Here is a 72089-nt window from a genome sequence, read left to right on the forward strand (position 1 = left end):
TAAGTACAAACTTGGCATGAAATTCGCCAAGGAGTAAAGGTTATTTGTGTAACATACAGAATTTCCTTAGAAACTGGTTCAACACAGAACGATCACAAATCTCACTAAATTTACTTAGTACCCTTCTACTTTCAGTTTTCTAATGTAAACCACACATACATTTAAACTCCTTCTTAGCTCCTCAAAAACATTCTTCCACACCTTAAATTATTGCATGGGTTTTTTTAATCTTTTTTTCAATGAACCAGTTACAAACGTGATCACCATTAACACCACCAGTCAGCCACAGAGGTCAATAAAATACAGGAAGATGCTCAGATACTGCAGTATCAAGATCACCTCTAGAGAGAGTACAGACATGCAGACACATGTAACAGATAAACCTTCATATCAAATACCCAGGAAAAAACCTTGGGAATTAGGGTAAATGAAGTAAACTGAAACATTAATAAAAAGGAATTGCTTGGGGTTTTTTCTTAGTAAATGAAAAATAAAGAAGCAATAAACCCGATTTGAGATTCATCTTTCATAAAAAGAAGTAGCTGGCAGCATTCAGTATGACTTGAATGCCAGATTTTACAACACGCTGAATGCTTTCTATAGAAAAAACATAAAAATAAATCGTATGTTACAAAGAGATCAATTATGAAAAGCTGTGTGCTCGTGCATGCACACACACACACACTAATCTCTACTTTGGACTCTTTCCATAGCATTGGTTTGAATTTGTGGCACGTCAAAAGTAAGGTTTGCTTGTTTCAGTAGACATTTTATATCTATATTCAAACTAAAGCACAGTGGATAAATTAACCCTCTCATACTCAATCCAATGATGAATTCTATGTAGTCTTCATCCAGTTTTTCTTTAGAGGCCAGAAAAGTTGCCCCACAGAGATTTTAGGTGTTAGTTTGCACCATTACTCTTTTCATTTCAGAAAAAAACGTGGGGTTAAAATAATTGGGCGAGGTTTCAGTGCTCAAACTCAATCGGATACCATAAAACTTAATTCCAAGTCAGTCTCATTGTCTTCTCTTGTAATTTTATGTCAACTTAATACTTCAGTCAGAAGCAATAAATTCTTTGTCCTGTGCCAGCACCTACTGACCCCACAATTCAAGTAATTGGTACCCAAGCGTTACGTAAGCTTCCCTACAGAATTTAGGTCAGGATTCACAAAATAATGAGTGGTAGTCAGAAATGGCAACTCTTGACCTCTTGCTTTAGCAAGCATCCCACACCTTTTCTTTCCCAATATTATCCTGAAGTACTGTGTCCAACTCTGGGGCCCCAAACATAAGAAGGATATGGACCTGTTGGAGCGAGTCAGGGGAGGGCCACGAAGATGATTGGAGGGCTGGAGCACCTCTCCTATGAAGACAGGCTGAAACAGTTGGGGTTGCTCAGCCTGGAGAAGAGAAGGCTCCAGGGAGACCTTATAGCAGCCTTCCAGTATCTAAAGGGGGCCTACAGGAAAGATGGGGAGGGCCACTATCAGGTAGTGTAGTGATAGGATGAGGGGTGATGGTTTTAAACTGAAAGAGGATAGATTTATATTAGATATCAGGAAGAAATTCTTTACTGTGAAGGTGGTAAGACAGTGGAACAGGTTGTCCAGAGAGGTTGTGGATTACCCATCCCTGGGAGTGTTCAAGGCCAGGCTGGATGGGGCTTTGAGCAACCTGGTCTAGTGGGAGGTGCCCCTGCCCATGACAGGGGGGATTGATACTAGATGATCTTTAAGGTCCCTTCCAACCCAAACCACTCTATGATTACACATACTTAAACTAGTTTGTCTGAATACCTCTCTCTCATAATATGTGGATCCACTTAGAAAGTAGAGCTATGAACTGCTGGCACAAATGAAGATGCTTGTTAACATAGCTCAAGTTCACATGCTTCACCAGGGACAGCTCCTGATTTGGACCTCACCACTGCCAGCAGAAACATGCATTAAGTCACATGTCACTAGTGAGAAAGGTTAAACCATGCCACCACTGCTCTCGTGTGGTGCCACTCATCACGGTGGACTTTGCCATCCTAAACAAGTCAAGTATGGCACCTATTCATTTATTGACCTGAGGGTGAAAAGCTTTGATTTTAAATTCAAGTGAGTTGTTATTTAAGAAAGATAAGACACGTATACCTTTTCTCCTACCTATCAAGCCAGGAGTGTATGTAATGCCTATGCCTGGAGCAGTTGATTTGTTCTGAAAGCTGAGAAATTGTTAGCTCTTCCAATGTCCTCCAAGGGCAGCCCCAGAGCTACAAGCAAGCTGCTGAGAGCATCACCTTTCTGGTCTCAGCAGTCTCATTCATTGCACTGTAGCCTTTAAAATTGGGCTATTTATATTCAGAGCTTAGAGGCCTGGGACTGGAGTCTGAGGATGACTGTATTTCACTGGTGAGCTACAGTTCTTAGGGGGCACCAAGGTAAAATCTTTGAAAGCTTTAGGCTTTCAGCAGTAGCTATTTAGACTGCTTTCAAAAGTACCTCATCTGCATTCAGTGAAAGAGAGAGATTTGCCTCCCCGTGAACCCTTAACATACAGGCGCGAGTGCATAACATTCTCCTGCGGCCACCAACAAGGTCTTCCTTACCCCTTCCTTTCAGTTCCCCTCCTCCTCGATCAAATAGCTTATTCAGTGTCTATCCAAAGTCAATGATATATGCCAGACCCCAAACATTTTATCATCGTACATGTTCCTTACTTGCAAAGCAGCAAGGAGTGTAAGAGGTCTACGGTCTCTGCTAAAGCACCAGCCACTTCCATGGACACTACTATAATTAGTATAGTATAGTATAGTATAGTATAGTGTAGTATAATATAATATAATATAATATAATATAATATAATATAATACAAATACAGCTTCTGACCTCCAGTCCTGTGTGCAGTTCCCCATATGCACCTACATTTTCTTCTGGGTAGAATGGTAATCTTTGTGGTGTTGACTGTATTATAAAAGAGTAAAAATATTGAAGAAAAAATTGTAAGTCCTATCTTCAAAGAAACTTTTCTGACATTTCAATAGGTCAACTTATATTGTTTACCATAGACCTACTAGTTACAAGCAAATCAAAACAATTATCTGCTCTAGCCTAGTCACACACCCTATCTGCAAAGTCAAATACTCAAAATGCATATATCTCAAAATTAAGGATGCCTTCATCTAACCTCTTCAAAATAAACATAGACTGGAAAAGGCTTTAGTCGCATAAAGGTACATGGTCTTCATTGCTGATTCTTTATATGTCTGACCCTTTTTTGTCCTATCTTCTCTAGTCTGCCCCCGTCTCATATTTGTCTCCATACCTCTGGCTCATCATCACTGCTGATCACCTTCTTCAAGAAGGAAGATTCATAAATGTTCATTAGTGCATCCTTTTAACCTCCAGAAATATTTTGCTGCTTTGGAGCAAGTTACAGTTTTTCAATGCTATTTCACTGATCGAGCACAGACCAGTTTTCAAAGGGGTGTTAAAATACACCTCTCTATATTCCCAGTTTTAAGCATGGGGAAGAAATAAATGCAATTCAAGAGAGGATTTTTTTGTTTGTTTTGGTGTGTTTTTTTAAAACAAAATCAGAGTAATTTCTCTTGCTCTTTTCTCATAAAAAGTGGAATCAGTGAAACTGTCCATAAAAATTCATCTGAGACTCCTACTAAGCATGAAAAATTTCATCCTGAATTGTCAAAGCCTGACAGCTATAAATAACTGCTAGCAACACACAATCAGACAAAGGGCTGGGCAGCCTTAACAACAGGCAACCCTAGCTATAACTCAACCCGTTTTTCATCAGGGAAGGGAATAGACATTTATTATCATGCCTTGAAAGAAACAAAGCTGAAGGCCAAGGAGTCACCTGCCCTGCCTCCAGTGCCCGCACACCTCAGCAGGGGAGGTGGAGAGAGAAGTGGAAAACAACCCTTTCACAAACTGGAGCAAGAACCAAAAGTAAAAAAAAAAAAAAAAAAAGAGGCAGAGGGAAATGTGTACATGCGCTGTCCCGATACCCACGCAGAGAGGAGAGAAGGGAAAGCATGTCCCCTTGCAGAAGCGCTCCATGAGCCTACATGCACAAATCCAGCTGAATCCACCCAAAAATTAATTTTGTGCCAGTTAGGGCAAGTGACAGGCACGTACAATGGTGTGGAGCAAGACAAGGCAGCACAGACTTCATGGCCTTCAATAAAACCATCCTGGTATGGCAAGTCCCCTTCAAGCATCTGACCTGCAGGTCCTCACGAGTCATTTGAAATGCCTCCCCTTCCCTGCAATTGCCACAGGAGGTCTCAGACCTCGCCCATACCCAGCTCCCGCTTCACAAATCATCAAATTGCTGCTCAAGCAGCAAATAGCTCACGCTCTACAGGGTTTTAAATTATTAATTGCCAGGAGATAGCTGATAATTATTGTATTGTGCAAAAGTACATGTTATGCAGAAGACAATGAGATTAATTCCTGAAACGGTCTGGCAACACTAAGCTGTGACTTACAAGTAATCACTTAGATAGCAATACGATCCTCAAGGCCCCCTCTCCCATGCACAGTCCCCCTCGCTGAGGGCTAGCAAAGGGCCACCAAGCTCCATTGCCACCACCGCCCTCTCCCAGGGCCTCCCAGTCACCTGTTTTCAAAGCTGACCTGCTTCAACGAGCGGGTCCACGTTGACTGGCAGCAGTCAGCACAGAGCCGTAATACACACAAGCAGCATTTCCTGTGGGGTCCTTACACCTTTCTGAGCAAAGAACATCTCCTCACCTGCCCCGGCACTTTTGCTACACACCTCTGAATTCAAACAGTAGACATGCAAGCTTTTAATGCCGTGTGGTGCATAAGATCTTCAAGCTAGCAAAGGTTGTGTACACACAGGGAGCTGACAGAGCAGGAACACGCGCACAGGCAGTTACTGCAGTAACGCCATTAATACAACAACTTGCAAACTGCAAGTTGCGTGCTTGAGCTTGAGACAGAAACAAAGGTGGTCACACTTAATTCCGGGAGGAAATCCAGAGCACTTACCTCCTAGTATCGTCTCAGTCATGTTCTGGAGGATGTTACACTGGAAACTTGAAAAACGGACAAGGAAGGCACCTTCCTCGGGCAAAATAAAAGCTGTGCAATATATCGTGTCTTTGCATGCTGAATTCAAATCTGGGCACAAAAATGCTTTTTTTTCCTGACCAGCTTTTGAAATGTATTTCAGGATGAGTCCTCCAAAGCTGTTTTAGGCAATCTGAAACCCTTGAGTTCTAATAGGATTTCAAAATTCAGATTCTCTAGGCCCCTTTGAAAACCCCATTGTTACAGTGGTTAAAAAAACCTGCAATAAATGAGAACGGGGCCTTGGCAAGTTACACAATAATTTAAGCATTGCTCTTTGAATATTTGTAGATTTGCATAATCTGTAAGAAAAAAAAAAAGAGCAGTAAAAACACATAAATTATATTCGAGAAATACAGTAACTATAGCCACACTCAAAACAAATTTCCAAGGGAAAAAAATATAAATAATTTAATCAGAAAAACATAACCAGGAACTTTTGCAGCCCTCTTGTACTTTTTTGTCTTTTTCCATGGAGAAAACAAGCTGTGCAGTATTTTTACCAGCAGGTGGCAACCCCAAACAGCCAGCAAAATTGCAAAAAGCTCCAGGGACACATGCCGTTTCTTCCCACGGTCAAGTTCAGAAAACAGGCACAGCACCATGGCATTGCATCCCCCTCGTGATTACATATACTGCACTATCACTTTTGCATATGTTTTTTTTCCGTTTTCCTCCTAGAAAAACAAACAAACAAACAAAACCAAACAACCAAAATCCAACCACCACCACCACCCCCAAAATAAGAGCTTAGCAAGCATCTATCTTGTTTTCTGTCTTACTGGACAAGGCTTCTGCAGTCACACTTTGTGTGTGTGCATATGCACATGTGTACACATCTGTTTACACATCAAAAGTTCTCTCTCAGCGATACATGTTTTTCCAGGTTTGACTACAAAAGGGGAGAAGGTGCAGCATGAGCTCAGCCCGTTAGAGACCTGGCAACCGACAGGACTGTGGCAGGTTCATTCAGGTCTTGGAGTCTCGAATGCTGGACATGGATCTGTACTTCAGCACAACCTGTTTCAGCTGTGCCCTGGACCGTTTGATGCTGCCCGGTCCCCAGGCTCCAGGGGAGGCGAGGGTTATGCCAGTGCCCACTGACCACAGAGACAAAACCATCCCCTCCACATCTATTTAATTCTAAAATGTTTCCAGGACTGAAGATAATTTGTTTGTTCAAACAAATAAACCAGCAAACTAACGAACAAAACCCCCTGCAATACAAAAAACTGACAGACTATAAGAAAGATACAAAGCCAGAGAAGTCAGTGGGAAGACTCATTGTTATCGGAGCTTGCTTGGTTTTAATCCTCTGGCTAGTGTTGGGTGGATACTTCAGAATGGAGGGAAGTCATAAAACAGCCTAGTTTTTAAAGTCCAAACAGTCAAGAACAGGAACAAAATGATGCTTGTGGCCAAAGTGGGATTCATTTTCCATTTATTTCCAAGGCTGACTTGTTTCACTTAACTTTAGAAATTTACAGCAAAGATGTCAGCAGCTGAACCTGTCACCTTAGACTCTCTTCATAATCAACAGAGAGAAATAAGTACTTCAGGGCCAATTATCTGACCCGTCTCAGACTACTTTTTTTCCCACATGAGATGAGTTGCAACAAGTGCCTGTTTCTCTCCATTGGCCATAAAGCAGAGCCAGGTCAGACATAATAGGCCTATATACATGTTTTCTCAGTGAAACCTTCCCTCCCCTGGAGCTTTGAGGAGCCATTAACACTTCTCTGCACCATTAACATCATCAGTTCAGAAACAACCCAGCCACACGCCTATAAAACGTTTCTCCATCTCCACAGAAAAACAAGCATCTTCAGAAAAGTTTTTAAGAGGTGTGGTGTTGCAAAGACAGGCATATGAAAACACCATCTGTATTTTTTAAAGCAAGAAAGCATGAACCTAGCACTATTTTTTGGGCCGTGAACACAGTGTTTTAGGAAGCTACTCAAGGTATACCGGTGTACTCTTGGTCAACTGTTTCAGGCTACAATACGCCTAAAGTGGCCCAGGCCTGTTTTCCATAACTTCATACAGTCAGAGGCACTTCTTGCAGGTGGAGATTTCTCTCCTTTCCCCCAATTAACTGACTCGTCTTGAGAGCCTTTCCATGAAATCTGCATAGCGCACGAAGAGGTTATTTGTACAAATACCCAGTGCATAGCACAATAGGCGCTGATCCTTTCTTCACCAACTTCCTTCATGGGTACTGTAAATGTAAACAGTCACTCATCGCCATAACTTTTGAAGGGGTAATAGTGCAGGGGAACATGGTTTTACCTGTGCAATGGAAGCACTATCTCAGCAGAGGGAAAATGAGGGTGAAGTGTCAAGGGAACCAATATTCAGCCTCCAGTGTGACACACTGTCAAAGAACCAGGACCATTCATGTGCAGAAGTCAGGTGCTTCAAGGAATAAAACTTCTCTCCACCACTCTTAAGCCATCCCCCCCGCCCCATTACCTTTACTGCTCTCATATGCTGTTTTAAAAGATGAATGGTTCCTGGCAAACAGGAAAAGCTTGGTGCTTTATATGGAGTACCTAATTGCAATAAAAATTCCAGTTTAATTATGTGACCACCTGTTAAGAGAATAAGTTAACTCTGGTGAGAATTGCTATCTGTACAAGCCAAGAACAAAAAATCAAGTTGATTACCTCGGTAAAGCCAAGAGAATTAGCCTCTAAGTATTTGATTTAATCCTTTGATAGAAGTGTCTCATGTACACATCTACAGTAAAAGTAGCAAAAGAACAACAGGACAAACTGATTTTCCTCATTGGCTGAAAACTAAGCTATTGAGGATGTTCTGAATACAAAGGGTTCAATCCTCCAAAGTCTTAAACATCATCAGTGGTCTCAAAGCTATTTGAGAACTAAGTTATAATTGCTCTCAGAAGAGCATATTGCTCACTAAGTAGAAAAGTATCTTCATTCATGATGTGCAGTTAATTACATTCATTTCTATCTCATTGAGCATAAGCCGATAAACCTGTGGGAATAGCTTAATCCATCTCAATTAATCATACCACAATTACAACTCTTTGTCCATCCAGTTTTCAATACAGTATTCTAATCACAGTAGCACCTAGCAACATCATTTTAGGAGGAACTAAGCGCTCTGTAAACCCTTGATCCAACTCAGTCCCTGTTCTAACCGCAGCCAGAGACAGGCACAGTTATTGTTATTGAAAATCTTGCCTATTGTGCTAGGATCACCACTTCCAGGGAGGAGCTCATGAGAACAATTTGCATGTGGCTGATACCTTCCTCCCAAGCAGTGCGTGTGGGTAAGTCTGTCCCCAGCGCAGATAACTTAGCCAAATTTTTGGCCAACTCTAGCGTGTCTTTTAGGTCCAGTTGGTGAATGGAAGCTGCTCCATGGTATTTCCTTCCACGTTTTCTGCTTAGAAAAGTATGGGGGGAGAGGACGAGAACAGATACTTCTGCTAGGGAGTTGTATGTTTTTAGCTTCTCCCTTAGAGAACCTTAGCAAGACTTTTAGCCATAACCAGTGAGACTTTCCAAACATCCATTGGCAGATATGGCTCTGGCTCCCCATCAGATTTCTACACACACTGTCTTTTCATGTGCTGCCACTGTGAATACTCATTTTGCGAGGAGAGCGCTTAAGGAATCAAATGCTTTAGAACTAGCCAGGTCATGAAAGTGGCAGTGAACTGTTCAAAAGCCTTCTCATATTGAAGAGTCGAGGGCAAGGAGAGAGTGGTATTTTGCATGGTACACAATTCTTCACTTTCTAAAAACAGTAGGACAGCTGTTACGAACATGAAGCACTGGTCAAACACTAATTCTTGTCAGAAAGAGAACTGTAAATACTTAATAAAACTTAACTATGGCCAAAAAGGAGACACTACATCACTATAGCGATCACTGTATTCAGTGCTTCAAAATTATAGATTGCGTAAGCAACTTGTAGGAAAAAGCCATCCCAACCCAGGTGTCACATGAGAAAGAGAGAGCACGTTCACATTACTAAATTCATGCTGAATCACTCTCTTAAGTGTCAGTGCTAATGTTCAAGATGGATGGATACTGTTCTCGATACTGTTACCAGACGAAGCTCTCCACACCTCCATTCGCCGCACCCCCGTAAACCTCCTGCACTGAAAGGGAACAGAGATTACTGTTTGCTAATTTGAGGGGAAAAAGTCCAAGAATTTCCTTTCTGATCTTCTCTTTAAGGAATTTGCACTTGCTCATATCAGTTCTGAACCATCCTCTGATCACACAGATGTTCTTGCACTTGCTTCCACCACACATAGTGTTGTTTACCAGGTTAAATTGCAAACGTCCTGTTATCTTTCAGGTGGAAAAAAAGAGCTGTTGTGGTCAATCATGACTTTCTTGGTAAGAAATGGAGAAGGACTTGACAAGTGAATGGAAACCTCTGGACTTTTAACAGGTCTGTTTTCCAGCTCTTGACACATTCTGTGCTTTGCTGTCTGTGGTGGTAAAGTGGGTGATAGTGACAGAGTATCTGAGCACAGATCTGACACCAGTATAATAGAATATGCAAAGCACAGCTTGAAAGCAACGACCAGCAATTTTATTCTTTGATTCTTATCACAGTGGCTGGAACCCAGAGATCTAAACATCCCACTGTTATGTGTTGGAAATACACTGCAAGAAAAAAAAAAAAAAAAAAAGATGTTTCTCATCGAATTAGGAAGGCCACTAATTATTTGGGGAGAAAAACAAAGCTATTTTAAGGGGATGCCATCAAACCATGAAAGATACAGTGGCAGTTGGCTCCCTCCAGTTTTGGATATCCTAGAAATACAGTTCTGAGTTCTCTGACACCCCTAATTTTCCCCTCCTTAAAAGAACAACTTTAACAATAGAAGTTAAAGTATGACAACCACTCAGATTTTGTCGCCAATACTTCTCAAAGTCCTTTTTCCTAACACTAAGTGCTGGCTGTTGTGGTTTAGAAAATATATTACCCTAGATGTTTCTTTAAAATGAGATCCTTGAGGCACAAATTACACTGAATGGCACAGTGAATACTGAATCTCCCAGCTCAGGGCTCAGCAAGGACCTTCTCTGTACTATCCCCTCACTCTGCCAGCGTGTTCTTGGGAAGGAGCTGCTGCATTGCAGTAGCCCCAACACAGTCTCATGGAGTAAATATGGGGGAGGAGAGCACGGGGCTCATCTTGCGTCTAGCCTGAGTTTCCGCTCTCATCCACCATCATCAAGCAATGTACCCTCAAGCTTTTTTCAAATACAAGTTTAATAAAGTGAGAAGTCCAGTTCAAGCAGCATCAAACAACTACAGTCTCTCCAGAAAAACAAGTCGTTTCTTGTACAACAAGACAAATGAGGTCTGGCTTCCCACAAATTACCTGCTCATGTGTGAAGCTTTTCCTGCAATAGTAGTTGGGTTTTTTTCCTCCCTTTATTCCCCAATGTCTAACACCAAATGAGCTCATTCTGCAGCTTCATTTTACTCAACTGAATAAACGTTTTCATGAAATCTTATGCTTTCTAGGACTGGTAACCTCCTATCAAACTGGGCTGATGAGCTCAAAAACTACTAAAACAGCAGGACTGCAAATTCTAATTTCTTTAGGAAACCCAGCTAGCTAGCCACACTAGCCACACTTTAAAATGCATTTTTCTGTTCTTTTATGCCAGAATAGTAGATGTTAAAGCATCTGAGACTATTCAAACCTGGATTAGCCTAACAGATTGCAATTCAGTTCATAGCTTCTTATGCAACCTATAGGCAGTCCTTTCATTCTCCATACTTCATCAAAACGAATAATTGTTCATTTCTTTCTTGTCCATTAGACTTGCAGAGTTTAAAAGGCAGTAACTTTTCTACCTTCATAAATAATAATAAAATAAAAATCCAGGTTAATTTGCAAGCCTTTTATCACACCTGTAATACAAATAATAGACCATAGCAAACATCATTGGTCTGAGATAATATTTCAAAGTTATTGCAACATTCATTAACTGCTAGAGCTGGGCAATTCTTTTCTTATGTGATTTTTTAACCACTGTTGTCTCTTATCAACAAAATTCTGTGGGCTTCCTTTTTTAGTAGAAAAATGACTACCTAAAATTCATGATGTTCACTAGAGTTTAGTTGCAACAAAATAACATCAAACCCTAGAGTTTTAAGAAGAACATGGCTCTTAAGCTCAAAAGCCTCAAAATGACTTTGGAAAAACATTGTCATTTTGTGAATTGTACAATTAGAGGGATTTTCAGAAGCAGCAGAAAACATTCTCATTCCAAAATGACACTTTAACCAGAGATGTTTTGGGGGAAGGGGCAGGGAGGAAAAAAAGAAGAAAAAGTGCAGTTACCAGTTACTAACTATTCTCTCGTGGACAACCTTAGTTTGCAAACAGAGATGAAAAAAAACCAAATAAAGCTTTGGTTTCATCTACGTGGAGGGAAAATGGGGAGTATGCTACAGCTCTCCCTGCATCCACTGTGAAATTCAGGAAACAGCCTTGTTGTGTTTCCCAGAATATGAGCTGAAAGATGAAGCTGGTATAGCAATGAAGGTTAGGAAGATAAATCTGAGAAGAATGGGCCTTTAGAGAATTCCAGCAACCCAGCAGAGGGTGCCCAAAGGCACTATGTTGACCAGCAAGGGGTGGCTCTGCTGCAGGACCGTTTGGGGGTGCTGACTGCTGGCCCTCATCCTCCTCTGCAGATTTTCAAGTTAGAGGGCTGAGGGGAGGAAGTTCAGCAACTGAATCCCTTCTCTGCCTAAGAATAAACAGAACTTTAAAGATGCTGTTTAGTCCAGGCATAGATGGAGAAAAGACCCACACTTAATCCTAACAACATAACGAAGATTTCAATTTTCAGCTCAGTTCTTCAGGACACAGGGCCTGACACAGAGCTTGAGAAGTCAACGGGGTCCAGACTTGTAAGCCAGAGATACAAAAATTGAGTGCTGGAGGGTGGTTAATCTTTCCAAAGACAATTATAAGCAGAGAACCAGGTTTGTAGTAAGTATCTCAACAGAGAGTTGGCAGGGTAGGGGTAGTGGGAAGTATTACCCTTAATAATGAAGGAGTTTCCTGCAGAAAATGGACTGATTTACATTGAATTCACATTGAATTCTCCTTCTTTTAATTCTTCAATACACTCTTTCATTTTTAGGCCATGAGATCAAATCAGTTTGTGGGTCATGTTGACTGCTAACGTGCCTAAAACCTGTCAAGGTGTGTTTAAATTATGGTATTTGATGGTCACAGGAAAATGATTAGTCCTTGTATTGTATCTCACAAGGCAGAACCAAAACCAGAATTTACATACTGTAAAAACACCCCAACCCATAAGAGACAATAAGTGTGTGACCACCTCAACTATTTTTGCATTTACCTTCATTATGCTATAATATTTTTCTTATGCATGACCACATCCATATTAATATGATCTGTCTTCCTGCCACTGATACTTGATCTGATATTCCGTTATTAATTTAGATATTTGTCCATCTAGAAAGACATCAAAAAAGAGAAACCACTATACTTGAAGTAGCTATTCTTAGTGACCTAGTCAGTCTAAGGTTCAATATACCAGGATGAGTAGTTTGAATCTATTTTAGTCAATTCCTCTTGGTTAGACAACGACACTGAAAGAAGTTACATGTAGATCTAAAATAACCCGTAATTTCCTGATCCACTTCCAGAATATAAAACACAGAAACATCAAGAGTTGACGCTATATCATCAAAAGAGATGACACAGTATGTGAGTGTACATGACAAAGTGCTAAGCTTCTGCTCCTTGGACTATTCATCCAGCTGGTTATCTTTATGATTTTAAAAGGCATAACTAGCTAAAAGAGTTGTTTTTTTCCAGCTAAGACTGGTCGGTTTTCTTTCTGCTGAAGGGCTACTACATCTAAGGTGAATGGTGATTTCCAGTTAAGGAGCAGGAAAGCATTACACACTGCTAGACATAGAAGAGAACAATCACTAGAGCACAGATGTTAGGAAATTCATAGCTTCCCAGGGTTTTAACAAGGAAGACCATCTATCCTACTTTTACCATACTGATTCTCAAGCTTTACCCTGCTGAGGATTTCCCTCAACTTGAAATGTCCTGAATCTTAGCTATTTCCCTTGACCTTTTCCCTAAGGGGTCTCTTCTGCTTTTGCTTTCATTAACACTGTGATCTCCTTCCTGCCTGATCTCCCAACTCCATAGTGAGAAACCAACCTCCCTTTTGCCTTTTGAGCACTAAAACCAGATCTTCAACAGAAAAGACTATCCTGGAAATTCATTGATGTGCTTATAGCTTGAAAAACAGTACAATAAAGGTGCATATTGTAGTAGTTATACCAGGGACACTGAGTATCTGAAGCCCTAGAACACTTTCTAAATCTTAGTAATTTAGCAAAGTGACCTGCTCATGAAGAAGAAGAAAATTAAAATTCTGGGGAGCTGCACCAGTATCTATAATGCATGAAAGAAAGAGAGAGAAAGAAAATGAATACCCTAACAAACAAATAACCAAGTCTATGAACCAGGAACTTAGTTATAAAACATTGCTTACTACTTATGGATCAAAGACTGCCTATGACATAGGGAAACAGACATGAAGAGATACAGAACAGTGCATGTATCTTCCAGTAGACACCTCAGCCTATGCATACAACACCTCAGCCACTGCAGCAAATCCTCAAGTTGTGCAGGGAATGAGCTGTCTATTACCCACTAGCCAAGAAATCAGGACTCATGGAACACTAATAGAGATGGTGAGCCAAATATGCCCCTCTATTTCTCTCCAGTTTTGGACATCAGGCCAAGATTTTGTCCTGCTGCTCTGTATGGTAAAACAGGGAGAGGACTCCATCCCAGTGTATTAAATTGTTTTTCAACCCATGATTCATGGACTGCTGGTGGCTCGTAAAACAACAGAAGGTAATCTGTGAAGTGCCTGCTAAATCAACCCCTGCTCCAAATGCACATTCTCATACAAAAAAGCAAGGGAAAATGCAAAACCAGGGACAAATAAAGATAAGAGAATATTCAAACTTCAGCTTAACATTTTTTTTTAGTTAAAAGCATGCATCATGGCAAAACGGCAAACACAGCTGTTTTCCAGAAGGTAAGCTAGTCTCTAAAACAAACAAACAAACAAAGCGAGCAAACAAAACCAAGCATAAATTACAAGACACAGTTTTGCCCTTAAAGGATGTCTTGAAGACCCTTGGACTTCAGGTCTGTCAAGTCTTGGACAAACTATTTTCTGTCCAGGAAAACAGTAAGGGAAAACACCTAGAAGTAGCCTTCTCTTAAATTTTGCATTACCCTGCACTGCTGCTATCACTTCCCTGTTTGTGATATGTGGAAATACAGCCTTTGCTCTTGCAAATCTGCCATTGAAACCCACAGATGCTATTCTCAGTGAATTTGGAATCTGGACTTTAGAAAATTAATTCTTCTACAATCCAAAAAAATGAATTAGGCATTGACTGAAACTGACAGATTGTTTTTCTCCCTCATCTTAATCCCTAAAAGACCAACTTGTTCCAATTCATTTCCTAACGGGCAGGTATCCAGATCACAAACAAAAACCCATCACAATTAACACTGGCATCCTCACTGATAATCTCTACAGAGACCCAGAAGAGTAAAGCAAGTTTACAGGCCATCCCAAAGGCAGTCAGCAATCATTCCAGAACATGGAAGGAGTATATCCAAGGGAAAAAGCAGAAGATCTGCTATCTATGCTTGCATGTTCCATATCCCTCCAAGAGTTTCTGGTTCCTAAGTAGCATCCAGTGCCTTTTGTTGGGGGCCACATAAATTAGTGACTACAAAGATGTTTTTTAGAACTTTTCTTGTACTCTGTGGGAGGGATTTTGGCCATGCATCTGTCTTTCGATTGCTCCACCTCTAAAGGGAGACATTTGTACTTGATGAGCTTTAAGATCCCAGGATGAAGAGCCATCTGAAAGCAAGGAGTTGTTGTTTTCATGAAAGAAAAAGAGTTTAATTTTTTCATTCATATCTTGCAGGACACTTGCCTATTCCTAGCTAATTTTCATAATTTATATTTACTTACTGTTAATAAGCAAACAACGTATGGCAAACACAGGAAAAAAAAAACTGGGAGAACTCAGGGATGGGACCCTTCAGTGATACTGAAACATAAAGGATCAGGGAAAACTGACACAGGATGAATTCTGAAAGTGTTTTTAGGATAATGCTAAAGTACTCCTCCTTCTCCTCTCCCCCAACACACTGAAGTCAAAGCACAGGTCAACAGGAGCATCTGTTCTTTACATTCCAGAAAAATGATTTTCCTTTCCAGCTACTTACAAAGTTGCAGAAGAGAGAATACTGAGAACAAACAGTAAGCTATATAATTTAGTTATATAGCTCAGGATATGAGACATAAACATCAGGTTATATATTCAAAAACATCAGAAAGATTGAAACAGTAGTTTCAAAAAACACTGTGCTCATGGAAGAAGAGTTTTTATGGGGCAGCATAAGACTGGAGTTTTGAAACACTGCAAATCCTCTAGGTTTATATGAAGATGAAGCTACAAGCCCAGCAGCAGTTCCGCTGTAAGAGGAGGCCTTCAAAGTGCCTCTCCATGTGCCTCTTCGGAGCTTAGCTGCCGCTGTTTTCCTTTTCTAGGCCTCTGCTCATCGGCACAGCGAGAAGGCAGCATGTGGAAGAGATGAATGCAATCCGCACTCGGCATTGTGTTTCAAAGTTGCTACAGTTTCACACCACTGGAAGTCAACAGAAATGTTTTTTTTTCCCACTTGTCTCTGTCCGTGCCCTTCCTCCATGGTAACACAGTGGAGCAGCTGTCTTTCTGACACAGCAGCCCATCTTTAAAAAAATCAATCACATTATGCTCAGAGGATCAGTGCTACTTTAATATTATTTACCTTGACTTTTTTGTTGATTTTTGTCATAAAAGTGCTGTTCTAGCACCTCAATTGTTCTTAAGCTCCTTTCAAGGGAGCTGTGTTAACTTCAATATGGCAAATTTTCCTTTCTACAAGCCTACAGATCTACAAGTCTGTCTCCCTTTTCTATTTTCTACAGCTAAAATGCTCTTTCCTGTACCTCCGAACATGGGCAGTGATGGGGAGAAAAAGCAAAGCATTAAACAGATTTACTACATTCACCGTTATGCGTATTAACTTTCCTAAATATTCAACTTCAATACTGCAATTTCCTTTTGAATGAATTTCATTCAACTATATATATATGTATATTTGGGGAAGATGCACAGAAAATGTTAGGTGAATAGTTGTTCTAGTTTTGTTTTGGTTGGTTGGTTTGTTTTTTTTTTTTCTCGAGTGGTCACTTACATCTGATGTATTTTCTTTATTTTCAAAACATCATATTTGTAAAAGAAAAAATAGAATCTTTTGGGGTTTTTTTGTGGGTTTGGGGTTTTGGGTTTTGGTTTGGTTTTTTTTTTAGCCTTTATTTTGTTAAAAATGGGCACATCAAGGTTGAAGACACTGTTATATTGAGCATGTTTGCAGCTTTCAAAGTGCCGGGCTTTGGGTATGCTGGCTGCTAAATTTGTTTAGCACTATATTAATTGCCCTCTTTTGCCTGGTCATCTAGCAGGACACCCTCTGTAAGCAGAAATAATCTTGCAGAGCAGTTTGTAACTGTTGATGCCAGAAAACAAGCATGCAAAATAACTTGTCATTCTCTTTAAATAAAGAAGAATATACAATGCAGCCTTAGAATTAATCCTGATTTAATACCAACAACTGAAATTATGACCAGCTTTCATGACAGGTATCTGCCTACAATCTTCTTATATGTGGGAAGTAATAAAAAAAAAAATAAGCGTAATAAATATAATAACCTTCTCCATTTGGGAGTTTTGGAGCTGCAGGTTTGAAAAATACAGTTTATCGTTCCCTTAGAGGAAGAATGTAAGGCTTAGTCTTTCACTGCTCTCTTGAAGAGCAGATTACGCTTGCTGGCTTCCTTCTCCCATCGAGGGATTCTGCTCAGCAGCTTACTTAACCCCACTTAGGCAGGGAAACCCCTGGATGTTGGCTCTCTCTTCCTACTCCTCCGCCAGTTTCCAGGAAAACAGGAGGTCAGTCCAGGGCTTCCTATCAGACAAATGACTCCAGCAGCCCAGATGGTTCTCTAGTTATTTTAAAGTAACATTTCAGGAAGCGAGCACACTTATCTACACGCTTTTTGGCACACTAGCATGAGGGGGGAGTTGTGGTGGTAGTTTAGAGGACTGGATTTTCATTTAATTCTCTGCTAAAGCCATTCTCATCACTTTGCTGGGCATTTCAGGCAAATAAATAGGAATTATTTATGCATTATACTTTCTTTCTTTAAATTTGGAGCATTTTTTTTCTAGACCTGTCCACTGTTGGGCAGAAGTACCACGCTCCAAGTACAGGAGCAATTCCTCAAAATAAAAACTGTGTTTCCCTGATGCTTAAGTGTGCCTGCCACTCAAGAGGAAAAATATCTGCTATTAGTCATAATCTTTGATTTACAAGTGCAGGCTCCTTCTCTCTAATGGATCAGAATTCACACATTAGTGTTCCCACCGCCCAAAAAAAAGCTCAAAATGCTGAACGCAAAAAAAATAACAAAACAGACTTCTACATGTACTTTATAACAATACTGTACTTTTTCTTGAACTCAGCTATACGGAATCATGAAGTAATACAGAATTCAAAAGTACATGAAGTACAACAAATCAAGCTTTCTAGTCTGTGAAGAGGAGTTCTTCACCTGAAACATCAAATGTATTTGCAAGATGCTTAGTTGCTTTTTTTTCCACATTGTTAACCAGCCTTTCAAGAGACTTATTTGTCAAATCCTTTTTCAGACAGAGATTTCATCCTGTGATAACAGAAAAGGTACATACTGGCCTCTAATTCCTATTGCAGTAGTTATTTGGCTTGGTGTCCTGCACTTATATAAGGAACTTAATTTCAAGCATAAGTAGTAGAGTCAAATGATGAAAAACTGTACATCCATCTAGGGAGAAGAAGTCTCTTTCTAAGAAGAGCAGGTTTTTTATCTGGTAGCATGAAATTCAGGTACTGATACTGCTGATGCACACTGTCTTACAATGGTACCTCAGTGCCAGCGAGAGAAACTATTTAAGTGTTCCCATAAAAAAAAAACCCACAAACAAACAAACAAAAAAGGCCAAAAACCCAAACACAACACAAACCCTAATACAACACCTGCACAAAAATCATATTTCAGTTTGTCCTGTAGCACTGAGTAGTACGAGATAACTGCATGCTTTGTCAAAGAGTACATATTTTCTTGAACTGAAGAATACTGCCTTTCAAATACAGTGAAGTCTTATCTCCATGCCATGCAACAGGAAAAAAATAGGGGGAGTTGAATAACTCTCTCGCAAATTTCAACCGCTTCAATCAAGGATTTCAGGATATATATAAAAAAAAAAAATAGGGGGAGTTGAAATTGAAGTCGCAAATTTCAACCGCTTCAATCAAGGTATGCCTAACCACTTTCCCCTTTCTACTCCAAAAATGCTGTATCCTGTCTTTTGCATATGCACTTGTCAAAGCCTCTGCAGCTTATTCTTATGCACTAGATAACACTTATCAAAAAAGTACCATCATGCCCTACTGAAACCTGGAAAACAAACTGCAGCAAATATAGGGAACTGATTGTGTTAGTCAATATATGACAAGTGATATCTACTGTCTGTGATGTTAATATACAGGTGCTTGGACAGAAACAACTTTGTCCAGATTGTGGCTATTACTTTTTGTAGGCACATCTACACTATTTTACATGCTTCCTAGATTCTTCTAGGAAGAAGAAGGAAGATTCTTCCTTCTTCTTCCATCAAGATCTTTATGTCTAGATAAGCCAAGGCTCTCTTCTGCTCATTGTATAAGATGTGTGTAAGTGACAAATGCTCAGGATGGAGGCATCTCAAACCAGAAAATTTTCCTTTACCTGCCTTTAATTACCTGTAGTCTCAGAACCTACACTGAAGTAGGTTCGCCATCTACCTTGCAATGGCAGCATGTGTTCCCCTTAACCCACTCATCAAAGGAAAGAACCCCCCCACACACCTTCTTAGCCCTCTCAAGACATTTTTAAGGAGACTGGACAAAGAGTTTCACTTGAGAGCTGTCTGTGACTTGTAAGTTGCAGCAGTGACAGAATAGAACTGTTGTGGACTTTATACATCAGAGCTCTTAAGACAAACAGGTAGTAATCACTGCCTTTTGGGTTATACTGGAAATAGCAAATAAAACTAAGAAAGTGCTATTCTTAAACTTCCGCCAGGAGAAAAGTAAGTGCTATTCTTAAACTTCCGCCAGGACAAGTAGATGCTAAAAAGACCTATGGGTCAAGTAGCATTTATATCGTTGTCCCAACTCTTTCTGCAGTCATGAGAACACCTACCAACTCTGAGGATGAAACAGAGATCGGTAGAAGCTGACAGAGTGCAAATTTATTACGGTAGGAAGCAGGAGACCATAACATTCATTAGTTTACTGAGATTTCACCAAGTAAAGGTCAAGTGTCATGACCAAGGTCAGAATGGGAAGTCATCTACAGATTCCCATTTGACAGGTAAAATGACAACCTTGTCCTTAAGTAAGCAGGTTGTTTCTTTTAAAGGGGACAGATTAAACTAAATGCACTTTGCATGTGGAAACGAGAAATTAAGTTGACTAAGACTTCAAAATCAGTTATACTTAGGTAGCAGTGGTTTTAGAGAAGTAGCAAACTGAACATGCTGCTTTTATGTCTGCTAACATTTTCCTTAACTAAATACCTAGACTGTAGGTCTGTAAAATGCTCTATAAAAGAAGGCACAAATTCACAGCTTCTGTCTCTCTGGATGTTACTGTAAATAACATCAGCAGCAGGCAGGGACTGTCTCATAATCATTCTGTTCATTATATTAGCAAGGTCGTCCATGTTACTGTTTCCTGCCCTGCTTTCATGGTGAAATTATATTCAGCTATTTGCTATTTAGCTAAATCAAAGATGGGGAAGTTAAATGTAAACCTAAAGGAAGATACTAATATAATCCTCTGCAAGGGATTAACACACTGCTTTAAATTACTCGAATTCTTAGCAATTATTAGCCACTTAATCCATACTTCACTGGGTGTGTAAACTATAGGTAATCCATATCTCTTATTTGGATCTTCTTCCCATACTTCTTGAAATCATTACTAGAAACACACTGACTTTGAAATATGACAATTTTCTTTTACTTCTGAGCAGTAACTACAATGTAACACAACACAGAAGGCTGACCAATTGCGTACTACTGGTGCAGAATTACGAACGGTTACTTATCCGTTCCGTGGGAAACAAATAAACATTAGGAAATATATTTTCTTGTTGGATTTTTTGGTAAAGCTAAGAGAATTTTTTCTCATGGAGCTTGGGAAAGGAAGTTTGCCCAAACAGCATGATTCACTGGAACAAATGGAAGTCCAGGCCCCCCATGCTACAGCTCCAACACAGTGTAGGAGAATAGATCAGATCTACCTACCCAGCAATAGGTAGATGTTTAAAGCCAAATTGTCTCTCTTGGAATGTAGATCCAAATTATGTATAAAAATACATATTCTACTAACAGCTGAGTGGTGTGGGTCATTTCATAGAACGATATGAGAAGTCAAAGCTTTTACAGAATTTCTGCCTAAAATTGCCAGCAAAATCTCCCCCATCTCTTAACGCACCTTGGTCTACAAAATTATATCAAGTCTAAGGCAGGAACGCACAATCAAAAGAATGCAGACCATTTCTCTTAGAATATTTCTTGGTTCACTTCTGTTCATTTACTAGGGAAATTTAAACCTTTCAAAATGCAGGCTTCTACAAAAATTTCAAACCCCTATTTTGTAATAGAAAAAACAAACTTTAGATGTGGGTTCCTTGATAAGTTGCACAACGTTCTGCTTATTCCCATTTTGATTTAATTACTCCTTCTATTTATGCTGCAAATCACCAACAGTGAAAATTATGAATTACATATTTGGTTATAAAATTCAGAATTGGCATCTGCTCAGGCTGAATTTTTTGGTTCAAATTCAAGCATACAAACTACCCATTTATTTGTGTATTCAGGCTAGTAAAAAAAAGGTACCAAAAAACCCCCACAAACTCAACACCAACACCCCCCCTTTGAATTCTGAAATGACTGCCAATCAATCAATCAAGATTATAGCAATAAACGATCAATATGTGCCATGTTCCTGTCACTATAAAAGCAGCAGTTGAAACAGGCACCATGCAAAGAATTTTCTAATTGATAGCATTTTCTTAAGAATAAAAGGCAATATAATACTGAAAGTTTATTTTGTAATATTATATAAAGCCTTGCACATTAACCTTGGAACTCTGGATTTCTCATGCAATCTACATCATCTTAGATACAATCCAAATGATTGAAAATACAATCAAAACCTCCCCATGTTTCCAGGACAACTCAAATTCTTCAAAAATACATTGTTGGCCTTGCTAGCACATGGCCTTGCTAACAACAATTTCTGCTAAATTAATTATTTCACAGGCATCCATTTTTTTTTTCACCATCTCTAATACATATTTACCCTTTAATGCACTGCTATTGGTGCAAATATCAATTAACAATCTCACTAATACCCTGCTGCTGAAATAGGCTTCCACCGTCAACACTAGAACAAAATTCTAAGTGGTGTACTAATACTTGATCAATATCTTAAGTGGGTATATCACTGAAACAAAATCCACCAAATTAGGATCAGTTTGAATCAGCTCATTTTTAATGTCACATCACACACTTTAGTAGAGAACGAGATCAAAAAAAGAGTAACATTACTTAAGTGTGAACAAGTAAAAAAGCTGCTCCATCATGCTGATCTGTGCTCCTTGGCACATGATTTAGTTCTATCAGAGGTGATGCACAGAGCAAAAGAACCAACGAGCGTCAGGAGCCAGGCCTTACACAGTTACCTACTCAGCTGGACCACCAACAGTGGCATGACTGGTCAAGGCCCATATTTTGTTTATTCTTAGGTAAGATAGAGAGTTGGTGCTTTCCACACTTCATTAGGGGGAGCAAAAATAAATACAATTACAATAACATTAAAACATTGTTATGGTCACAAAGTGAGACCCACAAGTCATTAAATGCTAGGACGCAAAAAAATGCCATGCAAGGTCAACTCTGGGTATGACTATACCACCTTCAATTAAACACTTACGCACCATTCTTCCACAAGGTTTCTCATCTTGGCAGTGCACAGGACCTAAGTTAGTTGTGTGCGAAGCAGGTACTGAAAATTTTGGTCTTCTCATATCTCTTCCCTTGCCTTATTTGCTGCAAAGTGTTCTGAATGAGAAAAGGTTTTCTAGTATTATACCCTTAGTTTTTTAAGTGCTTTGGGATCTCTTTCATTAGGTTTGCTATCTCTGAAAAAAACGTGTCTTGGTCCAGTCTGATGTTAACCGTAGGCTCTTTATAACACAGATTATGAAACTACTATTTAATTGTTTGCCTAGGGATGTTTTTTTGCTTCAAATAACAGGTCAAACATCTTCAGGAGTCTGAATTACATCTCAACATCATTCTCATACGCATGCAGTAAGAATTACACTTACTGCTTTGTACTTTAGCTTATAACAGCTCTGTCGCCTTCTCAGTTTCACTCCTGTTTATTTTTCTCTACACAGAGGCTTTAAAACATACGTTCAGGCTAAGATGATACACTGGCTATGTTGCATACTTCTCTGCACTTTAGAATATTCTTATTAAAATAGCATATTATTTAAGAACATCGCTCAGGACTTAAACAATACAAATAGAAAAAATGTGAGACTTTGCTGAGTACCTTCTCCCTCATAAGTGTCGAATACCACATATCGTGTGCTCAGGTGGGGAAAGGGAAGAACGAGAAGGAGGAAAATAATTATGCTATGCAGCTTGGAAAGCTGCTGCTTCCTAAAGCTAGGGATTTTTTGGTCTCATAAGAAAAGTTTCTGAGCCTTGTACTCACAGACAGTTTTGTGAGACATGCCGTACTCCTGTGCCTTTTATTGTTGCATAGTCTCCAACTATCTGTAGCGTTGAAACATTGCCCTTCAACCTCCACGCGAAACATGCTCATAAGCAAAGACAGAGTTGCCTGCGTTGAAAAGCCTGTTTCCTTGGCAATTCAGTAGGGCCATATGACATTCCAGAAAGCTAGGAAAGAGGAAGGACTGCAAACATGCTATGTGTCTGGGGGACCACTGGAGAAGATGAGGAATGGACAGCAGAAGAAAGAAGGATGAAGTGGCTGATACTGTGCTGCACCCCTAAAAGATCAAGAAATTGTAGCCTATTTCAGTGGATCACACAGGAGAAGTTCCTTTCACTCACACACATACACAGAAGACATTGCACTTGAAGCTCTAGTTTTGCTAGGAAAAAAATCCAAACAACCTATCTTCTGACTGCTCCGTCTTAAAAATCAGATCTATGGGTTAAGTATTTCCTTCACATGCTAGAAAGGTGACTGCATCGGTCTGCACAGCCTACATACAGAACGCGTAAATGCTTTCTTTCTCTATCACATGTAAAGAATACAACTCAAACAAGTGGCAGGAGACAAAGTCCCAAGGTAGGAAATGGGTAAACTGAGCTATATCAAAAAGTTTACAAGCCAATTTCCAAAAGATGTTTAAAGGCCAAAACATGCATACAGACAACGCGAGGAGTTGTCCTCTGTTTTTAAGAAATGATTGGAACAAGAAGGCAACTTCTCCCACTGGTGTTAGTGTACAGAAAAATATATCTCTCTGTGATACATGAACAAGTCTCTCTCTTGTCATCCAAGGGCCTTGTAGAGCACCAGGCCAGTGAAAAAATTTCTCCCTGCTCAAGTCTATTGTCCTCCTACATAAAATCAATGGCACCACACTAATGATTCACAAATCTGAGCAAGAATGACCCATCTCAGAAAAAAGATGAGATAAAAAAAAAAAGTAATTCTGAAGAGAACTGGCCTTCAAATGGCAAAATTAACACCTTCATAAATTGAAAGACAAATAGGACAATATCACTGAACACCCAGGCTCAGACACTTCCACTGGTCACAAAACTTGGTCTCAATGTCACTCTATCTCCAAATATCTAAGAAACAGCCATAAAGGAGAAGATGGGTTGGGAAAAGACAGGCAGGTTACCGGTTACCTGACTGTGCCAGAATGGGAAGACAGACTCTGCTTGCCCTCATTCAGAGCAAAGGGGGCTGGGATGACTTTGCAACCCATCCTGAAGATTTCCTCTCTTTCCCATCCTGAAGTGGGCTACCACAGTCCCAGACCTGCTGTAACCACTGTGAAGCTGACACAGGGATGGAGGAGGAGAAATGTTGGGGAAAGACTCCTTGGGAGTTTAAGAATTTGTGTGTGAATTCTTTACACCCCAGGAGCTGCTGCCTCTTGAGGGAAGGCAGTTACATACTTTCTCACTTGGCAGTCTCCAGGATCAGTTGGGAGTCAGGCAAGCAGAGCTGGCATGCACTGGACAGGAAAGCTAATTAGATTCAGTTTCCACATAACAAAGGTTACAGATGAGAAAGTTCCAGTATCAAGTATTGTCAAGGCAGCCATCTCAGAAGCTCCTTAAATCTGATCCTCTGCAGCAAGTCACCTATAGTGCACTTGTTCAATGCTACTTTGAGCTATTCATGTGATTTTCTGGCCTTGGTGGTGAGAAAAAGTCTTTTTCAGAGCTGGCCTTTTAACAGATGCTTCTGTATTCACTCCATGCTGTCTTCCTCTCATTAGCTGACAGAATCACCTGCAGATTATATATCTTTGTATTACGCTTTTATGCCAGATGTGCCTGTTATTCTTCTGCCCTGTTATGATATGACAGTTATTTATGCTTAATGTATAGTTTTAAGTTGTGCCTTTTATTCACAAATCCACAGATACCCATGGCTGTCACTTTCCTGTCAAATTATCAAGATGTTTTCTTTGAAAAACAAAGAAACTTGAGCTTGTCTAAGATAGTGGGTAGGGAAGGATTACTAAAAAACAAAACAAAATCAACAATAAAAAAACACACCAAACAATGCCACATAAATAGCAAAAGCTGCAAATAGCCAGTGGAGCCTCCCTCCCACCCGATGAACCTGGATAGTTTTAGTTACCCTTGAGCTTGCTCCATAAATATAAGTGGTTCTTCATGCAAGTGCATACTACTCACAGCCTGCGGTTCCCAGCTTGCTTGCCTCCACACTTATGATTCTGCTTCACATTTTCTTACTGATAGATGGTCCAACCGAAATCATTCAGCAACAAAAGCAAGTTTTACTTAGCAACAGTTTCCAGGCAAGATTTGCCATCCAAAACCACTGCAGAGGCATTTCTTTGACTTAAACAAAGAAACATCAAATCGATTAAGATACTTAACACAAACCCTGTTCAAAATACAGATATCTCTCTCTACTCTAACAACTGTAGCTCTCTTGGAGAAAATATCTGCTAGTAGAATAAGCAGGAAAGTAAATTTGCATCACAGCAGGCAGGAGATCATAAATTTACTGGCCAGCATCCACCAGACAACCTGGGAAAAACGACAGCCATATGAAGAAGCTGCAGCTCAGACAGGAAGATTTCAGCTGCACCTTAGAAGAGCAGGACTCTTGATATTAAAAAGTTCCCAAAGGATCTTAAACTACTTGAGTGTTTCCCAGATTCCCCATACAAACACAAGAAGAATTGTTAAAAAACAATATTAAAAGAGGCGGGCAAAACAAAACCCAAGAACACTGATGAAGAGAGCTAGAGGGGAAAATGATGAATTCAAGATCAAAGAGCTGGCAAGAATAACCAAAGTTTTTCACAGCAATATGGGGCAGGCATGGGGGATCGAAGGGCTTTTTTTTTACCCTATCAGTCAGATTCTGTACTTTTTTGTCTTCTGACATCCTGAGCTCCAGCAATACAATACTAAAACATATATGATGAAAGAGGGAGATATAATCATCATGTACAAACAGTAAAGTGAAAGCAACTGAATACCAAGCAAAAGATTTCACAATTATTTTTTAATAACAGTTGTGATGAGAGAAAAATGTCACTGCAATGACTACAGCAAAGCTTACGCAAGCACAAGGGTCTCCTTACACCGCTGTTTATGATTAGAGTAGCATTGAAAGACAAGCCATCGGGTACCAGGAAGGACACTAATGCGGTGTATCCAGGGCCAGACAGCCAGTTGCAGGACCCCATTTGTTTACACCAGAAACTTTGGCACAGATTTAAAAAGTGTTTAGGATTATACATAGACCTAGGCAGTACTGTTAACAGCAGAGACCCATCATCATATATCAAAGGCTCAATCAGAGGTGCATAACTCTAACGAGCAGGCAGAACATTAAGAATTCACTGTAGAAATACAAGCCACATTTAATATCCACCTTACCCACAGACACCTCCTCTCCAATTTGCCAGCTTCTTTTCTGTCTAGTTCCACCATCACATTCACCCCTTGTTCTACAGAATCTTCTTGATTTTTCTTCAGGAAGAAGAATTCTGTGTCAGGGGGAACTCCACTATAAGGTTGGATTAGAGGAGGAAAAACACTATGAAACTGAGTGCTACAGATTCTCAGATATGTGCGCTCAGGGACTGATGAAAATGTCTAACATAAAATGGGATTTTACTGTCTGAAAGCAATTGAGGAAAAGGACCTGAGTTTACTGACTGATCAAACAGTCTCTGAGTCACCAAAGTGAAGGAGCTCTGAAAGAGGATATTTACAACCTGAGTGGTCATGGTGCTGAGTAACTTGCGCTAGTTGACCCTGCTTTGAGCAGAGAGTTCAGCCAGATGATCTCCAGAGATGCCTTTCCACTGCAATGATTCTCTGATTAGCCAGCATAAGTCAGAGTGGGTAGGCTCGCAGCCAGCAAATACAACAGAGAAAAAGTAGCACTGTCCATGATAGAGGACTAGGACAAGAGGTAGATGCATAGATTTGGCGAGATCAAGTTCAGATCAGAAATTAAAACATATTTTCCATTTGATCTGAATAATGAGACTCTGAAGCAATCTTTTGGGTAGGAAAAAGCGAGCAAAATAATACATATATGCCTGTGTGTACTAAGCTGGAGCTTAGTATGTATGAAGTCAGACACCCAACAAGACACATGTATCCAAGTCAATTGGTAACCATGTCATTTTTGTGGACTAGAAAAACACAGAATGTCAAGGAGTAGACAGTGCTGGACAAAGGAACATGATTTTACATTTACATTGTGGCAAATGCCATATAATAAGCAACAAGCAGTTGATTCTGTTCTAAAGGTAAATCTCCAGAGTGAGACACTCTCATGACAGGACACCAATAAACACCTTGCAGTCCAAGCTGCTAACCACCTGCATCATGCAGTACGCATACATGTATGCTGAGAAGACATGTGGTTTTAGACTTAGGTCAAAAATCAGTGTGGGAAAGGAACCCCCACAGCCAAACAGAAATGGGTCAGCAAAATAGCACAAACAAAAAAACCCACTGCGTTCCTGAGGAAGCCAAACTGACCTATAATTTTTGTGGAGGCCAGCAAGGAACTGAGAAGCAAGCAGAAGACAACAGACAAGGTGCAGATCCTCCCTGACTCTTCACATGGCACAAAGGATGAGTTGGCTTTACACAAATCCTTGAGAATCCCAAGAGCTTTCTGTCAGGGCCCACCATCTCAGCATGTGCTGGGGCATGGGCGTGGGGCTGAGGCTTGCTATCTTGACTAGATATTTCTGTACACATTAGTGTCTGCAGCACATTAGATGCCATCCAGGAGCAGATCTTCCAACTGGATTTCATCCAAAAGGAATGCAGTTCAATGTGAACCAAAGCGCAGTAGGATAGGAAAGATCAAAAGATCCACATCAAAAGTGCACTGCTGCTTCATACCAAGATGTTGGCAGGGATGCACACAGTGACCACGAGGATCCATCCAACGCTTACATTCCCCATAGAAATTATCTGATTTTGAAGTACAAAATACTTCCAACTTCTAAAGAGTTTTTGTTTTATTAGTGCTGAATGTCTGTGAAGTACTGAACAATTTCTATCACACAATGGATTTTTAGGAACAAATGTATAGAACAGTAGCCATCATGGAATAGAATATTCGGAACATGCACAAGCATCAGAGCTTGAGGTTTCCCTTTCATCTCTGGTTAAGCATTGTATCAGCATGTATCTCCCACCACAGTTCCCCATCAGACACACTGCTTACACAAGAGAAAGGAACCCAGAGCTGCAGACACACTACGCTGTAGTGAATTCACTGTCTCACTTCCCTGTATGCACATTAAACCATTGCCTTCCTACTGATGGAGTTGATGTTATTTCTTTAGCACAGACAATTACCAAATCTATTATATTGATAACACATTTAAGTAAACCCACATGAATACCTAGAGTCTCAGTGTTTCCAAACTTGGAGCCCTTGAGATCAGAACCTGTTCAAGTTATTAAAACTGACAGAATGACCCGAACTATCAAGTTATTACTGCAACTTTTTGTTAATTTTTTGTTATTCTTTCTGTTATACTTCCAACAGACTACCTTACAAACATCACTTTATAAGCAGATAACTTTTTTTTTTAGTTCAGATGAATATAAAAGAAAAGTACTTAACATGATTAGTTGCAGAAAGGGCAGACTTTTAGTCTTTATTATCTGAATACTTGAACATGGTTATTACAGCACGAGCTAAGAGAGACTGCAGTGGAAATTGCGACAGAGGCCTAGAGGCTAAATGCAACTGTCAGATTATACCAATCCCCACAAAATTCTATACGGTTTATTTCAAATCTTTTCAGAATTTTGCCATCCATAAAGAACAGACAATATAGCTTGCTTTTCATTTTGAATTCAGGGTGGGGTGGTGGGGTTTTTTTGTTGTGGAGTTTTGTTTGTTTGTTTGTATTTGTTTGCTTTAGAGCACAACCTGATTTCTTTCTTTTTACAGTAGTACAAGGAAGTTTTCTTTGACAATCTTGAATTATATGCTTTATAACAGTTCTTCACTGCTGTATTTGAAATTCACCGTCATCAAGACAAAATATCAGATTCATTTAATCAGACACATTCAAATAGGGAGATCTTCTGTCTCCAGCTATTCTTTAATGAGAAAATCCTCCACCACAGGTACTCATCACAGAGAATGAGAAATTGAGGAAATGATATTTTGCTATAACACAGATGAAAACTGTAAACCAATATTAGTTTATATCTTCTACCTGCCACAGTATCTGAGGCCAAACTATGACAAAATTGTTACTTTCAATTTGGCTGCCATGGTAACATGAAATGGTCCAGAGATGCTATTAATCCTAGGGTAACGATAGGTGGCAATGAACCATACTGAGCAGGTTTATTTTCTTTGAGTTTTTGCTAAAGGATTTAGGAAGAAATAGAATAACAAGTACTGAAGATGATGGCTGAATAGGGACATTGAAAAATGAGTTAAAACTGAAGATCTAAGCAAATTCTTTGTTCATATGGCTATACTGAATGGCACTGAAAGTCACTGAAAAGGTGAGGCAAAAGTTTGTTTTCTTTTAATGGACGGTAACAAGTTGAGATTACAGTAGTTTCTCTTGCAGTTAAAGTACAGTAGGAAAGTTTTCTGAATCTAAAAGTCTGGTTTCAAGCATGCTTTTACTTCCCATCCAGGACAATGAGACCTTTCTTTACTCTTCTGTCTTTTCTTTTTCCTCTTAAACTTTTAAAGAAAGAACCCTGAAATTTGTATACCCTCTGCCCCCATACCAAGGAACCCAATCACATGTCTGGATATTTGAGATGAGAATTACCCTTTTTTAGAACCACTGATCATTCAGATGGAAATGTGTCTGGAGATCATCCAGTCCAACTTTCTTCTCAAAGCAGAGCTAGCTTCAAAGTCATACCAAGTTGCTCAGAGCTTCATCCAGTCAAGTTTTCAATACCTCCAGGAATGGAAGTTCAACAGCCACCCCAGGAATTTGCTGCAGTATTTGACCTCTCTCACACTGAATTTCCCCAACATTCTCCTCGAATTTTCCATCGGAAATTCCCTTTTTGCAACTTATGACTGCTGCCCCTTGTCCTCTCACTGTGTACTGTGAGTCCTGGTGGACAACAGCATGACCATGAAACAGCAATGTGCCCTGGTGGCCAAGAAGGCCAATGGCATGCTGGGGTGCATCAAGAAGAGCGTGGCCAGCAGGTCGAGGGAGGTCAACCCCCCCCTCTACTCTGCCCTGGTGAAGCTGCATCTGGAGTATTGAGTCCAGTTCTGGGCTCCCCAGTTCAAGACGGACAGGGAACTGCTGGAGAGGGTCCAGCAAAGGGCTACAAAGGCGATTAGGTGGCTGGAGCATCTTTCTTATGAGGAAAGGCTGAGGGACTTGGGTCTCTTTAGTCTAGAAAAAAGATGACTGAGGGGGGATCTTATCAATACTTATAAATACTTAAAGGTAGGGTGCCGGGGGGATGAGAACACTCTTTTTTCAGTGGTGCCCAGTGATAGGACAAGAGGTAATGGGCCCAAACTTGAACATAGGAAGTTCCATCTTAACATGAGGAGGAGCTTCTTTACTTTGAGGGTGAAAGAGCACTGGAACAGGCTGCCCAGAGAGGTGGTAGAGTCTCCCACTCTGGAGACATTCAAAACCCACCTGGACACCATCCTGTGCAACCTGCTGTAGGTGACCCTGCTCTGGCAGGGGGGTTGGAATAGATGATCTCCAGAGGTCCCTTCCAACCCTGACCATTCTCTGATTCTGTGAGGGAAGCCTGACATCATCTTCTCTCCAATGCCCCCCTGGTTACTTGAGGACAGCGATTACAACCTCTCTGAACCCTTTCTTCTCCAAGGTGAAGAAATCCAGCATTGGGCCCCTGAGAGCACTAATGGGCCTTACTGACCCTGCCCCAGCCTCCTCTGACCCTGGGGGCCCAAAGACCTAATTTTCAGCTCTGCCAGGGGCCTTAGTCCCCACGTGAGTAACGTCGCAGGGGTCTCCAGCCCTGCCTCCTGGACAAACCTCGGATGCAAACCACAGTCTCGTCTCCAGCTCTGTCCTTGGATCTTGCTCCACTTGCTCATGTTGACATCTCTGGGTGGCCTCCGGCCCTGGTTCATCTCCTTGCCATGCCTGAGCTGTCAATGGATCCCATTACTAGCATCCAACTCTGCCTGTCACTCTCAGACACTGTAGTGCCCATCAGTGAGGCACCACAACTAGCATTGGAGTCTCCCAGTGGACCCTAGCAATTGCCCGTTGAGGCCCAGGGACACGGGTCAAGTCTCCAAGTAAGGATTTGCAGGTCTGCAGAATTCTTTCCTGACCAAGAGACCTGCTATTTTCCAAGTGTGCGACTATGGTGGGAGGCTTTCCAGTCAGGCCTTAAGGGTCATTGTTTCACTCCATACTTCTAACACCTTCATTTCCAGCTGAATGAACAGTTTGTTAGAAACTATTTGACCTACTATTCCATATTTTGTACTTTTGATGTGCAATCTGGAGAGAATCTCCGGTTGAATGAAACATCTTTCATTGTGTTTTTTTTTTCCTTGCTCATCTATAAATAAAGTTAAATTGTCTTGTGTCCCAGAGGTATAACAGTTGAACAATACAAATATATGCAGCAGTACATAATTCAAAAAAGATATCACAAAAGAGGAATAATTACAAATTCATTCTTTATGCCTGTCCTGTACATGACTGGTGTATAAGGTAGGTATAAGATACCTTACAGTCACTAATTAGGTGTAAGATTATTCTGAAATGTAATATGTCACGATTACTATAGAATTATGCAGAGTTGGCACATGTCATTGAGTAAATAATATCACACATATCAATGTATTTGTATATAAGGCTAATGATGCACTGACAGAGGATAACTCTCACCTTGCAAACGATTATGTAAGGCCTTGGAACACCTACCCTTTAAAGAGGGAATGAATGTTAAAAGAAATGCCACTCCAAACAGATACGTTTGTACAGAAGTTCTATTGAAGCAATTAAAAGGATGCTGCTGTTTGGAAAAGCATATTCTAGTGTTAATGCTTTGAAATAGTGAACAATTATATGCATGAAAAAAACCCAAACGTTTTTCTAATCCTGGCAAATAAACCACAGAAATGAAACTTCAAAAAGTTGGCACAAGAAATAAAATATAGCCTAAAGGAATATTTTGTAACTTCCTATTAAACAGCAGAGTTGATTAACTTTCTTTGAACAAATTATGTTCTATAATTTCAATGTGAATAGAAATTTGTAGGCAGGCAGTTGGAAGTAAACGTTTTCACAAAAGTTTTTAATACAGAAAATTGTTTTGCAAATGCATTGTATTAACAGAAGGCTTCAAAATGGTTAATTGTTATCATCAAAAGGTGATAACTAGACATTTATCACAGTTCAATTTACTTATAGAAATTTATCAGTATTCACTTCCCAACATGCAAATTTGCAGGAGAATATTCATCATTCAAACCTTCTGAAGAATTAATGGAAGATGCATTTTCACTATCTTCATATTGCTTAATACTACAGATAACAAAAAACGTCTTGCCATTTGAAGTTTTTTAATATATAATTTTGCCTGACTTGAATCAAGGCATTTCTGTTTCAGCCACATGAAACAAAATGAATTAAAAAATAAAGTGGCAGGCAGTAGCAGCTTCCTCTTCACCCTCAGTACCCATGCTGAATGGAAAGAAGGCTAAATCAGGAGGAAGTGAATTGGTTTGAACCAGAAATGTCAGAACAACCATCTCATATAAGTATCTCATATAAGAGGGATTAGGGAATTTTCTTCAGAAGTGGAAAACAGTAGTTCAAATCTGCTTATAGAAGGCACTTTAGTATTCATCACTATACCTTATTATGTCATAAAACATGATCTTCTGGTGAAGTTTTCTTTCCTAATTAAAACTATTTGATAAGCATAATCTAAATTAATAGGTAGTTTTGCGATATCTAAAGCCTATGCTTTTCTACTGATAAGACTATCAGCTGAAAGCAATTGCAGCATTGAACTACAATATAATAATAATAATAATAATATGCTTAATATATAAGCGTACAGTAAAAAAGTAAATATCAAATTTCTAGAGATATCTTACCTTTTTTTATCATAAGATTTTGTAAGACTGTTTTCTCTTTCTTTTATAACCAACAGCTCATATCATTGGAGCTGGTGCTATGTCTATCATACTGCTGCCTAAAGTTGAATTATTGGGTTAAGAGGTTGTTTGGGTATGTTTGTTTTTTTTTCCTTTGAGGGTGGTGGTGGGTGTTTTTTAAAGGAGTCTGACATTTTAGGAAGAAAACAGTTTCAGTTCTTTCAGGAAGGATAAAATATTCTCTAACTTAAAAACTCTTATGTTTCCTTTAAAGCCAACTGAACGATGAGCAGAAGAAAGGAACGTGCCCCAGATGTTGAAAACACATAATTTTATCTGCTCAATTTTGGTAAGTTAAATGGCTTTCAAAACTCTGAGGTCACATATAGTCAGCAGAAAACATGAAAAAAACCACTCATTTTCAGAAGCCATTGACAGCATTAGAAAAGCTCCAGCTGTCCAGGGAAGCTGTAAGTCTGACCTTCTTAGACCCATCGCTATCCTGCAGTGCAGTGAGCAGAACTGCAAGGGATGAGCAGGATTTTCCCTATAACCTCCACAGATTTGGAAAGATGTGCAGGAACATAAATACCATCGTATGTTCTTGACTAGCCTGCCACTTCTGAACCCCCACAAGGCATGGAAAAAGAGGATGCCTTACTTTAATATAGGGTAGGAGGGATGGCAAAGCAGACAGATGGAGAAAAAGGACTGAAGACATATTGGTGTCAAAGCCAGTTCTGGCTAGCCAAGGAGACAAAGCATGGCACAGGTGGCTGGGTAAGGAGCCAGCTGGGTGAGACACAGAAGGTGGGATTAATTTCACCTAGCTTTTGATGTCCATCTGTGGATTACTCACCTCTCTTTCAGAGGCAGGTTCTAGAATGCAATTCTGTTGCTATATTTTAGATGCCATGTGTGGAAGATCAGTTGCATCCTAGTCATTTCTTTCTTTCTTTTGGCCACACAAAGGAGCTCAGTGCTACTAGTTCAGACACAAATGTCCACATAGCAAACACCTACATTTAGTTACATAGTCCTTCTTCAGCCTTTTGAGAAAACTGGGCAGAGAGCTAAGAGTTAAAAATTAGAATTCTTAACCAGTGGGAGTAAAACAGGACTGGGATCTTAGGGCAATAAGAACAGGCTTGTTTGGGAGAGTCTCTATTTTTTTTTTTAATCACTCAGCCTGAAATCAAATTCTTATTTCAGGGTACTGGAAGTCAATAAAAGCTACGTTGTGAACATGAAACGTGTCATTTAGTGGTAATATCACTCAAAAAGGCATCTTGAAGCAGGCACTCAAAGTTAGAAGCACTTCTGATGCAATCTTCCTCTGTTTCAGACCCTTATCTGTAAGATGAGAGAGCAGTACTTCATCTCACTCTGCGGGGAGGTGGAACCACTTTGTTCATGTTTGTGGTCAGTAAATTTCAGGGCAAGTTTTCCAAAATAGAGTTTGAACAGGCTGTGATAAATAAGTCACTGAGCAATTTTTCAGATAGCAGTAGTTATGATTAAATAAATGTTCTGCAGTGTGAACAGTGAATAAGAATAGATTCCAGTGTGTGTGTGTGTAACAGTAAACTATCATATTAATGAAACTTATCATAACATGTATGGGAAAATACTTTATTTTCTTCTCAATAAATTTTCAGCACCTCTCTGTCCTCCTTTTTTTGGGCCTAAACTATTCATTGAAAATCTGAACAAGCTCAGTGTCTACAGAACTAATTTCCAATAAATTTACTATATAATATAAAAAATTTCATAAAACTCTAACAATTCAAGTTATGAGTCTGCCGCTAAGCCCTCTAAACAAGCACACAGGTAAGAGGACTTCACTGATAGCCAGCTGGATTTAGTAGAAGGATTCCTCCTCTTTCCCAATTTCCTTAGTGTTGAGTAATTTGTTCCTAGATATCTATTATTGTTGACAAATCCTTTACAAATAGAAAAGTGCATATGCAATAAGTTAATCTGGTTCTCCTTTCAATCGCACTTGCAATGCTATGTACGCCTGTTAGGGGGTTAGACTGTTCCACAAACTTTTGGAGGGAAGGGGCAGAGGTATGGGGAAGAGACGTCTGTTATAGTGCATGAGAAACAAGAGAAATTTCATTGTACTTGAAGCTTTCTTGTTCAGAGGATGAGCTACTTGACTCCTATTTAAGTTACATATAAAAACAAGTTGATGATCAAAACTTCAGTGGCCTTTTCCTCCAAGTACTTAAAGGATTCACATCTGTGGTCTTATACGTAGCCGAAAGAAGGATAAGTAATAAACTGTTTATGAATGCTAATAGTTATATTTTATTGGTTTTGTACAGAATAAACAGTATCTCTTTTCAAATTTTGGTAAACACAAACATCAGTCTCAAGAGTGATTCAGATGAAGACTTTCCTGGTTCTATGTGATCAAGTTCAGGAACTAAACCACAGGTTTAAGTGAGAAAAGGCCAACATATTTGGATTCTCCAAAAATACAAAAAATAGAGCTACCTAAACCTGTTCTCCTATGAAGTTTCCCAGAATTGATCCCCCTGAACTTCTTCTGAACGTCAAATAAGTCACACATCACGTGGTACCTAAGTTGTACAGTACAAAAAATGCCAATGACTTTCATAAAAATATCATTTTCCCCCCCTCACTAATCAATACAAATCTCTACCAAGTACAGTACATTCTCCATTGAACAATTATTCTACACATTGTAGGATCCACTTCTTCAAAGGTTTTCAAACCTTCATATACTTAGATAGAGTCAAACTAGCTTTACAGAGCTAAATACACCGTTCTCAGAGACCTGAAGTTCAGCCAGATTATCCAGTGTGCTGAAATTATTGAATAGGATAACTAAACAACTCACTCTGCATTATTTCTTTAATTTATAGGCTGCAATTAGGACATGAACCAACTGCACATTTCTGTGTAACTTGACTAATTGCCAATACTCTTGAGGATCATTGAAGAACCTCGTTACAAAGATCATTAAGAACAAAATCTATTGCATGTACTTAAAGGCAGATTTTCCTTCTGCCCCAGGCCTACATATTTCTTTTCTTTAATATTGGCCAAATTCTGTTTGCTTCCATGTAACAGAATTTGTGGAGTTCCCATGTGTATGACAAAAATCTTAATTGGAGTTTGTAAAACCTCTGGCCTACAGTCTTCAATCTGTGCTGCTATAAAGATATCTTCATTAATTTTATCTGCCATATCTATATTTTTTTTCTTTCATTTACTACTCATAAAATTTGACAAGCAGCTGAGAGTTTCAAGGGATGGAAGATTTTATGTATTGACATAAATCAGGATGATGGACTGAAAATGCGATATATACAGTAATTTCAGTTTTGCTAATATTGAAATGTGTATTTATACAGTTGCAAAGACTTATGCAAAGACTTTTAATCCATCTCTAAAAAGGCCTCCACTGTTCTCTTTTTGTTGTAGGCACAAACACTAAAAGATATGGTGCACATTTAATTTACGTTTGATTTAATTAAGCAAGACATTCAGGCTAGAAAGTCCATCTTCCTAAGCCTGGCTGCATGCTGTGTCTTGGTGCCAATACACTAGGTTGCTACCAGGCAAGTGCCGTCCCAGGCTACATGATATGCAAGGAAATACCTTTTCTTACAAACCTCAATTGGCTCCTATCATGCCAAAGGGTTAAAAAAAGGGGTGGGGAAGGAGAGGAGAAACTTGTTGATGCGACTCAAAACTATGCTCTAAGGGAATGTTTAAAGCTCTGGAGAGGATCATTTTGGAGGCAACTGCAGCAATTTAAGAAGTTACTGCTCAAAACTCTTTTTAAACAGCGTACTGCTAACCTGTGCCAGGGGATTACAAAACAACTGCACATCACTTCATTCAGAACCAGATGGGTTCATCCAGACCACTGCAACCTGAATTGCCCCACTGACCTTGAGTTGTCACGGACTCCACCGCCCAGTCCCCTAGCATGGCTCAGCAGAGGGTGGGATTCACATAAGGTGGAGGACTTCTTCAATGGCTGCAACAAATTTGCAAGAAAGCATTTATCTGTCCCATTAAGATCAAATGGATCCGACATTCCATGTCCTCAGGAACTGAAGTAGGCCTAAAAACTAATGGAAGGAAGAATGAAATTTATGCTCCATATTTCCCTATGTTCCCTCCCCCCCCTTTTTTTTTTTTCTTTTTATTTCTTTATGCCATACCAATAATTTCAGTTAGGGTCATCTGGTGGTCTTCTAATTATTAGGCAAAGGAATGGAATAGCTGAGGATGTCCTTCAAATGACCAGTAATGAGCGGGTATCTGGGCAAGTAAAATACCATAAAAAGGGTATGTCCCATGACAGGCTGCTTATTGCTACCAAAGCTGTCACTTGGTTCAAGACAAATTCTTCCAAACAAAAGATGAACAGGATTTGGCTTAATATTAAATTATCATGTTCCATTTTATCATTCTGAAAAGAAAAGACTTCTGAAAGAAAGGGTATTCAAGAACATTGACTATGCAGGTAAGTTTCTCTGTTTTACGTGCAATCTCACTTTTCTGTTTATGATGTTTCTGGCAAGGCTATCAGCACACTATCTCAGATAGACTACTTTTTCTTTTTTGGTACTTCAGATAGCAAAGCTACATATGACCAGCAATCCAGTCCAATTTGCTATCCCTTATTTAGTTTCATAAAATACAGCTTGTGCATCATTTATTTCATAATAGTGTGTTTTATTTATGCAAGAATGCTTCATTGAGATGCAAAAAAAGTGGGTTAACAGAGCTGGAAGCACACATTGGCACTCAAAAGGCTATAATTTTATCTCAGTCTTCCTTTCAATTAAATAATATTGGCAAAAGCCCAAGGTACAGATCCACAGATCTTTAAAAGCTAGATCCTGCTTGCTTCACTCTCCAGTGGATACTATCTGATGGAATTCACGGGGGTTTTTAACCAAGAACAGCGGACATTAAGCAGCTATAGGGCATATAAACATTACTTGCCACTGCCTCGGTTTTTAGTCACGTTACTGACAACACAGTACATTTATTGCATTGATAGATGCTGCAGCAGCCATCATAATTCTTTATTTAAAGCATGTCATTAGAGCCCTATTATAAAATACAGCAGTCTTCAGTCATAATTTATAGAAGGCCAAAAAAGCATAAAATAATTTCCAAATTTCAACAAAATGGTATTTTAAGTATAATTTTGCATCCTAAATCAATAATCTGTCATTGTGTATTCTTCTTTTGCAAAATTGATTTCAATTTTACAAAGGAAGCAAACAGCCTTGCATTGCAAATTTCAGTTCAGAAAAGGACTTGCAAGTTATTAAGACAAGGTTTATCTTACTGAATTTTTTTCACTCTAGTGGTAAATTCATATACTTCCTATTTCTGTGCCTATATCATACTTCCTTTCAACAAAGAGTGTGTGCGTACAGGTGCAAGCATGAAATCTGATCAGATGAAATCTGTTTTGACTTCAAGAAAACACTCTGAGGTACCAAGCTTAAGCTTTTACATGTTGAACAGATAAAAATAAATAAAATCTTTTCCCTTTGTGGTACTTGGTAACACCTAATTTCTAGTTTACTAACACCACCAAAGTTTTCTGATGAGCAGAGTGATCATATTATCCAAGAGTAATCATATTGGTTAATTGATAAAGGGATTGCTTGTTAATAGGGAAACCCTGTCTTGCACTTACTACCACATGGTCCATAAGAATTTTGAAAACAAATCAAGGAAAAAATTTTAATTATTCACTCAAATAGTCTCTTTGAAGTATAATACAATAAAGATATTACAGAAGGAAGACAATATCCTAATAAACACTCCCTGCCAATATACGTTTTCCATTCCAATTAATAAGGTTATTAGTAATACCCAAATTTTGTGAGAATAAACATCATAGAGATTTTCCTTAATAATTGGCCCATGATTAACTCCCACTCAAAGATTATTATTGAAGTTTAGGCCTACAAAGTTTACTGCATCTAAGGAAAACAATTAACTTTTTTTTTTTTTCCCCTACATGTTCTTCTAGCACCCCACTCCTACCTCTTGTCCCTGAATCTTTTTAAAAACGACTTAGTAAAAAAATATTGTTTCATTTCAAACTCTTGAGTCAAAGCTTGAAATAGTGTTTTCAAAGCTGAGGCGACCTGTAATTGTCTGGGCCAAGAACTGTTGATGGAGCATAGGGAGGGATCACAAACAAGGGAAATCAATGTGAAGGATACACAGGTCCTGAAGTATTTTAGGGAATATCAGCATTGATGTGTAACTCAGAGCACAGAAGAACATAAAAAGTAACAGGAGGATTAAGAGAAATTTCCTTGAAGAACCAGGTGTGGAGGAACCCTACCAAAAAATACAATCACCAGGTAACTCCCAAAACAAGTCTTTGAAATTTGCTTAAAAACAGATATTAGTCCACTTACAATCCAAGGAATTTTTACACACGCCTACGCAAGATGACTGGGAATCCTTTGTCAGTACACCCCACCGAGACCTCACAGTGAAAAGGAGTGGACCATCAGGATTAATATAGACGAAACCACAAAGGTGATTTTATGAACAGAGTATCACCAGCCGAAATTCAGTACAGCAACTCATAGGCACTTAAGATTTAAGATATGCTTAAGTCTTGTAGGCGTCAACAAAGCATAAACTGAGTATCATTCTAGTGAGGTGAGGATGTACCTACATTTGAAGACAGGATGCATTTATATCATAAATAGTTCCATTGTTTTCTCATGTATGACAAGTGACCTTCCTAGTCATTCTTTCCTTCACTGAAGAAAGCTGATTATCCATCACAGATACTTAATTATTTAACTAATAATAAGAAAATACTTAATATAATTTGCCAGTCTCAATACAAGAAACCTTGTACTACTGGACCATCTATCACCTTAAACTCTTTAAACACTGGATTTTTTGTGCAGCCATGCTACCTGTTTGCTCTTGCTGTAGCTGTTTATATAAAGAATCTGCCATCAGGAAAAACAGGTGACATCTTTGATTAACAGCTTATTGGCTCATACATTCAAGAAGTCTTTCCTTCAGTAATAAATAAGGGTTATTCATAGGTTTCCAGCTGTCTTTTCAGCAGTTACAGCTGCTACTTTCCTTGGCCACTAAGAAATGTTAAAATAATAAAGCTTTGACAATTATTTTTGAAGAGGCTCATATTTAAAGGCTAGCCAGAAGTATATTGTCAATGTCTGAGTGAATGGTGGGTTCCTCAGCATTTCATTTAATCACTGACTAAAATCACTTGCTCTTTAAACAGTTTCTCAGCCTTCTCTCTTCTATAGACTGAAAATTAGCTTCTGGACTCCCTGAACACATTTTGTGCGGTAATCAATATACTGCCATAAACTTATTTATGTGGTATTTATCTCTACAAATAATTGTTTTTGAAAAATACCCAAATTTTCTAAAGACTTTTAGCTTGCAGCAGCATATTGCTGGCTTTTTTACTTTAAACAGACACTCAGCTGCATGCAGAAGGAAAAATAAATAAAGTTTCCAAATTATTCTTGCAGGTCTCCTCCCTCTAGGGGTGGGGGAGTGGGGATGACACAAACGGGTGGGGGGCAGATTTGGAAAATTAGTATTTGAACACTATATAGTTCAGCTAAAAAAATTAATTATTGACTTTGTCCCACTTTTTTTGGCAACCACCTACCACCACTGAGATGTTGCCCTCAGGAAACAACAAATTCATCTCCTCTGTCTCATACAGAACAGTGATCCCTGGAGTTTATAAGCCAATGCTTTCTTTACAAATGGAACCTTGAACAACTATCAACACCCAAAAAGACAAACCCAGTATCAGTTGCTACAGAGCCTCATTTGCAAGCTGTTATATTTCATTTGTACAGTCCTTTTCACTACAAAGCACATTTGAGATTAGTTCTGAGAGGTTTAACTTCCTAACAAGACACAGATGTAGTATCAGCTCTTCTGATAATGCAACTTCGTAATTGCTTAAAAGCTATTCCCTCCTCCCTTTTTATATACTTCTCAACTCCCTTGGGTATTTGTAGCCACTTTAAGTTTTATTTTACCATAGAAATACAACTGCTTCAGATCTCATTGTCAAAACTCCAGGTTATTTTTCCTTTGCATTATCCTAGTGCGTATATTCAAAGACGTTTGCACAGATCTAGGATCTTCTCAAGAGGAAATACTTGTGTTTGTACCTGCACTGGTTTTGGCTGGGATAGAGTTAATTTTCTTCATAGTAGCTAGTATGGGGCTATGTTTTGGATCTATGCTGGAAAGGGTGTTGATAAAGCAGGGATGTTTCCATTACTGCTGAGCAGTGCTTACACGGAGTCAAGGCCTTTTCTGCTCCTCACACTGCCCTGCTGGTGAGTAGGCTGGTCATGTACAAAAAGTTGGAAGGAGACACAGCAGGGACAGCTGATCCCAACTGACCAAACGGATATTTCCATACCATATGACATCATGCTCAGCATATAAATCTGGGGGAAGAAGAAGGAAGTGAGGGATGTGTGGAGTTATGGAATTTTGTCTTGCCAACTAATCAGCAATCATTACATGTGACGGAGCCCTGCTTTCCTGGAGATGGCTGAACATCTTCATGTTGATGGGAAGTAGTGAATGAATTCCTTGTTTTGCTTTGCTTGCATGCATCGCTTTTGCTTTATTTAATAAACTATCTTTATCCCAACCCACAGGTTTTCTCACTTTTACTCTTCTGATTGTCTCCCCCATCCCACTGTGGGAGAGTGAGCGAGCGACTGTGTGGTGCTTGGTTGGCAGCTGGGGTTAAACCACGACAGTACTATGCAACAGAAATGTCTCGTTTATAATTTAGAGCATTTGCAGTATGGAAAAGGTTTAAAATTAGTCCATGAGAAAATAAAACACACAAGGTGAGAATAAGATATTCTGAAGACTGTGCTAACAAGCATGGAAATGCATAAATTCATACATAGAATTGTTTTCTGTACTCACGATGAATATTTTGCCTCATTTTCTTCTCCTGAATCAATTGCAATCTCAAGCCTTACTCCTCCTGGTTTAAGCACACACATACAGACATAAGAGCGGATACAGATCTTTTCACCCCACTTTCTGATCCACTGTTCACACTTAATGATTAAAGAAGGATTTCCACTTCAGCTTCTAGCTTGGTCCTCTTGCCAGAATTACCTGCACTTACTCGCTGTCCTTACTAGCTTACTGAGGTCCCAGTGACTCCACATTCTGGGGATGTAGGTAAAATCTGGTGGCAGCAACAGAGATCAAAGTTACAGTAGGCAATCCTTGTCTTCAAAAACATGAAAAAGCGTGCAATCTACTCTTCAGGCTGCTGCCTGCTCACGTCAGCCTTAGTCAAATTCTTTTCTGGTGATCCCTGAAAATCAATTACCTGCAAACAATATCATATGAATGATAATATCTGAAGCGAATATAATAGCTTAAATTTACAGAAAATCCTGTCCCAGAATTGAAAGTTTTCATCTAGCCTTCTTGATTACTTTTTCAAAGAATTTAACGGCAAAAGAAAAGTTTCCAAATACACAAAAAAGCAGAAAAAAATTCCCCTTTAAAACTCCTTCCTTGATACACTGGTTTTTTTTCCCTCTCCTATCAGTGGTTGGAGGGATGATAAGGAACACCAGGAATACCAATCCCTTCACATAACTGATTTGATTTTTCAAATTAAAGAAATGGAAAAAAGTTACTTTTTTTTCCCCAGAATGTTAGGAATACATGGAGAACTTAAATTTAACCACAAATACATGAGTTATTTCAGAGACTCAAACTCACCCGATTCCTTGCTGTTTGAATGAGCGATCATATTGTATAGTATCAAGTAATAGAACTCAAATGTCAGCCTAAGAGAAATTAAACTTCTTAAAGACTTCTCTTTTTTTGAAGGAATAAAAAACCTGCTTAAAAGTTTGAATAAATCGTTCCACTTTATTTAAACAAGTTAAAAACTAATTGCTGTTTTCAACCAACATTTTGCCAAAGGACAAGCAAAACAAATTCCGTTCCTGTGCTTCTATCAGTTAATTTAAGCTCAGCCAGCCCCTCAGCAGAGGTGGTGTCTGTTCAAGACCAGGCAGAACACTGGCTGCAGCTGTTGCACCTTTAGTGCAGAACCTACTTAGCAGCACTACACATCAGCCCTACAGTAGTAGTTATGCTGTTGTAGTTAATCTGAGGCAAATGGATTTCTGATCGTAATTGCCAGTTTACTTTTCCTTTGTGTTGTGTTTTCTTGCTGAAGATACTTACTGAGTACAATGCAATTTACTTAGGGACTAAACTGAACAGAAACCCAACAGGTCTCTGCTTTCAGATATTTAAGCCTCTGCACACGGTGGACAAACTTTTAAAAGCAAATACCTGGTCTACATGCAGTAGTGTGCAACTCTTTTCTCCTATTCATTATTATCAGCCACTAGGTGGTAATGTTCACTCTGCAGACCTTCCAAAAGACAGCACAAACCCTAGCTGACATTCAAATAAATTCTCTCCTCACTTACACTGGTGCAACCATGTAGTAAACCAGAACTGAATTTGACTTGTTTCCTTCCAGATGAAAAAATTTATTTATTTTTAAGTGTGCTCAGTTTTACGCTAAGCAGAGAAGCATGTCACAGCACCCCATATGCATTTGCTGCTGTTTGTACCTTTGACCTGTAAACTATTCCAAAGCAACTCAACCTACTGGACATCATTTTTCTACAGTGGAAGTTTGACAGGACAGATGCACACTGTGTTAGTACCACCAAAACTGATATAATAGGTTTTTCCTTTGTTTCTATGATATTGGAGCTAAGAATGCTAAGTTCAGGGTTTATCATTTGCTCATGAAATGTTACATTTAAATTACAATGAAAAACACACAGAAGAGTTCATACGAATTATGCACTGAATTTAATGATGACAGAATATTCCTCTATGCACCCAAATTCTTCTGTCCACTGAAGAATTTATGAGCAAGCATGACATAAAGAAGAGGAAGAAAAATGTATTTCAGCTCAAAACTCATATGCTTCAAGAATTGCACTGAATGAAAATGAACATGGAAATATTCTGAGCACAATGCTGAGAAATTAAAGCTCACTTTCTACTCCCAGCTATTTAATCACAGTATTTTGCTGATATTACCATTCCCTTGTTCTTGCACCTGTTTTATGAAGTAGAAGAAAGGAGGTAACAGTTGTTTGTGATATTCCCTTTTTTTTTTTTTTTTCCCCTCCGGGGGAGCCGAGGAAGAGGGAACAAAAGAAGATAAACCCACGTTTCTGGTTCTGCAGGGGAAGCCATTTAAATGAAGATATTTGTTACATAGATTGAGAGAGAAAAGAGAAAGGTAAAGAACCTGGTTAAGCTATTTTAGAGAGCTCCCCAAAAAGCCCGGCTGCCCAGGGGTTAGATTTATGCCTGACTGAAAGAGATGTGAAGCTGAATCTCTCATCACATTGCAGAATGTCCTTCCTACAAAGCAAGCAAGACAGTCTCCCTTGCTCTCTGTGTTCAAATAACTGAACACTTTAAAGGTCCAAACAGGAAAAGCTTCGAATAGCATGGGTGGAAAACAGACAGAACCCAGCCCAGCCAGACTTGCTCAAGAGATGAAAGCTTCAAATTACTACTGTGAAATTAAGTAACAAAACAAACATTTTTGTGTTCAGTCTGGTCTCTTCCTGGCAACTAGGTTAAACCCTTGTGCAAACGTTTACTGCATCATGCACAGGATGTTGCCTGCACTGGGGGTCTGTCCGACATGTGGAAGAGCACTATGTGCGAGCGCTTGCCCCATTAAAAACAAACTGCTATACCGGCTACAATCATTCTCTGTTATAGAACAAAAACAATCCCTAACCAAAGTCAAGAATGGAGAAGGAAAGCAGCTGCTTGAACTGCAAACGTCACTCTTGGTCGCAAGTCTCTTGGATAGATTTGCACATATTACTGCAGTTACTTTGGAAAAATAGGGGAGTATTAAGAAAATAGGAAGAAAGAGCAACTCATCTTACCTAGATAACTCATCAGAAAAGACAGCCACTGAAAACAAGGGAAAATTGCGATGTGCAACATAATTTCTGTGTTTTATTTCACCACCAAAGCAATCTTTTATATAAGCAGATAACAAGATAATGTTAATTGCAGATAAATACAATTTCAGGTCTTGGATTGTTTTCCCTTTGGATAAACCATAGCTCTAAAGGTCAAACTGAAGAATGGTACAAAAGCAAGGAAAGCCAATGGACCTGTACCTACTTATACCAGGTCATAATTTGGCCTACTTGTTTTTGTGGTTTTTTTCTTTTTTCCTTTCTTCTTACGTTCCCTCTCTGCCACATTTCATGAGAACACAACAGCCAACTCAAATTAATTACATTTGTTACATTTGTGTGTTCTTCCACGATATCCAAGGCTACCCTTTAAAGGATTCCTAGCTCCACATAACAGGACTCTCATGAGTTGCCCTTGACTGTACTTCTCATTGAACTACCTGGAAACCCCACACTAATATTTTCACGCAAAATTGGATCAGACTTTATGACAATGAAAAAATATATTTTTTTCTTCAATACATCTTCATTCCATTTCCCTTAAATAGCTGGAAAATGGTAGAAAGGTCTGGGCAATCTCCAGTGAACCAGACTGCCAGCTGAGCCATGGCCTGAAACTGTGCTTCACTATCATCGAACAGGAATTATTCATATAAGTACTTCTCATGTATTCATAGGTTGTGTTGCACATACTCCGGGAGTCCCTTCATAGAAGCAGTCTGCTAGCTAACAACATCAAATCTGATGGCTTCGGCCACCTTAAGCTAGTAGAGGCATAGCTGTATCTCCACAGTGTGTCCACACTCAGTGTGAAAGCTCTCATTGCTCAAGAATTCTCAGGAAAAAGAGGGATTTGCCTCCCCTATCTTCATGTACCTAAAGTATAAATACTGAGTATGAGTAGGCCACTTTAGACTCCTCCAGAGCCAATATAGAGGTACAAGTGCTTTCCAGACATGTTTCACCTTAGCTGTTTTTGTCCTTTATTTTAGGAAGAAATGAGCTGCTTGCCAGAGGTACCCATCTACCTCCTCCAGCAGTAAAGGGAGCCTACGCTGTGAAGGTCCACATACGATCAAAGTAATGTTATACCAAATAATTACACCTGACATTTGGCTATATCATTATACCAGCTATAACCAAATGGAAAATATGTGTAAAAACAGGAAATGCCCCAGGCCTTGATGTTAACAGAGAAAGTATATACAAGTTAAGTAATACAACCTGGCAAATGCTGAAGTAAATCAAGAAGCGTTAATACAATGACTACAGAATTTCTTCTATGCCACAAAACACATGACAAAGACGTCTATATAGTTAGAAGTACACACCTAATGCAGGAACCAGGTGCTAGATTTTCTACAGCAGGCATCAACAACATCTGAATACTTTTTGCTCCTTTATCACATCCTCACATGACTTAGCTTCATTAAGGTTTTCTAAGTCAGGACATCTTTCTTTCTCTTTAAACACACCATGACATACTCACAAAACAGAATGTTAACTAAGAAACATCAAAACCCACATTTATATCTTAAGTCATATTGAATGGGAACAAAATGGACAACTGTTTACATGAAAGCCATGTTTTCTGGATTATGTTTTAAGGGAGTGACTAATCTGATAGCCTTCTGACTAATCTGATAGCCTTCTGTGGAGGCTTTCAACACTATTTCCCAAAATATTCTTGTAGGCAAGTTAGAACGTTATGGTCTGAATGGGTTGACAACTAGAAGGATTAAAAAAACTGGTTGATTTACCAGGTCCAAAAGATAGTTGTTAGTGGATCATACTCTACCTGGATGCCTGTGACAACTGAAGTATTGTAGGAGTCTGTACTGTGCCATGTCCTGTTTAATACCTTTAACAATTACCTGAAAGATGCAACAGAGTGCACTGTCATCAAATTGGCAGGTGACACCAGCTTGAGGAACCAGTCAATACACTTGAGGGCAGGGTTACTGTGCAGAGAGACCTAGACAGGCTGGAAGAATGGGCCAGCGTGAACATAATGAAATTAAGCAAGAACAAATAAAAAACCCTGGAAAGATGAACCCCCTTCCTGGGCACTTCCAGGCCGGAAGCAACTCTGGATCTGGCCATGAGCCAGCAGCATGCTCTGGCAGCAAAGGTGTTCAACAGCATCCTCAGTTGTATTAACAGGAGTACAGATGGCAGACTGGGTGAAAGGATGATTCCTTCTCTACTCAGCACTTGATAGACCACAACTGGACACTGTGTCTAGTTTTGGGCCCTGTAGTAAAAGACCAACACCAACAAACTGGTGCAAACATCAACAAAGTTCATCATGGTTCAGGGGTGGTTGGTCAGGGACTGGAGCACTTGTCCTGTGAGGACCGGCTGAGGGACTGGGGATTGTTCAGCCCAGAGAGGAGCTGGTTTCTGGGGAATCCAACAGCAGTTTACCAGTGCCCACAGGCATCGAGGAGGTGGAGTCAAACTCTTCACAGCAGTGCATGGCGGAAACAGAAGAGATGACAGGAGTAAGCTGAAACAAGAGAGGTTCAGACTAGACTTAAGGAGAAACTTTTTCAGGGTAAGGATGTCAGACAGTGGAGCAGTTTGCCCAGAAAGATTGTAGAAATTTTCAAGAACTGACTGGGATAAAGCCCAGAGCAACCTGTTCTGACCTCATGACTAACCGTGGTTTGAGCAGGAGGTTGAACTAGAGAACTCAACAGAGCCCTGCCAACCTGAATAATCCTATTATCATATGAACTCACAACTCTGACGTTTAATAGTAAAGGAAATTTTAGCATTAACTTACTGAGAAACAAGTCTTCTTTTACACTGGCTGTGATGAAATCCCATGTCATTCAATGGGAGTTTTCTGCGTACATCTGACTGGAGAGCTTGAAACAGTCCTCTCTATATCCAGAAGTCAAGTGCAGGAAAATATTTTTCACCCATTGAAGACATTTTGACCTTTTGCTCCATGCTTTCCTACTAGCAAATATATTACAGAAAATCAAAAAAAAAAAATCAAGAAGAAAAGCAAAACCAGTCATTTTATCTCTGCAAACATTCTCCTGGAAACTGCAGGTCAATTACTTGTAGAAGAATCAGCCAGATCTGCCTCCTTAGCCTCTGAATGACTAAAATCCATACAGCGCTTGGGAGAAATTCAGGATTTAAATAACCTCCATGGAGATACAAAACTGAACAAACTAGAGAATAGGTCTCCTGTCTTGGACATCCTACTGTATTCCTACTAGTATTAGAAAAGGTGTGCACCTACTCTAGAAGTCAAGGAGTCAAACATCTTTAAAAAAAAGTGTTTATGTGTAAATCTTAATACAACACGTGCGAGGCAACTGCTACTCCCTTCTGATTCTTCTTCCTGAAATCAATATGAGTTTTCCTATGAGAAGGAACAGCCTGAAGTTTGAACAAAATAGATGCCCGTATTTCTGCTCAGGGAAGGGAGGAGAGGGAAGCTGGGGGGGAGGGGGGGGAGGGGCAGAGCAGGGGTACGAACAGATGATATACCAACACATTTCTTATAAATTTTTATGGGTTTTTTTTACCACTTGAGCATTTGAACTTGTCACTTGTTAACAGAGCATATTGGGCTCTAAAGTAACATCATTTCTTTTAAAAAACTTAAGGCTTATTTGCTTAAAAATTAGAGATCATAAAATAAGTCTGAATAACCACTAACTTGATTTAGAAGCCATACAATTCTTAGAGATAGCAACTCCCATACATACAGGGCTTTTTTTTTTTTTTCCAGATATCACAATCACCACAGTTACCATAGGAAGAATGACTTTTTATCCCCACATTCCAGTATCTAAACCTCTTAAAAAGAGCCAAAACTTTGAGCAACCTGTAATCCTTGCAGAATGTGTTATTTTTATGTGGTGTCTCTGTTTACTTCAGACCAAGACAGCATAAAACTTAAGACAAACCTGAATACAATGCTCACGTTTTACTGTACAAGGATGCACATAGTTTTGCCTTGAACTAGACCTACAAGAGGAACCACCACATACCACTAAAGGTACAAAAGAACAGTCTCCAAGGTGTTTTGATTGATTTTTCTTTCTGAAGATCCAGTACAAGAGTGGCACTAATGTTGCATTGATACCTTATCTAAGTAAAGTTCCATTTAAATGCTTGCATCCATCAGGGACATTAAAAAAAGCAAGAAGCATCAAAACTAAAGAGAGGTCAGCAATAAAATTATTTTATCATGGGAGCATTTTCTGAAAAGATTTACAAGGATAATTTTTAAGATGATAGCATTTCTTCTTCAAAGACATTTGACAAACAGTGAAAACCATAAGGGGACATTAATACACTTAAACACTAGGCAGCATATCCGTAAGTCAATTATCTATATGAACAGTTTAATCAAACTATTAAAATGGTAGGAGAGATACAAAAGAGATAAAGCAATGCCAAACATCAGGTAAATACTTCAGTCATTGCTTGCTAGACAGAGATTAAAGAAAATTTAAGAATTTTAGATGTTATAAATTTAACATAAAAGATTTGAAGGCATATGTTGTTAAGAATCTATTTAAAATGTTAGCTTAATCTATAAGGTAATTCTGATAATGATTTAAGCAGGAAGGAACTGAGTTCCTGTAAAACCCATCCGGTTAAAACTTCATGGTTTGGCATAATGATTTCTTTCTGATACGAACAAATACAAGTTTTCACTTATTAAGCACGGAGACAAAGCCTTGTAACTGGAATGTGGACCATAAGGTTAGGCTATTTTGACATCACAGATTTTCAAGAAACATAAATAAAGTTGGTGCAACAATTAGGGTTTTTGACAGAAGATTTATGAGGGACTTGTGATCCTAGCAATGTTGCCAATATGATAGGTGAACTATTCAGTTTAATAATGGAAAGATACCCCAAATAAATAATAATTTATAAACAGAAAATTTGGATTTACTGTAGTAAAGTCATCTTGTTCTACCATGCAAAGCAACGCACATCAGCAATCTTTTTTTATTATCTCCTTCATATTTTTCATAAAGTTAACTTTTAAAAAGAAAGAATATTACCTGAACATCTTGGTTTCTGCCTGCAACTTTCTTTAACAATTTTAGTGTGACAGAACAGAATCAATCTTGAGAGAAAAAATTAAATAAAAAACCAAAATGAATCCTCTGGAAAAAAAAACCAAACCACTTTTCATTCAGATTTCTTATCACCCCTGCCCTCTTTTTACTTCTAGCTCTTAAATTTCTGCTTCAGGTATTGATCTTCGTTCAAACACATCCAATCCTTTCCTAGTCTCATCTTTTGATTATAACCCATGCTACCTGCCACTTCAGTCTGCTCCTTTCCTCAGCCCCCAAAAAGTTTCTGTATTTCTGCCCCTATGGTCTTTGGAGCTTCCCAGTATCAAGCTGCCAATTCACAGGTGCATACCACTGGACTGTATTTTGTCATAAGGAGAAACCTGTTCAAATAACTGTGTATGTTTTAAGTTACATGCTTCTATAAATACAATAAATCAAATGGAAAACCAAATGGAGTACATCAAAGTTATCTCCAACTCTGAAGGACAGACCCTCAGTCCGCTGGTCAATGACTCCAAAGCAGTAAGACCACTACTGCCAGAGCTGAAGATGTATGTTGTTCAATGCGGGGTTGCAATCTAAACTGCATTTAAGAAGGAACAAACACAGTATTGTTATTACACTTTTCCATGTGCTCAGCTTCATTCTTTACAGATAGTGTAAAAAATTGTTGTGTAACTCCCAGGACAAATACCCCCAAGGAAAAAAAAATGCAGTATCAGTTCAAGAAGGTAGTTGTTTACAAGGACCACAGTATATGTCTCAGGTGTGTGAATAAAGTAGCAGCATACAGGGGATAGGGTGATATTTTTAAATCTTGGCTTCAAATACCAGATTATGTTTATACCTATTCTTCTTTTCTTGCTTACAGCAATAGTCTGACATAAGCAGAGGCTAATAGCGTAGGTTATTTATACAGTGATCTCACAGACCTTTAACGTTAAAGCAAGTTCCATTAGTTTGGTCAAATCCCAAGACAGTAATGCTGCATAACACTGTGTCATGGTGTGACAGAGTGTAAAGTCACAGAAACTACATTTATGGAAGTGCTCATTCCTAACCACATGATTAAGTCAATGCCAGCATTTCCTTCCCAGACATAAGGGCCTCAAGCACGTTCCCCTTATGGGCATTCACCCATGGGGGCGCAGGGCATACTTAGAGCACACAGTCCGGGATGGCCCCATCCCACTGGAGCCATGGGGACAGGCTCCCCCACCGTGCAGTGTGACAGGGAGCCTGCGGCCAGGGCCAACCCATGACTCTAGGAGCTGCTTTCAGCTGAGGACCCCACACTTGATCCCTGCCTGAGTAACAGCCCCACGGCATCACAGCCCTACCCTGTCATGCCTGGCCAGGGGCACCACCAAGCTGGGTACACCCATAGGCCCACATCCCAGCCTGGCTTCAGGGAGGTGCCTGATGTATGGAGCTGCCCCCCAGCCCTGCCAGCTCCCTGGCTGGGGCAGCAGGACAGGCCCTGGATGCCAGACCCTGCCCTGATGGCCCTCCACCACCACGGGGAGGCCCTGCTGCTCCCAGCCACTGGCCCACCATGACGCCAGGAGCCCCAGAGTTCACAAACACACAACAGTCCTGGTTCACTTTTGTTTTGTTTGTCTGGGTTTGTTTTTTTTTTTATTTTGTTGAGCATATAAATTTAAGTCCATCACTTTCATCTTGTAGCAAGCTCTGATGAGCAAATACTGGCCAAAATCACCTCAGTTCAATCAAATTATTTAAATGATCAGTTGTCACTATTGCAAATTAGATTAGTAACTGACTGGAGTGAACACAGTCAGTTCTGAATTGGGAAACCAAACAATACAAGAGGATGAAAACTTCTCAGATACTTTTCTGAAAACTGGTCAAAGGGTTTGGTTTTGGGGGGCTTGGGGTGTTCTCTCTTATTTTTAAAACTATTTCACAGTATTGATGTATTTTGATAATGAGCACCTATGAGAGTGACTGAAGAACAGCCAAGTGATCCAATGCCCCAGGTATTCATCCACGGGGCAGGAGGAACCCAGCCTCAAGTCCCTCAGCAGCTTGCTTCACACCAGGGACAAAGGACATGAAAACCCCAAGTCTCGGGCTGGAGCTTAGGACTAAGCTGAAGAGTCACTGTCTCTTGTTCTGTCCCAGTGAACAAATGGTGGCAATAAGTTAGGCAAACCCTCTCAGGTTGATTCCAAACACCAAGCTGTGGCAGGTGAGACCCTTGCTGTTGGAGATGCACAGCTGTCAGGCAGCTCAAGCATAGCACACCTAAGTGGCTGAATGTTTTCTGGGCTCCATGTATTGTAGTATTGCTCACTACAACAGGGAAGAAATTTCTCTGTGGTAGTAATCTATATTAAGAAACCTGGTATGGAAGCAATAGACATTGCGTTGGGTGGAGGCAACGCTGTGACCTTCTCTAGAGTGACTTTCTCTTGCACCTTCCCTGCTGCAGAGGCTGGCTGAAGAATTCAGCCACATCAAGGACTTTCCTTTCTGCTGGAGCTTGTGGGACCTGATCAGGTTTAGGAAAAGGAAAATGGATTTAGAGAGGCAGAAGCCTGGCAGGAATTAGGCACCAGAGGCACTGGGGATCCTGCTCTGGGAAAAAGAAGGGAATGAAACGAGGCATAGCCCTCAAGGAAAAATTTTGGTGAGCGATCTTCTAGACAGTGTGGAAATCTGGCCAGCAGCAGTATACCTGCTGGTGCCGTGTGCTGCTTCTCTTACACTTCTGATCACTCAAGCTGCTTTTTTCTCATGCCGCTGCCACAGAGGAGTCTGTGTGAGCACCTGGCACAGAACAGAGCCCCCTGCTCATAAAAACTGCTGCATCTACAATCCTACTGTGCTGTAAATTATTTTGACCTCCAAACAGAACGTGTCATGGATTAGCAGATGTCCTGTAAACTATTTCCTTCCCTCTTCCATCCTGTTTAGGTCTAGACACATACGTCAAAGCCTGCAGATTAAGTGTTGTAGAAATGTTGCTGAATGCCACAACACGCTTCAGAAAGAAAGGCAACCGCTATTTACCTGCCATGCTGCCAGCCTCCTGCTGTATTTATATCATGCCTCTCTCTGCACCACCGTATCACAGAAGGAAGGGAAGATGGACCCCAGTGAGGAGAAATTTTGAATACACTTTTCCACTAAGTCAGGACAGTACACTTTATCTGTGGTTTTAATCTACAAATTTTACTCCACTGTTAAGTGTTTAAACCACACTCAGATTTGGTTGTATGTGCTTTTGAACGTCCTTTATTTTCCCTTCCTTTCTGCTTCTCCCAAGAGATAACTGAATACAAGGTAAATGGCAGCAGTATCATTTCTTTCTTTCAGTGGCAGATATGCAGACCAATCCTACCCCATGCTGTAAACAACAGAAATTAGCAGGTCATCTGTTTCGCATTGTAATAACACACAGACTTTTTGTCCTCATAGGAATTTGATGTTCTGAAATGGATTTTAAGTGTAATGTCTCAATTCATTAAACTTCTGACATTGTGTTCAAAGGAAAATAAGTCATTTATTTAATTATAAACCAGTCTTCCTGTTCGCTTGCTATTATTACACTGAAAGAAGAATCAGGCTTTTTTTTGCTCTTGGTCTGCATGGATTTCTTGAGTAAAATAACATTACGAACCCTATTAGGCTGACAAAGAGCTCCATTAAAAGGATGTTAAGGATCATACTTCAAATTATGCAGGGTGAATTAATTGGGCTGGCAGCTACCTTTACAGAAACAAGCCACAATCAGCCGCAGATACATCTGCTTGGCAACTGTGACCCTACCTGCCTCAGGCAGCCAGTCTTTCACCAAGTACCACTGTCCTAGAAAAGCAAATAGAAAAGGTTCATTGCTACTGTTGGAGTAAACTCATAACGATCACACACACATACTGCTTGAAAGGAACTTTTCCTAAGAAATTAGTACAAAGCAGATTTCCACTATGAAAAGTGGGTTGGAAGGGTTTGTTTGTTGCATTTCTAGTAACAGGAAGAAAGAGAAGAACCACTGTACTTATCAGCTGTGCCCATAAGTTTACAACTAGAACTGCTTCCGTGGAATGTCAAACACTAACAGGTTAGTTCTGCACTGCAGAGAAAGTTTGAAGCAGAGGAGTAAGCCAAGAGCTGACTCAATCCATGCTTCAAAGTATTGCACTCTCCCACCTGCAATCTTCCCCTCGATTTTCTATTACACAGCCTGTTTTGGCATAGACCCTTGCCTGTAATCACAGATTACATCCCAAAATAACCAGCATTTGCACTACAGGCAAAAACCTAACTCTGAAGCTTGATCTGTGTTTTTTTGCTCCATAGGATTATAAAAAAAAGTAACTTGGAAGTTCACTCCCTCTGAATGTACTACACATTTTTTTCTTTTTGTGCTACACCTTTCTATTTTGGCCCATGGCCCAGCTTAGAGTAGCCTAGAGACCTCTCCATTCCAAAATGGTAAATCCTCCTTGAAGGAGCTCTTGGTAGAGAGAAGAGCTTGAAGAGTTCTCTGGGTTTGATTGTTAAAGGAGTTATTTTCTAGGGAAGCATAAAAATATGTTGTGTGTATATATCTGTATAGAATACACACAGCTTTTATAATGGACTTATTGGAGCAAGTTGTACATGGTTACCAAGAATTTAAATGTAAATAATGCAGAAAACCCCTTTTTTGTTAAAAAACGGAAACTATTAAATTCCAATTTCCCGTGCATTCAATGTAAGCAGACATGTTTGGCTTTGCACTTCAGTACCAGAAGCTGCAGAACAGATAATGAAGAGAGGCAGAAGGAAAACTGAAAAATCAGAGTAAATCTATTTGCAGATACATATAAAACTGATTTCTTTCAAGAACAGGTAGGAATCTTTGTTATAAAATGCATATTTAATCCTACTTTGACATATTAACCAATCACAACTGAAGAGATGCTTTCGAGCCATAGTCCAAGCTGTCTAGTAATAGAATAGTTTGTAACATCGAGGAATAAACAGTTGATAACAGATGACTCGAACAGCTTCTGCCCTTAGACATGCTATCCTGTATCTTCATGCTCACATACTTGCACTTTCATTCTTATAACTTGCATGGACTCAAATAAAACCTGTGTTCTGTTAATCCTCTGTCACTTCCAAACAGAAAAGAAGCTCCATGGTCACCAGCAGTATAAAACAGCTCAAATTTTACTGTAAAACATGTTTAATTGATAAAAAACGTATATTTGAAATAAAATTCTTTTAATACCTAACTAAATTTAACAGAAAAGGCATACATAGAAATGATACATCTTTCCTCCTCCCCTTCTCTTCTTACATTTATATTTTTATATCATATTCTTTATGCAGTAATACTATTTTAAGCAACAGAGAGCTCAGTTAGTATCTCAGCAAAACAAAATTAAGTTGCCTTAATAGAAAAAGCCTGTGAGTCCAAGAGAACAAGCTGTAATCGCTACTTCCAAATCAAAGTCCTAACATTCAACAAGGTAGTCAGACATTGCATAAGTGATTAAGAATGGGACCCAGGTAATGTAATACAAACAGAATTCAGAAGATAACGAACTTTAAATGCCAGGATGGCAAGTATAAATTGGAGAAGACACAGAAAGCTAAGCTCAGCCCTGTTCTAACTTCACTGACTTCAAATACATCTCTGAGAACAGGACAAATGCAGGCACAGCGTTAGTTTGAAATGTGTCTGTATTTCAAGTTCTTATCTGTTCTTCCTCTTACACCTTTAGCTCTTCTGATGCTCTTATTTAATAAAATAAAACGACCAGCTCATTTGATATTAAGGAATATTAAAAAAATCTTCCAGCATAAAGTTGGAACAAAAAAAAAAATTATAAGTTTTAATAGTCTGTAGTCCCCATTTGACCTAATAGTAGGATTTTTTTCTTATAAGAAAGATTTTTGAAAATTGAAAGAAAAATACATAATCATTAGGTGAGGCAATACTGTATTTTAAAAACATGTATGTTTTAGACAGTTCCTAACAAAATACAAACACGAATACAAATTAATCTTTATGCAGGTACCTGAATATGGACACTGTAAACACAAACGTAAAGATGTATTGCAGGCTACTGGTGGATGAGTACTGAATTTTTAAGTACTTCATTTGTCTGGTGTGGGAGCACAATAGATGTCCTGTAGCATTAGGACATTTAGATAACCTTGTGCCCAAGCCTTTCATCTCAATGATCTGAGTACAATAATGCACTACTGGAGACATGTTCCGAAGTGTCCATTTGTCAAATAACAAGCAGTCTGTCAGCGTACCTATATTCTCCTCATGACAGACCCGTAGGTAATGTTACAGAGGCAAATGTCAGTAGAAGGAAGGCACCCAATTAGGAGAGAACTTTAAGGCAGAGCAGAGACTAACAAATATGGGAAGGACATAGGATTACAGAGGGCACACATTAGCAAGATGCCAACAGAAGCTACGAAATCCAAGGCAGCTATTTCTTCTTATTAATAAAAACTTCCATGAATAAGTGGAAGAGATATTCTCTTCTGGAAGGCGAGGGAGGAGGCATAATTTTCCAGAGCTTTCCTGAAATATATACCATTTAGCAACAATTAGTGACGCTACTTAAAAAGCTTTTTCAGAAAGCCTGAAGAAATGCAGCAGGGGATTTTTTGAAGGCACTAAAATGAATGCCATGATTAGGCCTGCTCTCCAGTAGGTTACATGCATTAATTCATGAAACAATTTGATTGAAGTCCTGTTGTATACACAGTTAACATTTTATTTCTTTCATATCATGTCACTTTCCACAAACGGAGATTACATGCAACATTGAAATACTCAAAAACCAAAGAAAACTTGCATTCTTTCTACTAGCAAGCAAGCTTGCTCCCTCTTCCACATAAGAAGTCACTTGCAATATAACTGACTGAAAACATTAGAACTGCATTTAAAAGAATGCAATCATTTGAGCTTTGCCGTATTTATAGAATCACAAAATGGTTTGGGTTGGAAGGGACCTTAAAGATCATCTAGGTTCCCACCCCGCTGCCGTGGGCAGGGACACCTCCCACTAGACCAGGTTGCTCAAAGCCCCATCCAGCCTGGCCTTCCACACTTCCAGGGATGCGGCATCTACAACCTCTCTGCGCAACCTGTTCCAGTGCCTTTGAGAGAGTAAGATGTATATGCATGAAGTATGCATGCTGATACTACAGGGAAAAGGACAAAGGTCTGAAATTTTTCTTGTTTATGAACTTAATCTGATACGTTCACGTCAACAACATTACACTAGAATGTCATTGCTCTCAAATCTCCACATTTTCAGTGGATAAAAAGGCAGAGATGAATGTGCATACTCGTATTTTAACGACATCAAAGATACTGTAAAATAACTCTTGCCAGGAAAAGCAGAGTAAATAACTCCAGAATATTGAGTGCTTCTGCATGCATTTACAAATGCCAATACTCTTCATGAAAAGGATTATTTATTTTCTGGATTTAAATAATGCTTATGAAGTGTTTGCATAGTAATTCTCACACCAAGACAGCAGACAATGCTTCATTTCTGTGGGTATCTACTACTTATTCTGGTATTTAACTCTCCAAACTGGTGCTTTCTGTAGAAACCAATCAAGGAATAGAGAAGGTGCAAGAAAATGTTGTTAAATTCTTCCTCTTTGGAGTCTCATATAAAGTTTCCAAAGCCATCCACAAAGCAAGTCTTGGCTTCCAACATCAGTTCTGGATTAACTGTTGCACAATTTGTGGTGTTATATGGGGGCTTTGTGCAGCCTATAGGACAAGTTTAAAACAAAAGGGGGGGGGGGAATTTCATTTAAGCCATCCAAAGTTAACTAGATATGAGTGGATCTATTACCTTTTTTCAGGTGGCTGATATGACTAGTCATGGATAATTTTAGAGCTACTGCTAATTACGGTAAATTTTGGTTCATATTGTATTCTCAGCTGGGCTGTTGCTTGCTAGAAATCTTTTATCATTTTCAATACACAAAGCCTGCATAGTTAAAACTAATAATGGTATTTTACAAAAAAAGATAACAGAGCCTTAAGACAGCAGGTGCCAAATCTGCAGCTCAGAGATAAATTATACATTCGTGCTTGCTTAGAAAGAGGGTGGGGTTTAGTTTGTTTTCCACCCACAAGTTGACATGAATATTTGAAGACTTTAAAAAAAAAAAAAGTCTTCAAAACCTTAGGCTTCACAATAGTCAGGTCAAGATCTTGACCATATTAGAATGTAAGGGACATACTGGTTAAAAGGCATACAGGATACACTGTAGGAACAGCCAAACTTGAGGAAAATAGCTGTAACATAAATCCACTTAAAGCTTCCAGGTCCCAGAAGGTATTCAGCTGGCATTCAAAGGGAAGCCATGGGATCAGACAGACTGCACAAGGAATGACTCTGTTATACCATATAATTTCACACAGCTAGCATTGGCATGGAATAGTTATATATTAGCCTATCTTGTAGAACAAAACAAACAAAAAAAAAACCCGCACATGAGAGACTGCAGCTTTACCACTCTGGTCCCTCTAACTGCTTTTGCCTTTGGGCAGACTATATTCTGGGCCAGGAGAATGTCCTGAATGGTCATTTTTTATTTAAATAGCAGGGAGGAGATAATTACACCACCCAGCAAGCCCTTCTGAACAACACACAGTTCTTAATGTCTTCAAAAACAAGTGCTGTGTAACAAAATTACCTCCTCCTGGTATGAGAAGAATCAAGCTGTTTGAGCCATGAGAAAAGTCAAGCTTCAGTATCATTACCTATAGGGTGACAGCAGTGAAGCAGAAAAAAAAACTAAAGACAACACCAGAAAAGTGCAAAGAATAGCAAGTACACAAAGGTATTTTTGGATCATCTTTCCATTTTTGTAATTCAATAGTATTTGTAATAACATCACAAGTTGATTTTCGATTCAAATGCTTGTTTCAGCTTTCATATTTTTCACATTAGCAGAGTTGTGAATACAGCTGTCTACAGATTTTATTATAAATTAGAACATACACAACACGGGGAAAAGAAACAGTGCAACTTTCAAAAAGGCAACTGCTTCCACCATAGTTCACAGTTACGAAGTACTAATTTTAAAGTGGTGTTGTCATCAAGATGATTCAATAAAAATATTCATAGTAGCATTAACAATGTGACCCTGATTAAAAAAAAAATATCCAGAGGCTAATTCGTATTGATCAGAATGAAATATATAGTGGGGTGCCTGTTTATCTTGCACTGAGTGGCTTGTGGAAACTTTTCAGCATTTCTCAAAACTTTCCTGCCAAGAAGCACAAATTTCCTCCAGGACTAGTATGGATAACCAAATCAAAGCAAATCCAGCCTAGCAGTCAGTGAAGGATTTTATTGCCTTGCTTCCTCAGAGAGAAGCCAGGATGAGCCCTGTGTTTCCACTTTCCTTTGAGATACAGCTGCCTAGGCACAGTCTGTGCAGAAGCAAGAGCACAAAGGAACATACATGCACCGCTGAGATGTGTGAACATGTTTTGCTCATGGAAAAAGAAATAAATACAAATAATGCAAAGGAATCAGTGTTGAGAATGTCTCTCAAATGCTCTGTTTGCAGGCAGTTTTCTTAAGTGTAAGGGCTATGTATGATCAATACTGCCTTTAGACATTTGCCTTTCACCTTTGTCTGCAGTTTTTATTCTTGCCAGGTTTATCTCTGCTTGTCCCAAAAGAAGCGCATGGGTGGCAAGCATAATTCAAGTTTCATTAAAGTGATCAGTCAAGTAGTGTCTGCAGACCTTATACAGGTGCCCCCCTATTAGGGGAAAAAGCTCCCATATGAGCTAGTATGTTAAAAATCACCAGAGAATCCCAGTGAAAGAAATATCTCCCCCAAGCCTATAATTTGGAGCCTGCAATTACCTATTTCCTCATTTCTGGTGCTCAGACCTGTAACTGATAACAGAGACAGACAGTTCTAACACAGCATTCTGACACGCTATCTGAACACTAACAATTGGTATTTCCCAATGCACACCTCTATTCCCCTCATTACTGCAACAGTATAGTAACACTGTAAGCCTCCATCTCCTACTTCTATGAAGACATTATCTGCAATTACATTACTAATTCAATAGAAAGCAGGTGGTAGCTTCAAAGTTAATGAGAATGGAACACAAGCAATGTTTTGTTTTCAGATTAAGAATTCCCTGGAGAAATGACAACTTCATAAAACCACTCACAAAAAAAAGACTTTCTGACTCTGCAGCAATAGTCCAAAACCTGAGCATGGTTATATTACCTTGTTGGGACTATTCCCACAAAGCATTGTTTCAAACAGCAATCGAATAATCAAAAGCTAAATGCAAAGGGAGTCGTCTTCATATCTCAAAAGAAAATGAGGTTCTAGGAAATAAGGTACATTAAAAAAAGTTTTAGAAGAGAGAAATCTGAACAAACCTTAGTCCTACAGAAACTATTCATACTGTTAAGTTTTTCTCACTAATACTTTGGGGTTTTGTGCTTTTAGCAAGGTTGTCTTCTCCGTGCTCTCATTTCTTTCTTCCTGGCCCTAAAAAGTTCATTTTTGTAGAGCTTTTGTATCTGTTTGGTCACACAGAAAGGTATTGAGCCTTCATCAGAAGTAGTTTCCAAAGATGATATCAAAATACATTGGAAAACAAAGTACCAAAACCAGTTTTAAGAGACATAAGTTCCACTGCACCTTTTCAGTGGGACTTAACAAGATACTGCACTAAGTACATAACTCTCTTCATATTTGCATGACCCAAGAAACTCCAGAGTTAATAAAAAGCCCCATTTATTTCTATTGTCTTCAGAGTAATCATGTCACTGTTCTATTAGAATATGCCTTAAACTCATAGAATTTTGATTTCTTAATTTTTTAAGGGAGCAAGCTTTTCTGTCAAGAAAAAAATCCACTACTGGAATCTATATAAAAATCAGACAAAGCAAGAGAAACAAGTCTTAATCTAATAGTCACGGCAACTATTAGAAACAAAAATACACTATAAATCAAATCAATCCTGGAGTCTCAAACTACAGTTATTTCAAAATTATTTACTTTCACTGCAGTTTTTGTTTCTTATCTTATGGGCTATGTGTTATTTAGGGTGGGGAGAAGAAAGAAAAGAGAGAAAAATTAGCTTTCTATTCTGAGAAGTGCTTAGATTGCAATGAAGTAATAATAATTAATGGCATAATGAGCTTATTGCAAGTCACATAACATATCAACATTATTACAACCAACCTTTAGCCCAAGAAACAAAAATATGTAAAATGTTTCCAAACAGGAAATATAAGTAGGCAGAAAGCAGCTGTTCAAACCACAAAGACCTTATATTGAAGTAAAATCTTACTTCTGTTGACAGTGTTAAGATAGCTATGATAAATTGTAACTCCTAAAGACCTCAGTTTTATAGCCACTTTGAAAAATGGCTTTTCTGTAAGCATAAGACAGACAAACTACATGCTTCATTCACCCTAAAATGACCCAGAGCAAACTAGATGTGTGTTGAATTGCCAACGGCATTCTGTGAAGCTTCCCTGCGACCTCAGCAAGGTGCTCCTTGCTTGTGCCAGGCCAAACTGGTCTTAGCTGAAAACAATTCCAGTCTGCTGACGTGGATGGAACCTGTCTGTATGTTGGCTATAAGTTAAAATCCATACATGAAGAGAAATTCTATACTCATACATTTTCAAATATTGAGCAAGCCAAAGCAACATGGTTGAAACAGAATTTTGCCTTCGGAGGTTGGAGTAAGCACTTACTAGCTGCAAGGACAATCCCATCCATTAATCCTACTGCTGCATTTAGACCTGTTGCAGAGTGTTTCACACAATATATGAATCTAAGCTAAGGAGTAATACTGCATATAAAGTCCCACCTTCTGATGCCCCCAAAAAGTTGAGAATGCACTGTAATTTTGGTTTGCTTTGTAATAGGCCATAATTATTCTCCAGTTAAATGTGATCACTACTTTATTGTCAGTGCAAACAGACCACACTTTTAGAACAACCAGTTCTTGTGTGTTGCTGTCAGCTGACATGATCAAACACGGTCTTAAATATCCTCTTTATATGCTGAGGAAAGAGGAATAGCAGAACTTTTATATTCTAGGGCTTTAGACACTATGAAATAGGGCAGAAACAGCTGCAGTGAAAGGCTGTGATAGAGAATAGCCTGTGTCAGCAGAAACAGTGGTCTCCAAGAAGTCCTATTCCCCTTCCCAATGTCTGCATATGTTTAGGATTGGCATAAGGTTCCAGCATTTCCCCTAGATTAGATCCAGAAATTGTCTTCCGCACGTGGAAGTTACTCAATCCCCTCCTGCCTGCTTACTGCTCCTGATCTTGTCTCAAAAACCAATTTGTGTCTGTAGGACTGCTCCTTTATTCACATCTTGGTTACAGTTCAGAAACGTGACACCATCCCACTGTTCCAAGGCTCTTGCCTTGTGTCTATCCACATATCCAAAATAGCATAAGATGACTATAGGATACAAGACCAGAAAAATCTGCTATTTGACATCTACAATTCCACAACAAACTAGTACAACCTAAGTTGTAGCCAGTGATTTAAGTAGAGCTATGGTCTACATACTGGCCCATATAATTTCTTCAAATTATTAATCATCAAGGTTGGAAAAGTATCAAGGTATCATGAAGGCAAGCAGGCTCCTGAAAATTGGTGATCAAATTGGCAATGGAGCACAGATCTACTTAGTCCCATATCCCAGGACTTGAGCTACTTGACTCTTCTTGCTTCCTTATCTCAACGCAACAGCCCTGCAATGTCACATTATGCTGACTGTGGGTACATAGTGCCACAGAAAGTTTCCACAGCCCTCTCTTTCCTTTTTTGTAGTCAATCTCTTTCTCTCACTGTTCATTTATTTCGTGACTCGTGTTATCTTCAGATTTAAGTAGTTATAGAGAATAGAAGGCCTTTATCTTACTCTTCTTCACGGGGCACATTAAGCACATACACAAGAGCATCCAACACCAAAAAGAAATTGATGCTCTCTAATCTTCCAATCTAATCATGCTTAAGGAGCAAAACTACAACTTCTCATGAAATCTAGCAGCACACTCTCTCCAACACATCTTTACGCAGTAAAATGTCACTGAATTCTGAGACAGTACTCTGCACTTCAGATTTTGAAGATCAAGACCCAAAATAACTTTGCTCCAAAAACTCTGTGAAAAAAGTCTTTCTGTTCTGCCAGTGAAAATAGTCTCTCAGAGAAGATCCAGCAGGCTTCACTCCATTATGTTAAGTCTTTTAGAAAAAGATTTAGATGTGTTACCTTCTTGTCCCAATAACTTCAGCTATATGGCTGTTCTCTAGAGAGTAGATACAGGGTTACGGTACATGCAACTTGGCTCATCACAAAGCTCCTCTGTTGTGCCATGATGAAACAGACTGCTCCATTAGACACAAAAAGGACAAGGCAGGTCAAAACAGAAAAATAATAGAGGTAACACCTTGAGAAAGTTGCGAGTCAGCATTTTTACTTTCAGCCTGCCTCTTTTTAAATGAGCCATGGGCTGGTAAATGAACCTCAGTGGCATTTGATATTCAGGCATAATCTTTCTTTCCCTCCTATTCATCTGGAGCAACATCTGGAGAATGTTACCCTAGTTTAAAAATAAGAAATAACTATAGGGTAATCAAAATGGACATCTAATGATAAGAAGCAAACACCTGCAAATGTACCCTATTAGTTTTACAATACAGGGCCTTCTAATTGCTCACACCATTATTCCACCCCTCAGAATAAGACTCTTGGATCTGCTGTGAGTTAAATACAATTTGGGAAAGTGTAGCTCTGTTGTGTCGCTCATTTACACTGATATTTTTATACAGAACTTCAATAATCAATGAATCACTTCAAAAAACTGAAAGGAAACAAAAGGAATTGGAGTCATTGAGTATTAACTGTTTGCCATGAAACAGTTTCCTGGAAAGCATTTGCTACAGCACTTTTGGAGACTTTCAAAGACAGGCTAAAGTGAGTATTAGTCATGGATGAGCAGCCATTCTCAGGTTTTGTGCATCCCTGCATGAACTGGCTTTAACCCAATTCCTAGCTCAAGTTATAAAATCCTTTCAATACCTCAGTAAGACAGCCCAGCTTGATTCTGAAAAAACCTTTTGCTGTACTTCAGCTCACATTTCAAATATTATAACGCCAGTTCCCAAAGGCTGGAATAATGGTTTCAGTAATTTTATCAATAAGGAAGTGACCTCATGTTTAAGACAACCATTTCTTTATTCCATCCCTTTTCATAGTTCACCCTTTTAGAGTATATAGCAAAAATATGGCAATAGTTTACTGCTGTCTTTTGAAAAGAGTTGACAAATCATCATATGAAGCAGGACAGAGAAGGTCTTGAAATTAACACAGATGGAGTCCTACAGCATCTAAAGAATATCAATATCCCATGAAACTTTATTTTATAACTTGTTCTGAAGTAGGAAGGCATTAGACAATACAAGTCAAATGACTTCACTGATTTAGTTTACGTCCACATGCCCAATTATTCAGAAATACTTAAGATTTTCTTCTTTTTTTTGTAAGACCACCATCACGTAAAGAAAAGGTGCCAGTCATATTCTTACATTCACTTGAACAAACCCTCTCAGGCACATCATTATTATTTCAACCACATTTTGAAGAATTTCTTATTTTCTGAACTTGTCCCTTACCCGTTAATCAGTAAAACCAGAGTCCCAAGAACATGGTAAAATGAAGTTTAGTAAAAATCTCACAATAACAAGATTATCCATTAATCACTCCACATTAAAAACAATATATGATAAGACCTTATGTTTATCACTTTTGCCACTTGAAACGGACTGAGAAGCAATCAAATTCCATGTTACTTCCTGTCCCTTCAGCAAACAAGGGACACTGAATTCTGCTGATCCCACAAGATTGGTATTCACACATCATATATGTGAACTATCAGAAGTGTCATTAATTAACACTGCTGCTGGCAGAGACAGGGTAGTGCTCTAAGACTGGAGAGACCTCGCTGAGCTTTGATTACCCCCCCTTCACATTTAGAAGCAGCTCCTTAGGCCTTTAATGACACACGTTTAGTACTACATGAGTCTGTTAGAAAATTTGCTTGTCATAATGTAAGTACCAGGGGTGAACAGAACATTTTACAGTTCAGACGTACCCTATTCAAAACTGTTCCCAGGCAATAAGCACCATTCATCTTGTGAAGAAAATACATAAAAAGGACAACTCATTCACATATTAGCTGCTACAAGGAATAACACAAAAGGAAATGAACTCCCTTAAAAAGAGAAGAAAAAGATGCAAAATAATTGTAGCTCATGTGCCTAACAAACAAGAAACTTAATCTATTAAAGTCTACCCTATGCTGGCATTGGTTTTTCTGCAAGAACGGATACAACAACATGTATGTCATCAAGATTTCCCCTGATATGGCTCAAGATGACAGGAAAAAACTCATTCCAATGGGGGGAAAAAAAAAAGTGTTTAGTCTAGGGGCTCTGGTTCACAGGGCTAGGCTATCTAAGGCAAATTAGTACCACTAATAACCACTGTTAATGATTATTTACATGCTAAAAATGTCTTAACTTTTTTTTAGAAAGCTCTTGTGAAGGCTCCAGTAAAACCTCCTGTGGAATCAACATGGCAAAATTTGTCATGAGAACATGAGACAATGACTAAACAGTTATCAAGCTCATGCCTGGTAGCAACAGAGGTGGCCAACTCTCACCAGTTTACACATATCACCCTTCTGCATGAGCTGCAGTAAAAATAACTTTAGGAAGTAACTACTCCTGAGCTCACGTAAGTGTTTACAGCACAAAAAGCTGTACTCTGAGAACACGTTTAGAGCACAGCTAATCAAAACCTCAGCATACACTACTCTTTGCTGTCATTAAAACGAGACAAGCCAAACAGCAAACCATTTTGCATAACCAGTTGCTGAAATAAAGTATTAATAACAGAGCATATGCTGTTTTTCAAACAGCTACCCAGCATTTCAATGCAGTTGCTCCTTCATCTTACAGTGAAACAGCAATTATTTCCAGTGGAGTGGACCCACCATCTGAAGTTATTGACTACACTTCAGTTTCCATCTCTCTGAAAACAGATTAGTTTGTATAAACATTAGTTTCATGATTTGATCACCAGCCAAAATTGATTTAGCGCTTCCTGAGCCACAAAGAATGGAAAGATCCCTTCTCTCTTCCCACATAATCAAAACAAAAATTTTACAATAGCATAAGCCTGGCCTGAAGCACTTGCACCTTAGAATTAGAGCCTGAATGATAAATGTCAACTAGCAAGAATCAGCCACCACGATAGTCAGAGAAGCCCCATTTTTACACAGGGCTCTCACCAGCAATACTTGGGAAAGAAGGGAGTCTGTTCCTCAGTCTTTCCTTGGCTATCATAAAGCCAAGTGTATAAGCCATTCCATCAGTGACACAGTCTGTTAGCAAGATGAAGACCTATTCTCAGGACTTTCAATGAAATAACAGTTTCAATAACTGTATGGGAGCTTAAAGCCTTCATTCCACAAGTAAAGTGGGCATTGGCATTTGTATGGAGGTAAAGATGAGGCCATGGTATTACAGTTAAACTAGCCTTAGCTACAGATTTCAGAAAGGCTCTCCATAAAATGTTGATCTAGGTTACCAATAAGTAAAAATCAACATAATTTAGGGTAACGTAAGAGCAAATAGAGCGAATCTTATCAATGAGCTGATGATCCTTGAAAATACACAAGTGATTTGTAGGAATACATGGTTACAGAAAAGTTGAACAGCAGTTATCTTCCTTTGTGTATAAAACAGCCTCCATGCCTGCCCAAGTCCAATACTCTCTAAGTTCTTTTAAATATTCTGCACGAGGATAGTTTATTTTTTAATACAATGCTTAATAAGTACAAATGTACTTATTTGCAGATATTTGATGTTACATGGGATTTTAATTTAAGAGTGATACAACATATTGAAATCACAATACAATCACAATACGGCAATTGCAACATACAGTTCAATCACAATACAAATGTGATTCTCATTATCAGCCTCTATATACTCACCATCATTACACTGGACTTCCTTTCATTGTTAGTTGCTCAGTTTTTATACACTATTATTGAGCTGAGTCAAGTATAGACTGCCCCCATGCTGGTCTGAGGGACTCAGGAAGACATTCATGATCTTCCGATTAACTTTGGCAAAAACATTTGCACAACCATTTGATCCACTCAAATGATACAGCCGGTTAATGTAAAACAAAGGTGACCCTCTGGGTCCCATTTGTTTTGAGATAAGTTCAGGGTGGGGTTTTTTTGTGGTTTTTTTTTTTTTTTTTTTTTGGGGGGGGAATGCTTTGGGTTGGTTTTGGTTTATTTTGGGGGGTGGGGTGGATTTTTTGTAGTGTTTTTGTCATTGTTGGTTGGTTGGACTTTTTGTTTGTTTGGTTTGTTTTGTGGTTTGGGTTGGGTTTTTTGGGTTTTTTTTTTGGTTTTTTTTGCAACAGATGTGGTCAGTTGCTTTCTACTTTCCTCTGCAAGCCAATCACCCTTGCCCATCTCCTCTGAGCCTGCTTCCATTGCAGAGGTTAAATGATTGGTCACTGTGCTGCCTAGATCCCTTAACCTTGCTGTCTCTCAGCCTTGCCTTCCTCTGCCCCATCTCCCCTTCCCCGTCATTCACCTCCTCTTTTCTCAGCCATCTTTCCACCTTGAATTGCAACCTTAACATCTTGCAGAGGGGAAGAGAGTGCAGCATCACATGGCCAGTACATACCTCAGCCAGGTGCTGCTTCGCTGTTAGCAGATACATCAGAAACACTTTGAAGCCCTCTCAAACATCCCAGGAAAATGCAGGCATACCTTATAAACAGCCAGCCCAGGATATACACAGGAAAGGCACAGGACAAGAACTGCACGCCACTGTATGTGTCTCAACACCCTTCAATCTCCAGCATAGACACGTTCCACCTGCATCACAACCAGCCTTTCACCCATCATGGTCCATTTCCAAAGTTATTTAAACAGGACCTTTTTGGAAATTGACTGAAGTGAGAAGTAGTCAAGCATTACACTGCAAGTTTTTGTCTGTCAGCATGTCAACACACACTTCGGGTTGGGCTGGTTCAGTCTTTACCTCCAGGCACTGTGAAACCTCTTTAAAAATGATGCCAGCAGATAGACTACCCTTTGCCTGTCTGCCCAAATCCTGATTTTAGGATATGTGCAAAATAGTCACATAGCAACATATCACACAACTTAAAAACTTTACTAAATAATTGCAACAGCATCGTTCCTCTGATCAGCCACGTGCATATTATAATAATGAGCTGTGTTTTCACAACAAAAATTAAACAACATTCAAGCTTTCTTTCTAATATGAAAAGCCAATTCTAAGCCACAAACCCTTCCCCATCCTTGCAACACGCCATGACTGAGACAAGATAACTGCCAAGTGTCAAGAAATTTTACAGAGCTTCAGAAAACCCTTTAACATGTCTCAACTGCACCAAATCATCTGATATACATATTGCTAAGCTATATATTGTGTATGCATCTGACAAATTCACTCAATAGTACATGATTTTAGCGGCTTAGCATAATTCAATTTGCATCATGGTATAGCTAGCTAATTTGCAATCGTTTTTGTTGTAGATAAGGTGCAAACACTCATTAATAAAAAAGATAATAATAATAATAATAATGTGGTACCTACTGGAATTTCTGCGGCACAGTCCTCTGTCATTTTAAAATAAAAACAAGGAATCAGAGGACTCAAGACAGCTCAAGAAACATGCTTCAGAGAATCCATGCCACATATAGCAAACTCAGTCAGGACAAGTTTCTCTAGATTTAGGCCAATGACATCAATTTTTATCATGCATAAACATTTGTCTGGTATTTCTACCCAGTAGACACATGGTGGACAATCCATGTCTCAATTTATCTGTGAGAGACTAGGAAATATTTAATGCCTTAATTTAAGAATTAAATACCAGGTTAAACTCATGACAAAGTCCTTTGAAACACAAAGCTACAGAATCTTTCTGAGGCTGAGAAGATGGTAGCTTCCTTGCAGAGAAGTAGAATTCATTGCTCCCTATACATTAGGGGAAGAATGAAAACAACGCCAATATTGATACGTGAGCTTCACACTGGAAAATCTGGCCCCCTGAAAATGCGGTGGATTACAAGTGCTGGCTCCTGCTCCCAGTCAAAGTGACAAAGCTGCACAGTGGTAGCCACTAAGTGCTCAGCACTTTTTCTTTCTAAAGGCTACTTATCTTACTTTTTATTTAGGAAACAAAAATCATATCCCACAAAACTAACCTTCACTATCCCCTTCTGAGAATGTTTGCCAGAGTAGTCAGCAACCTTTATAAACCCTTTCACCTCTGCACTGTATTTATCCCATGCAGCTCCTTACAGTCTCTGTTCTTAGAGTTGCACAAGCTCCTTAAAATTCTCTTACTTCATGTACAGTATTTTTGTGCTTGAAGTTAATGTACTTTCCTGTCACAGAGCTGTTTCCCAGGTCTTTATTAAAGAATTACCTGCTTATTAAAGGGTTACCTTGACAACATCTGAGGGCATTACAGTGCAGAACTTTCAGCCCATTTCAGTGTCGCTAAAACTCTTGTAAACCTAAATTTCTTGAACTTGAACTAAAATGATCAGTTCCCAAATACCTTTCAGGTGGATTTCATGAATATCACATCAGTATCCTTAAAAAAACTCCACAAGAATTTCTTTATAAAAACAATTTTTTTTTTTAAGCCTAGAGAATTAGAATTCATTAAGAAATTCCACTAATATGTTACAGGTAAGTAATTAGGACCATTGCAACAACTTTAAAAGCCTGTTTGCCAAACATGCAACAATAAGAATAACAAATATTCAGAAAACTTCCTAATCCCTCCAAATAAAAAAAAAAAAAAAAAAAAGAAACTGGTAGCAAAATCAGTGAGTACTACAAGGTGTTAGAAGTAGCCAGCAAATTTGAAAGATCTGAAATAAAGATTTGAAATGGTCTTAGCACAACACCACTTTTTCAAGTACATTGTATCAGAAACTTAAAGTTCATTCCTTCAGCCTAAAGTATGCCACATTCTTTTTTTCCTATTTTACTGCATATATTAACACATCACACCATAGTCTAGTGCTGTTCACTTTTGAAAATACTACTTTTTCAAAGATAGCTTTGTAAGAGTTACTGAGTTTATATTGTTCAATGTATAGCCAATATAAACATTGCCCTCTCCTACGGCAGATGGAAAGTTCAGTTCTTAAGCTTCAGATTAGCAAGAAGCTCTTGTTTAGGGCTTATCTGGAAGAGCCAGTGAGAAAGATGTGGACTAAAATCCAACTGAAACCACAGGAAAGAACATTTTCAGTGGTGAATTACACATTTGGCAGCACAAGCATTCCATGATTTGGTACAAATTATGCTGAATCAGTAACTTAGAAAGACTTGGGCTATATAACAAAGAAATGCAGTTTTCAGACCTTTTCCCATTTCTGCTGTATCTTCACAGGAGGCAATTTTAGGACTTGGAAGTCCCCCGACCACAATTTGTTCTAAATTCCTAGCGAGTTAAAAATGCTGTATTCATCTTTGAATAATGGTGAGGTATTCTACAGCTGATTCTACTCTAATATATGAATGACGTCTTGGATACATCCCCAGGACAAAGCTTGTGTCATTTGGTGAAGTCATCTAAAACCAGTGGTACTTACTGGTAAACAACAGGGGTAGTGAGGAATTCCACAGAAATTGCAGTTTTCCACAAAAGGGTAATTCTTACATAGTATCCTTTTAAACTGAAAATCAGTGTGTGTGAATAAATATGTAACCAAAGCACACCAGTGGAAACTCAATCAGCTAATGATACAGAATATAACAACAAAGAAAATGAGAGAATAAAACAAGAGAGAATTGATTTGCGGTATCTGCAGTGCACACGAGGTGCTAGGAAATGGTATGCAAAGTAAGGTCAAACGAAACCACACATCGTTTTGATTCGAATTCAGCAAACAGGAGTTTACTGGCTTTTCGGTAAGAAGAAAACAATTGATATTTCTACCTGGTAAAGGTCAGAATTTTAATTTCAATTTGAGAACAAAAGTATTTGAAATACCAAAACTTCCAGCCAAAACAATAAAAAGGGGTTTTAATTCACTATGCTTTAAATAACCAGACATGCTGCACATACAACTTTAATAAATAAGCTGCTGCAGAACTGATTCAGTGCTTATAAAATATTGTCAATGCTGCATTTTTTTCCCCTGGATTGGGATACATAACAGGTACAAAATACCTACCTGTGGAAATAAAAACAACCATGTAACAGGGTCAGAAGGCAGGAGAAGAATGTGAACATGTAGTGGGTTTATGACTTTGATTATAGAAAACTAAACATGCACACGAAGCAGCTCTCTAAAGACTGTTGCTATGGCCTTCAGGCAAGGTCCATCACAAGTATTGGCCAGAAGTAAATGGAACCACAATGGGAGGAGATAACACAGATTCAGAGACAGTCCAAGACTACCATGACCTATAATATTGTTTTGTTATTTGCTAATTTAACAAGTCTACTCATTTCCTCATACGCCTGTAGGAGCTATTATATTATACATTAACTGGAGGTGTTACCAGTTGGCAC

The sequence above is a fragment of the Charadrius vociferus genome, unplaced genomic scaffold (assembly GCF_000708025.1).
Source record: "Charadrius vociferus isolate BGI_N301 unplaced genomic scaffold, ASM70802v2 scaffold287, whole genome shotgun sequence".
Lineage (NCBI taxonomy): Eukaryota > Metazoa > Chordata > Aves > Charadriiformes > Charadriidae > Charadrius > Charadrius vociferus.